General features: G+C 39.9%; 3 protein-coding genes and 1 pseudogene across 3 annotated transcripts; 3 read left to right on the top strand and 1 right to left on the bottom strand.

Annotated features, from left to right (window-relative positions):
* Positions 1-9747: 9747 nt before the first annotated feature.
* Positions 9748-10737, top strand: LOC125896804 (trace amine-associated receptor 1-like). The gene has a single exon (XM_049589675.1). The coding sequence runs from the start codon at positions 9748-9750 to the stop codon at positions 10735-10737; it is 990 nt and encodes a 329-aa protein (XP_049445632.1).
* A 12585-nt stretch (positions 10738-23322) lies between these two features.
* On the bottom strand, positions 23323-25453 carry LOC125896803 (neoverrucotoxin subunit alpha-like; annotated as a pseudogene).
* Positions 25454-47728: 22275 nt separating this feature from the next.
* LOC125897614 (trace amine-associated receptor 1-like) lies at positions 47729-51524 on the top strand. The gene is made up of 3 exons (XM_049591007.1): positions 47729-47822; positions 50668-50850; positions 50923-51524. Exons 1-3 carry the CDS (start codon positions 47729-47731, stop codon positions 51522-51524), a joined length of 879 nt encoding a protein of 292 aa, XP_049446964.1.
* Positions 51525-52951: 1427 nt separating this feature from the next.
* LOC125897613 (trace amine-associated receptor 1-like) lies at positions 52952-69779 on the top strand. The gene is made up of 6 exons (XM_049591006.1): positions 52952-52961; positions 58947-59129; positions 59202-59774; positions 64731-64851; positions 65062-65282; positions 69742-69779. Exons 1-6 carry the CDS (start codon positions 52952-52954, stop codon positions 69777-69779), a joined length of 1146 nt encoding a protein of 381 aa, XP_049446963.1.
* Positions 69780-72089: the final 2310 nt, after the last annotated feature.

Genomic DNA, 72089 nt, shown 5'->3' with positions numbered 1-72089 from the left:
AGCTGAAACAGGAGTAACATGCTCTCTTTTTTTGGTTTTAGTGGAGATTCTGGCTGCTGAATTTTGGACAAGCTGTCATTTGTGTAAACTCTATTGACTCAGACATGTTTATAGAGATTTACAGTAGTCCACTTTTTCAGTAATTTTCCGTAACCGCTTATCCTGTTAGGAGTTGTGGGTGGGCTGAAGCCTATCCCAGCTGACATTAGGTGAGAGGCAGGGTACATCCTGGACAGGTCACCAGACTATCACTGGGCTGACTCATAAAGACAGACAACCATTCACGCTCACATTTAGTGTGTCTTTGGACTGTGGGAGGAACCTGGAGAACCCCAGGAAAACCCACACCGAAACGGGGAGAACACGCAAACATTACATAAAAGGGCTCCTTGAACACAGGTTCAAACCAGGAACTCTCCTGTTGTGTTGCAACAATGCTACAGTATTCCAAATGAGAGTGAATAAAAGCATTGATGACAACCTCTAGATGTCTACTGGATAAAACTGAACTGAACTTTGAAAGTCTCCTGAGCTGCAGAAAACAAGACTTGAATGAGTAGTCCATTCCTTTTGAAGCAGTCATATACAAATAGTCTGCTGTTATTCCAACCTATGTTTTGCACTGGTGGATTATATTACTCTGAAGCAATTTTGAGTTTAAAAATCCTATATAAATCACATTGCATAGCCTAACGATAAACATAATTTAGATTGGCTATTTATGCTCTAGTCTAATATTACAATATCAATTATGGTGTAATTAATTGATTATAATCAATGACTTCCTTTCCCAGTGATTATTAGTTTTCAGATTTTGTTAGCGTAAGATTTTTTTAATGTTGTGGAAGTATTTTTCTCCCAATAAAATATAAACATGAAGTAGCAGAGAGCACCTGTGTTTCTGTTGTTTCATTGCAATAAACAGGCTACGTCTGTGTTCCACTATGAAGGGCTATAGAGTGGACAAGATCATGGAAAAGGCACAAAACCAACTATTAAATGGGAGACGGGCTGAAGGAGAAAGCTGACCACTTACTCCAAAACTAACATCCCTCTTACCTGAGGCCATCCTTGAAAAGATCATTGGCTTGACTAAGAAAGTACATCTCAACATACCAAAAGCAAAGATAGGCAAAAAAGGAAATTCCAAAACCTCCAAATACAAAACAACACTAACAAGACAGAAATCCTTACTTGGAGGGAAAAGACTGACAATCCCACACAAGATGAAACACATGACAGATGGATAAAGAACTTGTCAGACAGGGAACTTACCCAACCAGAGAGAGAGGTTTTAGCCAAAGGACTGAACTTTGCCACGACACCACAGCAGTTACCTATAGTTGATCTTATCACAACTACAGAATCAGCTATAAGGAAAAACAACTTGACAGAAACCAAAGCCGAGCAGCTTAGGCAGTGGCGTCGCCTGGCCTGGGCATCCGGGGCTTTAGCCCCGAACGTTTTTTCTTAAGCCCCGGATAATTCAACTTCAGAAGAAATAATGATAACTGTACATTAACGAGCCACTAAAGAAGTTGTAGTTTTCCATTTTCAGTGAATGCAACACAGGATGACGTCGAGACTGGTTAATCAGAGAGAGGGGTTGCGTGAAGCATCCGTGTTTTATTGGCTGATAGCCTCGCGTCACCAGGCTCTTCCGGTATCTAAACCGCTGGCGCGCTGGAGGGAGACGTTTTAGCAACAACACGAAAGATCATGGATATAAGACGTTTTTTCAAAAACAAGGAGGCTGACTCGGCTGAGGCTCACGTCTCCGGGGAGCCGTTACCAGAAACAGGTAAATGAATAATTTAAATTCTGTTTATTCCTTCAAAATTATGTGAAACGTGTAGTGTTAGGGGGGCGTGCCGGCGGAGCTGCAGGACAGTCCTCCGCGGTGATAGACGCTCTTGGGCGGGCTGAAAATCCCTGAAGGCTCGGTACGGCTGGCGACTTTTCCCACACATAAATTCAGTGATATTTTTCTCACATAAGTTACCAAAGATACCACACACAACTACGTAACTGTTGTTATGTCCTTCTAACGTTGCTGTGTGGGTTAAAGTGTTGGCCTTTTTCTTTTTATTGTGAAAGCTGAGCTTTCACAATAAAACTCCCAAGGACTTCCGAAGGGCTGACGAGCGCCACGAGCACCTCTATCTCATTTTGCCTTAAACTGACTCATGTAATGTGCATTTTTTGGGGAAAATATGGCTCCTGATATAGTCTGTAGGCATCATCACTCAATTTTTTCACATGGTCTGGTGTTAAAAAAAAAGCAAACTAAAAATCGCAAATCATGTAACCTCTAACATTTTTTAAAAATTGAGGGGGAATATGACTTGGCTTCAGTCAAAATATTTACAAAATATTTATTTTTTTGGCTTTAATTCCTGTGTTATCTATAAGTGCATCATCCTGTTTCTATCAATATAATATAATTTTATTTTGACACATTTTGAAGTACATGTTGGCAGTATTTGGCTGTAGACAAGACGCAATAAGGCTCAAGAAAGCATAGAGCTTTTTTCCCAGGTAGGATCCCCTAGACTTCCCTATAAGGTTCTGGGCTCAGCCCCCAATGTTCTCAGTCCCAAGAAACGCCCCTGAGCTTAGGTTGAAAGTGTCAGCAGCTCTGTCCAATGCTAAGCTCCCACCCTTCAATCTCACTACTGAGGAAAGAAAAGCTGTGACATCCCTGAGCAAGGATCCAAACATTACCATCCTTCCAGCAGATAAAGAGAGATGTACGGTAGTTCTTAATACATCTGACTACCACAATAAGGTCTCTACATTACTCAGTGATACTAACACCTACAAAACTCTGAAACGAGACCCAACTCGTGGTTACACTTGCATTCCAACCATGGAGGCAGTGGAAACAGTCAGGCAATGTTTGCTACATGACAACACCCTTGTTGGGATTAACAGGACCACAGATGATTTTTCATTTGGTAAAATCATAACTGGAGATTTAAAAGCTTTTTCCTCTGCATGCTCTTTGTCTTCAAACAAAGAGGGCTATGCGACACCCATCTCCACAGGAGATCTCACCTCACACCTCAGTGAGACTCAAGTCCGAAAACTTGATTGGACCTTTACAGTGACATGTGACTCTGATGTCACAGGCATCGATACAAGGTCTGCTCCCTCCAAGCCTTCTCCCTCTTCTTGCTCCAGCTGCTTCAGCAGCTCCCACCTCTCTTTCCGGCTGGGTCTGGAACCGCAGAGGCCCAAACCCCTGCTCCATAGCCCAGACCACTAAAGGGAGGGCAATTGATCACAGACTCTCTTGTAAACACAAGGTTAGCAAACCAGCTTTCCAGCAACAAGGAACTAAGTGAGTTAGCATCCAGCGTCTAAAGTGCAACACACACCGCCGCCATACGCCGTGCGTCAAAACGCCCGCCTCCATTATATTCTATGAACCAACCCACATTGGCGCCGGCCGCCGCCTCACCGTGCCGCACCCCTCTGCTTCAGCCCACGACTCTATTTCCAGCTCTCATGGCGGCGCTGCAAGAAAAGCCTTTTATGTACGTTTTGGCCGCTGTAGTATCAACTCCGGTTGTTTCAAATTTTTAATAAGACGACTTTGATAAGAAACTCATCCGTGAAATCCAAGTTGCTGTTGCCTCAAAATTTTTCCTCTTCTTCTTCCGTTACTAGCAGTTGGCAACCGTTGGCAACTAGTGTAGGTACAGCCACCTAGAGGGCTGGGGTGGGAAATACACGTCAATGGTGCCACTGCGCGCCGCTGCCAGTGTGTGTTGGGGGTCGGCACTTGACGGCCACAGCGCCGCGCCGGCGGCGGTGTGCGTTGCACTTAACTCTGCAAGGACCCCGAGTGACCAGCTTCCTCGGATCAGAACCTTTGGAACAAAAGACCCAACAGAGACTGCAGCTGGAACCATCTTCCCAGCCTTCTTCTGCCGGCTAACAGCAGTACACCACCAAGTGAATCTTTCCTCCATCCATTCAAGGATCGGTAATGTAACAACTGGGCATAGCTTATCACAGCTTTACAGGCTAAGCAAGACTGTTTGACTTGTTGTATGTGATTTGCTGTTTACTGAGTTATTGTTGTGATAGATTGCAGTTAGGTCATTGATTAGTTGGCTTCACCACAGCTAAGTGTTTAGTTTGCTAATACTGTTCACAAACAGATTCTTGCATGCAACTAAACAATCTGCACTAATCCAGACCGTTTGCAGCACACGTCACATTGACACAGACTCATTAACAAATAGGCTTTCAACAGAGCTACATCCAAACAGGCATTTCAGAGTTCCCCTTCTTTTCCTTTGTCTTTGTCCTGACCACACAGTCAGACAAACACCTCCCCCGGAAACTGAAGCAGCCTTCATTCGGCCATTTTGGTAGTTCTCTGTTGTCAGCCATTTTGTTTTGTAGGCCAAACGGCTCCTTGATCACCACCTTTGTCTTTCGCTTCTTTCTCCCTCACACACACACACACACACACACACACATATACATACCAAGCTTGTATATAGTTAGTTAGAATTTGTGTGTGCTAATTTGCTAATTTGTGAATAAATATAATTCTTTGGAATCATGCCTGCTGTCTGTTTAATGTTGCACAAGGGTGAATGAATAGTCAACCTCTGCTGCGTCAAGAACTCCGAAATCCTTCAGGCGTTACTGTTAATTTTGGTTGCTGTCATTAATTTAATTATTAATCAAACTCCAAATTAATAGTTTAGCCTATTTTATGAGGCTGATATCTTTAATTGGCTATCATTTTTCCCTTTATGGGAATGGTGCCCCACGAGGTGATTTAATGTTAATTAAGTCACATTATTTAACTTAATTATTAATAATAATTATTAATTATTTCCAATGGCCAATGTGGCAACACGAGGGGGTGATTATTAATTTATATATTAGGGGATCTCTTTACCGACAACGCCACCTTGGGGTAGGGCCCAAGGACCCATATTAAAGGTGAACTATCACCAGAAAGACACTCAGGTTCGTTCACTCAGGGAGGGCAGGAGACAGAGTTCAATGATCATAAAAAAAATATATATATATTTTATTAGTTAAAACAATGGGGTTTAACCAAAAAGCAGAAGAGAGCCCAACTAAAGGAAGGGGATACAGACTGAGGTTTACCGGCTGGAGGAGGGGGTGAGGGAGGGAGGGGGAGTGAAGTCCAAAAAGAAAAAGGAGAGCACCCCAAACACACAGCAAAAACGTGAAGTGCACACAAAGCAAATCTTGAACAGGGGTCACACAGCACACAGGGGATCACCACCACCCAGGGAAACCACCACCACCACCACCACCGTCGGCCTTCAGCTGTAGGGGAAAAAGGAGAGACACAGTCAAAGCTCAAGGATAAGAAAAAAAGAAAAACAATATCCCATAACATAAGGAAACAAATTGTAATTAATTAATAAACTGACAAATATGGATTTAGATCAATAATAAATCAACCAAACAAAAGAAACACAAAGGAAACCAAGGAGTGTCTGGCCAGAGATATCAACTCAACAGTTAATCATCATAACTGATATAACACAAATAACTGAGGACTCAAACTGAGGAGTTCCCCTCCCAAATGAAACTTAATTACAATAAATTCCCCAAAACAAAACAAGGAACTACACTAAGAAATTCAAGAGAATCGACCAATAATTAAATAAGAAAATAAACAAAACAATTAAGCCAAACCTTGATTAACACTCACACATACACACGCACATACACACGCACAGCCCAGTCCAGATGGGTGGCTGGAAGCTTGTGTTGAGTGTGGCAATGGTATCTCATACCACTACACCAATTTAACCCCAACATATTTGGTGCCTCCGTGTGAGGTAAATATATGTTGATTCCCAACACCCTCCACGACAGAACCAAGCTCAGTCCAGATCAGATATATCAACTATTGGATCTCTGCCTGAGAACTACCTTTTTCAAATATGGCAATTTTTACAGACAGAAACATGGCTGTGCGATGGGCTCACCAGTATCGCCCATTGTGGCTAGCCTATACATGGAGGATGTAGAATACAGAGCCTTGAACTCCTTTGAAGGAAAAGCATCGGCCACTGGTTCAGATATGGAAAAAAATAAGGCAGAGCACGGAAGAACCAGAGAGGAAACACCATCACATGGAGCCATCTGCATCGGAAGGCGGCTGCCACCCCTGGCAATCTGGCCACCCTCCACTCCACCAGGGGAGAGTGGACCCCAAGTTAGCGTTAGTTAAGAACTAAACTATGATAAATGACATAAAATATTAAGATGTAGGCCTAACATAAAATAAATTCGTTATTAAATAAATTAAAACATATAGCCTATTGTAGATAAAAGTAGAACATGCTAAAAGTAAATACAATAATAGGGTAAATAGTATCTAAGCAATAATAAAGTGTCTAAACAATAATAAATATTATCTAAGTTATCTATTAGGCTACCATTCCACTCTGTAAATAGATTCTAAAATTTCAATATAATTTTAATATTATTTTTGCTTATTTCATTATTGTTATTATTGGTTTACTTTTTAGTAGTATTGTATTGTCTGAGGATGACTCATTTTAGTAACTATCTACAGTTAAAAAAGAAAAAAAACAAGCAAAGAAACAAACAAAAATAATTTTATACACTGGGCCTTCAAAGTGCCCTCTGAAACTACACCTGGCATGGCTTATGTCAGCATGAAGACTCTACATGGTTCCTGCTTTCAGCCATTGACCTTTGAACCTTGACCTCAGTGCATGTTTGAGGGCGTATAACTCAGCAACTAAAGGGGGTACAGACATGGGACCAACTGTTATAGAGAGCTCTTGACCTCAACTATCATGTGAGTGTAGTCAACAACTGGGGGTGCTGTCAGATATGGATAAAATATGGATAAAATTAATTTTCACCCATTTAGAAATTAGATCTTTAAAATCTGATTACACAAATGTGTTTACCATCCCCTTAAAGTCCGCAGTGTACTCTCAATTCAGTATTTACAACTTCCAAATCTGGGAAAAACACTTATATTTTTTAAAAACTACAATTCCCTGGGACCGCGCCATGGAGCTTGATACATATCAGCAAAATAGTTGTAGTTCTTCTGATTTGCAAAGTAGGGTTCTAAATAGGGTTGTAAAAAGATATATCTACTGAATATATCTAATATATTAGTAGTATATTAGTAGTAAAACTGAACTAGTAATGACACTACATCTAGATGAACTATGTTAGGAAAAAGCAAGGGTGTTGGCTAATTTCAGATATTTTAGACAGTACTCTAGAAACAGCCTTTTTGTGACAGTAGTTTTTTGCGGCTTGTTGTAAAATAGAGTTGTAAAAAGATTGTGATGTGGCACAGCAGTGCCCCCTAGCTATATTTTGAAAGGTGCTCTTTTATTTTGAAACTCCTTGGCTTTCTATTTGTTGTTAAAGTCACATGGGTAAGGTCACAGGTCAGACCGGCCATCTTGGTTGTTGTTATGGATGGAAATGTGCTCCAGAGCATCCCTCTTTTAATCTGGTGCATCCACCGTCGTTGAGCCCTGGAGAAGCTTTGTTTGTGAGTTTTATTATATATAATATTTGTGCAGTTTGTAGTTTGTGGATATTGATCGCTTATTTCATATTTTTTTTTTACCTTTAGATGCTAATGCTAAAAGTGCTATTTTGTTGTATGCAGCATGTTTATATGTAGCATCTAGCTCTATGTTGTAAGCTACCTGCACTTTATAACACTTTTATGTATATAAAAACATTTTTCTGTATTCCTATTCCAGTTTCACAAGAAACGGCTTCTGGCTTTGTAAAGCTCTGACAAAGACCAACAGTAAACAGCCTCAACTTACTTAAACGTCCGAGTCATCATTCAATGCCAAAGCTAGTGTTTAGCTATCTGTTACTCCGTGCAGTCACGCACACACAGTGGACAGAATAAAGATACATCTGCTGAATATCAAATGTCTAGTAAAGCCAAACTAGTAATGACACTGCACCTAGATTAAATATGTTAAGAAAAAGTAAGGATGATGGTTCATTTCAAATATTTTAGCAATTTCTCTAGAAACTGAGTTGTAGAGTTGTCAAATAGTGTCATAAAATAGTAAATCTACTGAATATATCAAATATCTAGTACAGCCAAACTATCATGTTATTATTATTATTATTATTATTATTATTATCGGTGGTGGGAAATTATAACAAAGGAATATATTTGCCGTTTTAATATCAAGAACACTTTCATGTTTCTGTGTGTATACAGGGCGTAGTTGAATCAGGGAATCCGTGTGTCCACCACGACAAAAGGATCCTAACTGACTTTACATTGGCATTGTTTCCGTGGTACCGGCACATAATTTCAACCCATTACGTGCTGCCACCATGGAATGCGGTATTAAGAGGTCGTGGTCATTTCCTGTATAAGACTATTTAATGAAATCACAGCGGTTTTCTCATAAATAAACTTTATTGTTTACAAATTCTTGGGAGGTGGATTGAATTAAAAAAAAACATGACTACTTTAATGTCTGAACCAACTGGAAATAAAGTATTAAGCTTGATCGCAGGCTAAATTGAAGGGTTCTGATAGGAAAGTAAAAACAAGACAAAATATAAACTAAGGCTTGCATTTAAGGCCTGAAGAAAAGACTCATTTGCAAGAGGCTAAATTAGATGTAAATGAACCAAACTTCCCCCCAAAAGACTCTTCTCTCTTCAGCACTCTGTGAACTTCATATTGAAGAAACGTGAGGTAAAAATTATCGTCAGTGTATCAGTATGTCAGAGTAGCCTCTACTCTGTACATCCAGAAAAAATTTACATCTTACTGCAGAGGTCCATCATTAATACAGAGTAAAACACGTGTGTACACTCAGCAGACAACATAAGAAATAAGACAAGTGTTTCTAAAGGAGAATGAATGTTTGAGAGCAGTACAGAATGGCTGAGAGTCATTACATTCTATTTTGATTTTGATTTGTCATTTGAATTTTGTTTCCCTTTACATAAATAATTACATTTCCACCATAAATCAATGCAGTGGTTGAGGCTCAAAATTTTCTGAGGGAGGACCCCCAAACCCCCCTACTTAATGTGTCCCTTGCAATATTTAAACAAAATGACACCCTTGTCTGCATCCCTGTATGGGTGTTAAACTAAATATGTAAGTAGCCAAAATGTGTTACTGTATATAACTTTATTTTTTTAAATAAATAAATAGTTATGAGAGAGGTGCCCCCTTTTTTGGCTTGAGCACCTGCCCTGAAAATGCCTGTGCATTGGACTGTGCACTATATCTTACTTTAGTCTATTTCATGTCAAAACACTGTAAAGGCTATTAAAACATTCACAAACGAGCAGCCACTCTCTCTCTCACACACACACACACACACACACACACACACACACACATTACTTGTCATTAGGTGTCTCTATCTCATCTAATCAGATGTAGGATCCTGCATCTGATTGGATGACCACATATTTTGTTTTAAGTAATGGCATAGGGGTTCATAAATACTGAACCAAGTCCAGAACCTCTGCACAGTGGCACAGTGACAAAGGCCACAAAAGTGTCCTCGCCTGAAATATATTAAGGAGTTAATGGAAAGCTCAGGCGAGCTGACAATCATGTCTTGTTTTCTTGCTGATTGCTGTTTGTTTGGCTTTACATACATGCTGAACTAAATGTCTTTTAAATGTTTTTAATATTCTAATTTATTATTATAGAAATCTAAAAGCATGAAACCAAAAATGACTGTCAATGGGACTTACACTGTTCATGACATACATCCCTGCTATGAATCAGATAGTACAGGTTATATATTTACAAGAAATCCATCCATAATCTGTGTATTGGTGTATATATTTCTTGGCTTATTATCTGTCACCACAATATGTGGAAACCTTCTTGTAATAATCTCCATCACTTATTTCAAACAGCTCCACACTCCTACAAACTACCTTATTCTCTCTCTGGCTGTGGCTGACCTGCTTGTTGGTATTGTAGTCTTTCCTTTCAGCATGGTCTTCACTGTAACTTCATGTCTGCATCATGAAGATTTGTTTTGTAAAATACGAGACAGCTTTGATGTATCACTGTGCACAGCTTCCATTCTGAATTTATGTTGTATTTCCATAGACAGATATTATGCAGTGTGTCAGCCTCTGACATACAGAACTAGAATAAATGTTCAGGTTACTGTGGTCATGATCCTGGTAAATTGGGGGATTTCAGCTCTAATTGGAATTAGCATCATAATTGCTGGATTTAACCAAGGAACATGTGAAGAAATGTGCTCAGTTGACATTGTAATGGCAAACACTATGGGACCTGTTCTTTCATTTTATCTCCCAGCAGTCATAATGCTCTGTATTTACCTGAAGATTTTCCTTGTTGCTAAGAAACAGGTGAACAGCATCCAGAACACAACCTGTCAGAGCACAAAGTCTGAAGCAACTATTAATAAGATGGAGAGAAAGGCCACCAAAACTCTGGCTATTGTTATGGGAGTTTTTCTCTTATGTATGACGCCTTACTTTCTCTGTATTGTCTTTCAGCCTTTATCTTATTATCCCCCACCAATTCCAGTGATTGAAACACTCAACTGGCTCACACTGTCAAACTCAATGCTCAATCCATTTATTTATGCTTTCTTTTACAGCTGGTTCAGATCAGCTTTCAGAATGATCATTTCAGGAAAAATACTCCAAGGTAATTTTGCTAACTCAAAATTGTTTTGATTACCTTATTGGTCGCTAATATATATACATGCTCATTAGGGTGAACAATAGATTAATGCTTCCCCCTTGAGATGTAAATCCTTAAGCATCACAGTACCATGCACCAAAATAAAACTTTATTAAAGCACAGTTTCACTATTGTGTATTGTTACATGGTATACCTAAGATAAATTAAAAGCTCAGCATAGGTGTATCATCAGGAGCAACAAATGGATCTCAGATTTGAAAGGGGCCTGTTTCACAAAGCAGGTTTCACAAATTCTGAGTTTGCAGCTGATCAGAGACAGTTGAATTAATTCTAGTGAACACTAGTTTGTTCACTCTGAGAGAAGCTCATGCACAGTGGATGAAACAAGCCATCATCAATGGAGCTCCGATACCACTGTTCACCATTGCAACAGGTAAATAAAAATCAGGACCTCTATTTTAATCCAGTGGACACACAGATATTAATGCATGGAGCCTCTATGCAGACTCTGAACATTTATATATATATATATCTTAGTATATGTGTATATATATATATATATATGTATCTTACTATATAATGACAAAAACTAAACTACTAAACTTGGTAGATATGTAGAACAGGACGCCTCAAGGTGACTGGAGAAATTTAATTGGCAACTGGGTGGCGCTATAACAACAGAAAAATGCTTAAAAATGTCTAAAATGTGACCGATACCTGTGGCCGAATGGGATGTAGGTGTAGGTGTCGTAATGGGATGTGCAGTGGAAGTGCCAAAGGCTGAGAGTGTTTGTTGCAATAAGTCATGGCCACTTTGACCAATCATCACCAAGCTTTGCAGCTGGCCTCAGGACTGATCCCACATCATGCTAACCAAATTTCGTACAAATCCGATCAACTTTTATGAAACATGAAATTTTGGGGTTTATAGTGTCCACTAGTGGCCTATTTGTGCCAAATTTGGCACCAAGCCTCTGAATGACGTCTGGAATAAGTGTCATGATGATATAATTTAGTTGACAAAAATATGCAATAATATGTGTATTTTAGCGAGCACAAATATTTTGGTCATTAATAATTAGCACATTTGTTGACCGGGCAAAATTCTTTTGATATCTTTACATCAGGTCAATCTTGAGAGTGTACTTGCCAAGTTTCATGCAGTTTGGACAAAATTTGTCGGAATAGTTTGAAAAAGTAGGTTTTGGATGTGTAGCAACGAAGTGAGGGAAATGTGCAGCGAAAGTGGGCAGGGCCTATGTCAGAAAATCTAGCTCTATTTAAGGAATACGTGGATATAAAGTATGTGATTTAAAATACGGAAGTTACAGGAAATAACATGTTTGCGTCTGTTATAGCGCCACCTAGTGGAGTATCTGCACAATTTTTTGTATAGGAGGTCTGTGTCCTATTCTACATGTACTCTATTAGAACATCAGCAAAATACCTCCTTGTTGCAACTCAAACATTCCAAGCTCATTTATCTAATTTTGATAAAGTTATGTTAGAAATTGAGTTTTTTGACTGATTTGATTTGAAGTATCACCGTTTTTCCCAATTTAGGCTGTAAGGTGAACCCTGTTATTGTTTCAATCCGTTCCACAGTCACGGGACCACACAATCTTTACTTCATAAAAATATCGATTCGTGTTTAGCCAAGCTGCAGGGAGTTCGTAGCTTCTGTTTATAATTCGGTCTGGCCATAATTCGGTACTAGCTCCTTCTGAGCATAATGAGATTTTAGTTTGCGAGCAATCTGGAAATCCATCGGGAAAAAAAAAAAAGGATTTTTTTTCTTCCTTTACCTCTGGAGGCACTGCCCGTAGTTTTTCGACTAACGGAAGTGCAGGGGCCTCAGGGATCGCTCAACCCCTTCACTTCCAGCGGTGCCCCCAGGGAATCGCCTTGTTGTTTACAAATACTTCCAGGTAGAAAACCAGCAGAGTTATGTGTGTGTGTATATATATATATATATATATATATATATATATATATATATATACATACATATATATATCACATTTTTCACGTCACTATAACACCGTTTAGACTAATCTGATGTTTGTAAAGTCTATAAACACAATGACTGAACAAACATTACTATTTCTGTGTGCACGTTTTGTAATTCATAACATGGTTATGGATTAGCTGGGCTAACCGTTAGCTGTTAGCCCTGTTAGCGGTTTCTATAACTGAGTAACGCAATAAACGGTCCGTGAAAAAAATATTTTTTCCAGCAGATATCTTAGTTACAACATGATTGAGCTAGCAAAGCAGTTTTGTGTTGCTATGTGTGGTATTTATTCAGTTTTGGGAAATCACGATGTCTAGAGAGCATCAGTGGCTGCACCTGACAGGGACAGAACAGCCTAACAGCAGCAGCAAAGCTAACATCAGGACGTCATCTGTTAAAAGCCTCCTGTTGTCGGATACGACATGAAATTACTCCATTTAGCTCAATCATGTTGTAACTAAGACATCCGCTGGAAAAAATATTTTTTTCACGTTGACGAGACGGCGTTTTGGGTGGAGCAGTCACCATGGATGCGGAGCTTGCTGTTTCTGTAGGTACACATTTACTTGGGACACCCGCACGTCTCGGCCCCACGCCCTCCATTGTGATTGGCTAAAGTGCAGCATCGTTCGTTGTCTTTCACACAGGGCTGCCGACAGATTCTACAATGTAAATTGCAGAATCTGTCTTGAGAGATTAGTTCGCGAGTGGTGGCGCAGCTGTCACGTCATTGCGCTACACCAACATGGTACCTGCTACTCAGCTGTAGTGAATAGTTCAGCCTTGCCAGAACTATCCATTCCCCCTTCAAGTGATGCCCTCCACCAACACTGCAATAGGGCCAACTACCCAGCAGCAATAATGAAGTCATCTCTGAAAGTCAAGATATGTGCTCCATCACCTGCTGGCTATGGTTGGCACCTAGAGGATGGAAACTTACAAGTTACCTGGATGACAGGAAATCTGGCCCTTGACAGTGTTTTGCATGTTGTCCACTGCAGTTGTAAGCAGGGTACCAGCGAGACAAGCAGATGTCCCTGTGTCTCTGCAGGACTGTGTTGCACTGACTTACGTAGGTATCTCAATTGTGTAAATATGAAGGAAACTCAGGAGAGAGAAGATGACAGCTGTCCTGACACTAAGATGTAGGCCTAACATAAAATAAATTTGTTATTAAATAAATTAAAACATATAGGCTAGCCTACAGTAGATAAAAGCAGAACATGCTAAAAGTAAATACAATAATCGACTGAATAGTATTTAAGCAATAATAAATAGTGTCTAAGTTATCTATTAGGCTACCATTCCACTCTGTAAATAGATTTTAAAATTTCAGTATAATTAGGGGGCCAAGTCCGAGGGGCCGAGGGAACCCGTATGCAAGCAGACACGTTTCCTGGGACCAGCGGTGCTAGGAACCCTATTGTTTATGTAAAGATTTTTATTTTTATTCTTCTGTAGGTAAAAGTGGTGCTGCAGGCTAAACCGTGCAAGGGAGGGTGGTGCAATTTGGAGGGGTGGTCCAGACCCCTGCACGTACCTCAGCCGCAAAAAACTATGTATATCTGCCTGCAGGGGGCGCTATAACCTAGGCCAATGCATTTTTGCCTATAGCTCCCACACCATATGTCGCACATTCAAAAATCTTGTATCCCCAGCTTCCCTGAATAGAGCTGAATCACTTTGCCATAGGCCACACCCACTTACGCCTAGGGAGTTTTTTTCTCGCAAAATCACAAAAACTGGAAAACCTACTATTTGGAACTTCTCCTTGGGATTTTGTCCAATCTGCGTGAAACTTGACATATACACTCTTCTACTGGACCTGATCTAAAGTTATCAAAAGAATTTTATTCGGTCAAAAAATGCGCAGTTATTGACAAACAAACTTCTATAGCTAGCTATAAAAATGCAATATCTCGGTCAAACTAAATGCTGTTAGCACCAAATTTGAGATCATTAGTTGGCATAAGACTGTGAGGGTATGAGCCGAATTTGGCTAATTTTGGCAACTAGGGGGCGTAAGTTTATATCTCTTGAACGGCTGCACCGATTTCTACGAAATTCGGTTGGTATGATGTAGGGCCAATTCTGAGGTCATATCTTGAAGGTGGTCATGACTGGTCAATGTGGGCGTGGCTTATTACAAGAGAAACAACAAACATTAATTTCAGACAAACTATTATGCTGAGGGCTTTGAAATTTTAAGGGTACATATAGAATAGGACACAGATCTTCCGTACCAAAAATTGCACATGTACTCCACTAGGTGGCGCTATAACGGATGCAAACACGTTTTTGCCTGCAACCTACACATTTTAAATGACACTTTCACAAACATTATATCCATGTGTTCCCTGGATAGAGCGGGGTTTTCTGACACAGGCCCCGCCCACTTCTGCTGCACATTCTCTTTGCTAATTCGCCACATGTCCAAAACCTACTTTTTTGAACTCCTCCTACATTTTAAATGCCACCTGCCTGAAACTTTGCACATAGAATCTCCAGATGTGTCTGATGAAAAGTTATCAAAAGAATTTTGGCACTCCAAAAAATGCGTTTGTTACAACCAAACAATCTTTTTTGCTAGCTAAAAAACACACATTGTTTCATATTTCGCTCAAAGTAGATGCTTTCAACATCAAATTTAAGTCACTCGTTCCCGAGGTCATCCAGAGGCTTTGTGCCAAATTCGTCACAAATCGGTCTATAGATGGCGCTATAACGGATGCCAAAGCAGTTTTGCCTGTAACTTCCACATTTTAAATGACACATTCATAAACATGCGCTCGCCCAGAGCCTGTCGTCCTTCGGGGACAACTTCCATGGTCTCCGCGGGATGCGGGGACCGAGTCGCACGGGGGGGCTTTGCCCCCGTTCATAACTGCTTGCAGTTCTAGTTTTAATATTATTTTTGCTTATTTCATTATTGTTATTATTGGTTTAATTTTAGTAGTGTTGTATTCTCTGAGGATGATTCATTTTAGTAACTATCTACAGTTAAAGCTCTCCAGAGCTGGCAGCACTCTATTTTACAAGCAAAGAAACAAACAAAAAGAATCATTTTATACACTAGGCCTTCAAAGTGCTCTCTGAAACTAGAACTGGCATGGCTTGTGTCCAAAAAATGAAAAAATCTAAACTTTGTCGTAGAGCTAAACCAAATACATCATTGGAAAGGTCTCAACCTGGAGAGTAACATATGTCAGTATGAAGATTCTACATGGCTCCTGCTTTGAAATTTTGACCTTTGAACCTTGACCTCAGTGCATGTTTGAAGGCTTATAATTCAGCACCAAAAGGGGGTACAGACATGGGACCAACTGTTATTGAGAGCTCTTGACCTCAACTATCATGCGAGTGTATGGATAAAATTAATTTTCACCCATTTAAAATTTAGATATTTAAAATCTGATTACACAAATGTGTTTACCATCCCCTGAAAGTCAACAGTGTACTCTCAATTCAGTATTTACAACTTCCAAATCTAGGAAAAACTACAATTCCCAAGGACTGCGCCATGCAGTTTGATACATATCAGCAACATAGTTGTAGTTTTTCTGATTTGCAAAGTAGGGTTCTAAATAGGGTTGTAAAAATTATATATCTACTGAATAGATCAAATACTTAGTAAAGCTGAACTAGTAATTACACTGCACCTAGATGAACTATGTTAAAAAGCAAGGATGTTCGCTAATTTTCGATATTTTAGCTAGTACTCTAGAGATGGCATTTGTGGGCCGGTAGTTTTTTGCAGCTTGTAAAATAGAGTTGTAAAATAGAGTTGTAAAACGATAGATCTACTGAATATATCTAATATCCAGTACAGCCGAGCTATAATTATACTGTATCTAGATGAACTATGTTAACCTCCTAAGCCCTATGATAAGCTATTATGGCAAGGCTTAACTATACAGACCAGTGAGCAGTGATAACTAACATGTCTTTGGGGTCATCAAGTGGGAACTTCCTTTCACCAGTGTTTCGTCTAGTTGGTCCCAAGACACCGCCAGGAGGCTAGACAGTTACAGTATCTCACATAAGTGAGTACACCCCTCCCATTTTTGCAAATATTTCATTATATCTTTTCATGGGACAACACTATAGAAATGACACTGTTGGAAAACTTGATAATGAAAACTTGCAGCTCAGTTTCTGAAGAGGGGTGATCATGCTTTGCTTGGAATTCATGTTTCCCTAAATGAACCGAGCTCCCCAGAGCCGGCAGCACTGGCTCTGGGGAGCTCGGTTCAGAGATAATAACAGTCATCTTACTAACATGTATAAATGGACAAAACCATAGTCATTATATTGTATGTTAACATTTGTAGCCTAGCTAATGTTAAGACTGGAGAGCTCCAATTAAACTTTTCTTACATCTATTTCAGGAGTTACATGCCCTCTGATGTCATTAATAAAAACTGGAAATGTGCCGTTATGACAGTCACCTTATCAGTACGTAACATTATACACTGACAAAATTACAGTCATTCCTGTAACTTCTGGAACAAGACGTCAAGCTACCGTTAAGACTGGGGAACTGTTAGCATACACTAGACAAGGATTTATATTCTACAACATCAGCTTGTCAAGTGTGTAACGGTGTCTCAGTGACAATGTCTTCAGGTGGCTCTTGCAGTGAGAAAGACGGCCATATGAGCTGCTCCAGGTCCTTCTCAGCAAGTCCTGCTCTAGAGTCCTACAGAGGGATATATGACACAAACACAATACATAAATGGCATCACTTTATGCGGGTATACTGCAACCATGAACTAGTTATAATAATATTGGGGGACTATGATGATAGCTATCATCATGTTGCATTTTGCTTGTGAAGCTTACAGATCTAAGTAGGAGATTCAGTATGTAGCGAATGAATAACATATTTTATTTTTCATCACATTATAAAAAGGAGCACTACTGGCTGCGGTTTTGTTTTGCAGTCGCACATGGCTGAATCATTCATTGCCCAAGACAATGCAATGCAACATTTTGCATGTGCTTTGGTCATGGCCAGCTATTTTTTATTATAAAGAGAAATCAGAAGTACTTCAAGTATAAACAAGTTGGTAAACAATGGTAAGTGCATAAATCAGACTATCATGATGGATATCGAATTGATGACAACATTTTTGATACCATTACATCCCTAGTAATTACAGCTGAGAAAATCTCCCTTTAACAGCATCACTATACATCTGGGATATTTTTGTGTGTGCCCCTTTGACAAGATGTGCTAACATGCATATTACGAATTGAAATTTACTAGTTATTGCTTGATCAAATCAGCTGACTCTTCTCCTAGGTAGATAAGGATAGCTTTCAAAAGACACCTTGTTTGAAGATGAATGTCTTCAGTCTAGGACAACATAATCTTGATTAATTTAACTTTTCCAGACCTCTGAAGACAAACATCCCTTACAGGTCAATTCATACCTTTGCTTTATTTTAAAACTGAAACTTGTGATGCTTAACACAAGTTTAGCATCACAAGTTTCCCAGCTAAACACATGTTTAGCATCACAGGCGAACAGGATGTAAGCTCAGTGGCGTAGCTTCTGAGAGACTGAAAACATGCCCCGCAAATGAAAGAAACATCAGTATTAGTCAGTATGTATTTATGTACTGTATGCCCAATAATACAGATTTCTTCTTTTGATATTCAATTGAGAATCCAAATGTGAAAATTCAAAATCAAAAATTATTATTCATTTCAAATATGTTTTTTGATATTTCTTTATGAATCGGACACCAACTCTTTTCTTTTTTGTACTTATAATTTCATGCTAAGATTAAAAATAGGAGATTTAAAAAAGCTGCCTTAAGGCCAAATTTTAATTTCTATATTAGATTAGCTTGATTTGTATTACCCGGAAGTCACTGTCACTATTCTTCTGGAGCTGCTCCTTGCTGCAGGAGTGTGTCTGGACTTGTTAGGTAGAGCGCAAAAGCTGGATGTCAACACGACAGGCTGCTCTGCTGCAGCTCTGCCACCTGGCCTGTCTGCTTTACTGAACGAGCCCAGAGATACTTCTGTCGTTAAGAGTCACTTCAAAGGATGAGTGACAATAACTTCTGGGTCTCACAAAACATACAAAGTAAATATCAAAATAAAGTTTGGCTTAAAAAATCCTATTTTTTGGGATCTGACCATGAAATCAAGAGTCCAAAAAAAAAACAACCCAACAACATAAAAACACTTTTGGATTTTTGGTATCAGGTTCATAAACACATAACAAAATAACAAATAACTCTGATTTTCGAATCTTCATTTTTCATTCTTAATTGAAATAAAAACAAAGAATGACACATGGATTCTGTCAGCTATCAAGAACATTCTGTGTCCTTTTACAGTATAAATCTACCTAGTTGAATGCGTCAATGATGTATTCTTCTGCTCAAGAGTAACAGTGCTTTGCATTGATCTGATCTGAAACAAAAAAATGACAGTGGATATGTGTTCTGACTTTAAGGAAATGCAACCACCTTGGCCAGTATTCTTTAATTCCTGATATTGGCCCCAAAAACTGCATACTGAGTCTGATGAAACACATACCGTGGCAGGAAGTGAAAAAATAATAATTTTAGCCTTCAGATAAAGAGTGCAACCAAATCATGTACTGGCGTTTACTTGTGCAGTTGAGGCAAAGGGATAGTAATAAACGGGGACTTCAGTGTTAAATAACTACATTTATAAAGCATCTATTTGATTTGACTCAGACTGCTTAAGTCTTACTTTAGCTTCAGCTGAACACATTGAAATGAGTTCAGAAGGCGATCTGTTTGTGACAGAAGAACCTATATCAGTAGACAATGCAAACAAAAGGATTTGACAAGGATTTCAGACTTTTTATGTGTTCTCGAGGCTCAGTTTTTAGGTAATTTTACATTTCAGGGCCTTGATGGGCTTTTTAAGATTGGTTATGTGACCTTAAGTAAGTTTATCCCATAAGAACCCAGACCAATTTCTCCTTAAAGGAAAATTATGGGGGACATAAAACAGACTAAATAGACCACATAGAACATATTTCTGACATTTTTTTCAAAATACCACCCCTCACTGTCAGAGATCTGTAATGTTACATATATGTCACATTGGGCGTTAAGAACCTGGATAATTTATCCATCAAGGGTAATTATGGGGGATATAAAATAGACTAAATAGACCATATAGAACACATTTCTGACATTTTTCTCAAAATAACACTCATTAGTGTCAAAGATCTGTCAATGGGTGTTAATGGTAAATTCATTCCTCTTTTGAAAATTAATCAGCCTTAGTCTTTTTTGGTTTGATAACAAAGCTTTGTCTTTTTATTTGCGTTTCCACAATATCATAACTTTACCTCTTGGGTTTAATAACAAAATCTTTAACAACAAAATTTTGATTTATTTCACAATACAAAAATTTGCAAATTGAATAAAAATAAAAACTACTACTGGGTAGTTGTATTTTGCTGTCCAGGGTTCATCTTTGGTTGAGGTACTTCATCTAAATCACCTGATTGACTGCAGTCTGAATCACTAGACTCACTTGACTTGTCATTCTCCATGTCTTTGTTGCTGGGAGTGTAATCAGGGTCTTCAAGGTCATCATCTGAGCTACTTTCACATCCCTCAAAGTCACTGTCGTCTTCCTGGATGACTGTCAGTGCATCCTGAACACTGTATCGCTTCTTATCCATAATGCAGATAAAATTAAATTACAATTTTCAATTATTCTTTTCAATTTTTATTATTTATTTATTTTCATTACATTTTCAAATGATATAGGGTAGAACAAAGTGATATAGGGTCTGTTTTTTTATTCACTGATGGGTAAAAATGGTTTTCTATATATTTTGTTAATAATTGATTCATATGATGTGATTTTTGTTTACATTTGTTTTAATATGCTTTGAATTGAACAATATAAAATGTATTAACTAAATATCATTGAAAAAGTTAAGTTAACTGAGCAGATCATAAAAAAATTTCTTATTGTGACATATATGTCACAATAGGTTTTCCATGACAATTTTAAGGTTAAAGGTCCGATGTGACATATTTGTCACAACGATATTTACCTGACTTGTTTTATATCAATTTGTTCATGAAATGTGTTCATAACAGGTTAAATGTAATAAAGGACTTGTTATGTAAGCATTACAATTCTTAAATGGTTTGAATCTTACCTTTGGCAACCAAAAACAAGCTTTTTAAATTTAGCTAGCTCTGCCCCTAGTGGTAACCTGGCACACAGACATCTTGGAAATGTTGTTGTGGGAAGACCAAATCACATGACCTGTCACATGATCCACCAGGATGTTAAGTATGTGTCACTCTGGGACTTCATGAGTTAAAGTCAAGGAGAAAGCTGTTCATGGAATTTTCCAGAACATTTAAAGGATGTGTGGCACCTGTGTCACAGTGGGTTCTTATGGGTTAAGCCGGCATGGGTTATTAATATGTATATTTTGCAATTTTTGCAAAACTATTTGTATATTAACAAATGCTGCTGTTTAAGCTCAAGATAAAGCAGTCATGTTAAACACAACATCTGCACTTCACCTTGAATGTAATGGCTGAAATTACTTTCGTTTGACCTTTCACAAAGCCCCGCTCCTTTGTGATGGTCCAACAAGCTGTCAGAGTAAGCATGGAGTCCACACTGTAACTAACTGCACTTCCTGGACAAATATTATCATAAATTCATTTGAAAAATGAAATAGTGATTCCAGAGAGAAGCAGACAGAGGGGTCTACAAAATGGCTTGAAGGATATATCCAGGATGTCAAACTCACTCAGCAGTGACATACACAAAGACAGTTAGAAGCTAAAGCTGAACTATAGGCTACAGATCACAGTGTAAAAGTGAACCACCACATCATATATAAAGGGGATCTTCACTGATATTGGACCATTGCAGTGTGTGCAGATGAATAGTGTTTGGCTTCGGCCCCATGCTGCTGCCAGCACCCAGACCTCTGTCGCCAGATGGGCAGGGATCTCCAAGGGAAGTCAAACAATGTTCATCTGTGCACAGTACAATGACACACAGCTGACACACATTACCTTGCCTAGGGTTACAGACTGTGTCTCTTATTTCTCTTTATATTTACACATTTTTTGTTCACTTATCTATTATTTCAGTTATTTATTTTGAAACTTCCATATTCTTTGTTTACTTATTTATTATAATATGTACTTCTCCTTATAAGTGAACAGTTATTTTCTTACAGAATTAACAGAATTTTACAGAATTACTCTTTTTTAATGACACTACTATGACTACAATAGCTTCCACTTTGTGAGTGGAATCCCATTTTACAGCACACTGGGTCCTCCCAACTGTTGAAAGACTTCAAAATGTAGCTACTGTAGCCATCATGTTTAAATCCATGTGGGAGCTTAGCAAATATATACAGTGAAGAAGATAAGTTGTGTAATGTTCTCTGAGGATCAATGTTCTACCTCTGTAGTGTTCTTTACATAAACAGATACTGCTGTGTCATAAATAATAATGCTAAGCTTTGAGGCAGCCATCTTTTAATTTACAGGGGAAAAAAGTAGTACACAATGGCAAAGTCAGGTTTACACTTTATTAAATATTCTGCTCAAGTAAACATATCCACCAGGTGTCGTGATGTGACAGGAATCTGACGTTTCATCAGCTATGTTTGCAAGAAAATGGTGTTAAACAGTGACTCTCTCCAACAGAACAAGTTATGCCTTTTTTGTTTGTTTTTTTTACATGAGCCATGAGTTATATTTCAATATACCAGAGCTGACATGGCAACTGTATCTGGATTTTCTGTATCTTAAACTATTGAGAATTAAAATAGAAATTAAATTAAGTATAATAAAAAAAAACAAACAAAAAAAAACAGGTATGTGACATTACAAACAAGAAACATGTTTATTGATTGTGAAGCTGTGAAGCACAAACCAATTTGTGAAGGAGGCTGTTAACCGATACATTAAATAAAAATAAAAATAAATAAAAAGGAAGTACATTTCTTCACCTCTATTAACATCAGCAATGTGCTTAACATCCAACAAAATGGCGTTAACAATGACTCATTCATCAGAGAGGTTAAGTCATTAATTGAACCTGAGGTCAGGGTTAAGGCATAGACTTGCCCTTAACAGGAAAACAGAGACCATGGAGATTTCCTGAAAAAACAAAATGATTCCTCTTGTGTTCTGAAAAGATAACTCTTATACAATACTGCAAAAAAAAGAGAACAAATGGTGTAAAAACAAAATAAGCACTTTAGCTACTGTATGTCATAATATAATCAACATGATAAATTCAACAAAAACAAGTACATCTTTTTTTTCCTCTTAATTACTCTATCTTTAAGTATTAGGAATTAGAACAGAAAGTAAAGCAATTACAAATATATCTGCAATATACCAACTGAAGCTGATTGTGAATCTGTGAAGCACAAACAAGTTTTTAGAAAAAGGCTGTGTTTGGAGTCAACCAATCTCATAAACAATTTTATACGCAGTAGCTTTATTGCATCATGTCCTGTCCTGTTCCCTCTGGATTTGAATGCATTTTTGAAATTTGTGAACCATGTTCAAGCTATCAAGTTTTTGTCATTCATTTCTCTTATCAAATTGGACACAGGTAAGCATAGTTGGACCTATTATAAGCCCAGAGGCCTGGATAAACAGGCTCAGTGAATGTGGCTGTAAAGGTGTAGAGGTGATGTAATGTGTTGTACGAGACTTTGTAGAAGGACAGAGTGCCACCAGGCCAGTCCAGATACACCCCAACTCTGCTGCAGCCATCACAGGGAAAATCACTTTCCCAAGCCAAACCACAATGCCATGCCTTAAGTTTGTGTTTTCCATGTTCCAAAAATTGGCCAAAAGCCCATGATTTGCAATTACGTCCAAGCTCACTCTCTGGCCCACCTCCTTTTCTTTTAACTCCCATGTACCCTGCAATTATATAAACAGATTCATGGGAACCAGGACTCCACTCTACCTCCCAATAATGGCACTTATTTAACCCCTCTCTGCACAACACTTGAGTATGTGTATCAAACCTCTCTGGGTGATCAGGATAGTATTGCCATGATCCACATTCTGCCATCTTGTCTCCCCTAGACAAAATGAGGTAGCTGTTTGCAGTGTTTGGGTTCAGCGTAAGATTACAGGCATCTGATAGAGAGACCAAAACAAATTGTATTATTAGTCATTTTTGATGGTCAAACAGGTTTTTGGAAAGTGATTAGTACAGCTCAAAAAATCATGAAAAATTACTTACACACAATCAAAGCTCGTCTGTCTGTGATGGTCTCCACAGGGGGGATTGAGAAATCATCAGTGACCAGAATGCCATTTTTGTAATGGTAGATGGTGGCACCTGTGTATTTCTTATTTGCAATGAATGCTACAAGGAAACAGAATCTGTTGTTCCTTGATGCTTTGGCATTATGGAAAACTTTGGCTTTCTTTCTCATTTTTATGAGAACTTCATCTGAGAAGTACCACTGGACTTCATTGGTACTTCCTAATTTAGGTGCATCCAAGAATGTGGCCATCTCATCAAGGTAGGTATCACCTCTCTCCAATGAGGTGAAAACAAAGCACAGAACATCCTCTACACCAGGATCGAGAACCTGTCTATCCAGCTCTGACTGATTTGGTATGGTGCTTTCTTCCTTCATGTCACAAGTATTTAGCAAGGACCTGATGATGTTGATCTCTCTCTTTTTATGATCCAGCCACTTGCTTAGTTTTTCATGACTGAATGGCGACTTGTTTCTGTCTTCAAAGAGTTTTTCTACTGAGCTCTCATCTTCTTTACCTTCCCGGAGTGAGGGAAGACTCTGTGCCATGGTCTGACGGATGTTGGATTCATAATAACCACACAATTTCTGGAAGGTGAGAAACTCTTCTTGCATCTGTGGTACATTCTTAACCACTTTGTCTTGCAGGTTATCATTGCATCTCATTCCTATTTCCCTTAAATCTTCTAGAGCATCCTACGCCTTTCTTACTAGTCCAACACTGATCTCTCTTGTCAGCTCAGAGGCATTGGCATCCAGATTCTTCAGTGACATCAGCCAGACCTTCAGTGGGACAGCATTCTTTCCATTTTCTCCCAGCAGCTTTGGGAGTTGTGCGTAGGTATTCACTGCCTGTTCAAATGTTGTAGGGTTTCTTTCAAGAATAAAGTCTCCGTAGAATTTGCAGGAGAATTTCTGAATCAGGGCTTTTTCTTTCTCGTCCAGCTTGATGTCAACTTTCCCTGCAAAATCAAATGTGGGGATCTTCTTTATCACAGCTTCCATGCTGCCCTGTACCTCCTGAACCTTGCTGGCTTCCAACTTCTCACTGTCAAACACAAAGAAAGAATTTGCCCCATAAAATATGCCAGTGACCACATGTGTTGCCAAGCCATTCTTTATAACATCCATCTGTTTGGTTTTAATTTCAAGGTGAGTCACTGACAGCTCTTTGAAATTGGTGGTAGCTTTATACTGACACGTCACTCTGCTCTGATTGTTGCATTTCCTCTGATCATTCAGATACTTGGCAGATCCTCCAACTTCAATCAGTCCACAGAGGAAACTGGCCCTCAGCGAAGCTTCAACATCCAGTAGACAGGACTTTTCCTCTATAGCATCAGATGCAGAAATCTGAAATGTACTGCCTTGATGAGAGCTTTCACTAACATGGGCATTGAGAGTTTTCTCATCCCACAATGTGAGACCTGCAGGAAATGAAAACATTCAGCAATCTGTTAGAGCAAGGAAGCCAAGACATCCAAAACATTCTGATAAGCAACTGTAGCATATACAACTAACCTGTATTTCTATAGAAAGAAAATGGTCAGAAAAGTGTGTGTCTTTCATATGTGTGTTTTTATGCTTTTAGTCAATTTTCTCCAAACTAACTAACTAAGTGCTTATATGTTTGACTCTAAAGGCTGCCAAAATGTAGGTGGCCTACACAGCAGAGCATATCCTGATGCAGATGTAGGACTGAAGCTACCATTGCTGCTCTGCTAATGTACTACTTTCAAGATGCAGCCTGAGACTGAGGCTGATTTCATGAAGGAAGCTGAGGCATCAGCAGCACCTGCTATTCCTCAAACAATACCTGCCTCTTCAGCTACAAAATGAAGAGCTGACAAAGACGAAACCAATGGTCGTAATTGTGAAAAATGTTTTTCTATGTTGGAGTGAAAGATTCTTCATACTGGATGAAGTACCTCTCCCTGTCTCAAGAAACAAACCGAGGTAAATTAGGACAACATCCCTTTCTTATCATCATCTTATCAGTAAGCCTGTTTAGATATCTGCCTATCGTGATGGCTATATAACATTAATGGGCCTTATTCACAGACCAATTAAAAAAAAAAAAGACATTTTTGTTAAAACGCACTTATGCAGTTTTCACAAAAAAATTGTCATTCATCAGTGTTATGTGATTTGGGATTTGTTCTTAGATAACAACAGAATCAAGGCACACTTAAGGGTACTCTTACGGACATTTAAAGCTGACATGTATGTGAAAAATAATTGTTTTTGCATTTACGTCAATTCTACAGATGTATATCACAGAATTGATATATTTTTTTTTAAAATTGTATAATTTATTATGTTTTTTAATAATTTTGAATATTTTAGAAAAGCATTTAAGTTTTAAAATAAACACTATACTAATATCAATTCACATCTGTTATGTTAATGGCAATCTACTAATTAGTGATAGATTTACCCTAGAAAATCATCTTCTCTACATCTCTTTCTGTCTTTTTCTAGGCACGCACACACATGTACTCCTTGGAAAAGATCATGGTGCTCATCTCTGTCCCCAGTCCTGACAGCTGTGCTACCATAATGCATAAAGTGTGCAGTTTGCGGGTCAGGTGGTTGATTAATATGTATTTTTAGCATCTCATCTCTCATCTTTTGTGTTTTAATTTATATCCACTCCTGACACTACTGAATATGACATCTTGTTTAGCGTTCAGTCTCTGCAGGAGTACCTTCACTTCAAAACTTGTTGTGTGCACACAGCCCTGCACTCTCATGCCATTTTATGGGGATTTGTGGGGCATTTACCTATGCTATTAAGGATTTCAACTAACGAGGACAATGGGATTCAACATTATGAACACACAGGTGCAAACAAATTTGCCATTTAAGAGCACACAATTAATCTGATGAAAACTTTTCTTGGGACCTTTCTTTTCAAATTTAAGAAGTTTTACTGACTCCAAGTTTTATTTTATTTTATTTTTTCAATTTTTGCGTTGCTGATGACATTCCAATCATAGATATAACCACTGAATGTTGTCAAAATTCATCCTGAAACACTTTTGCTGGCATAGGCTGCCGGCCAAGTTTGTTTTGATTAATTCCATCAAAATGCAATAGTTGTACAGGGCCATATATGAGACTCGGAAGTAGATGTACCTTATTAATCAAAGTTAAGACCATTTAAGAACGTGAAACAATGATTACATGAGGGGCACAAAAATTAGTCGATACACATTATTATTATGGTTTTTTTTTTTAAAGATTATTTTTATTGGCTTTTGGCCTTTATTAACAGGACAGAGGGTGAAATGGGGAGACAGAGAGAGAGTGGGGACTGACATGCAGCAAAGGGCCGCGAGCCGGATTCAAACCCGCAGCCGCTGCAGCGAGGCAATGCCTCTATACATGGGGCACCGGCACTATCCACTATTCTACCAACACTCCCGACTTTTGAGATTGGGCAAAGTTTATATATACTGAACAAAAATATAAACACAACACTTTTGTTTTTGCTCCCATTTTTCATGAGCTGAACTCAAAGATCTAAAACATTTTCTATATACACAAAAGACCATTTCCCTGAAACATTGTTCACAAATCTGTCTAAATCTGTGTTAGTGAGCACTTCTCCTTTGCCCAGATAATCCATCCCACTTCACAGGTGTGGCATATCAAGATGCTGATTAGACAGCATGAATATTGCACAGGTGTGCCTTAGGCTGGCCACAATAAAAGGCCACTCTGAAATGTGCAGTTTTGCTTTATTGGGGGTGTCTGGGGGGGTCAGAAAACCAGTCAGTATCTGGTTTGAACACCATTTGCCTCACGCAGTGCAACACATCTCCTTCGCATAGAGTTGATCAGGTTGTTGATTGTGGCCTGTGGAATGTTGGTCCACTCCTCTTCAATGCCTGTGCAAAGTTGCTGGATATTGGCAGGAACTGGAACACGCTGTCGCATATGCTGATCCAGAGCATCCCAAACATGCTCAGTGGGTGACATGTCCAGTGAGTATGCTGGTCATGCAAGAACTGGGATGTTTTCAGCTTCCAGGAATTGTGTACAGATCCCTGCAACATGGGGCTGTGCATTATCATGCTGCAACATGAGGTGATGGTCGTGGATGAATGGCACAACAATGGGCCTCAGGATCTCGTCACGGTATCTCTGTGCATTCAAAATGCCATCAATAAAATGCACCTGTGTTCGTTGTCCATAACATACGCCTGCCCATACCATAACCCCACCGCCACCATGGGCCACTCGATCCACAACGTTGACATCAGCAAACCGCTCACCCACACGACGCCACACACGCTGTCTGCCATCTGCTCTGGACAGTGAAAACCGGGATTCATCCGTGAAGAGAACACCTCTCCAACTACGAACTGCAGTCAGGTCGAGACCCCGATGAGGATGACGAGCATGCAGATGAGCTTCCCTGAGACGGTTTCTGACAGTTTGTGCAGAAATTCATTGGTTATGCAAACCGATTGTTGCAGCAGCTGTCTGGGTGGCTGGTCTCAGACGATCTTGGAGGTGAACACGCTGGATGTGGAGGTCCTGGGCTGGTGCGGTTACACGTAGTCTGCGGTTGTGAGGCTGGTTGGATGTACTGCCAAATTGTCTGAAACGCCTTTGGAGATGGCTTATGGTAGAGAAATGAACATTCAATTCATGGGCAACAGCTCTGGTGGACATTCCTGCAGTCAGCATGCCAATTGCACGCTCCCTCAAAACTTGCAACATCTGTGGCATTGTGCTGTGTGATAAAACTGAACATTTTAGAGTGGCCTTTTATTGTGGCCAGCCTAAGGCACACCTGTGCTATAATCATGCTGTCTAATCAGCATCTTGATATGCCACACCTGTGAGGTGGGATGGATTATCTCGGCAAAGGAGAAGTGCTCATTAACGCAGATTTAGACAGATTTGTGAACAATATTTGAGGGAAATGGTCTTTTGTGTGTATAGAAAATGTTTTAGATCTTTGAGTTCAGCTCATGAAAAATGGGAGCAAAAACAAAAGTGTTGCGTTTATATTTTTGTTCAGTGTATTAAACATTAGTTGCGGGCTGTTAGTTTTGTTGAGTAGCTTTCAAGTTGTTGTGTCTGTGGAGCAGAACATGCATCTATCTGCTACAGGTGTACAGAGACATCCTCATCTGTATCTGTTATTTCTCATTATTATTTGTCTCTGTTACTAAATGAAATCTAGTTAAATCATCAAATGTTATATTTTCTAGCCTGATATTCATTGTCAATAAAATTGCAAAAAAATATATTGGCAGATAGTTATTTATGAAATATATTTCCACATCCTCATACTGTAATTTTCGATTCTCATTCCTATCTTAATATCATTTTTTTAATCTTAACTAAGTTTCACGGAAATCCAAATAAGCCAATATTAAGCACATAAATAAATATGTGATTGTTTTCATCCGGAAAAAAAAGTGAAAATTAATATATGAATATATAAATAAATGTAAATTTGAGCATATAAATAAGTCAATAAACACATTATTTAAAAGGAATGTCTTCAAAGGACTGCTTCCATTTATTTCAGGGGACATTATTATTTTATAATGCCACATTTATGTCCCAGCTCCTTTATTTATATATTTTTAATTGAATAAATCAAAATGTCAGCACTCACAAATATCATATATCAGTCTTTTAATGACGCACAGCAGTGTCAAGAACGGAAGCGTTTCAGCACTTGGCTCTCCTCAGCGTTTAACGCTGTTTATGATTTTTGGGTCAGCACCCGGTGTTTTTCGGACTGTGAGTCGAGCACGCCAGTTCTTTTTGTTTTGTACATTTTTAATTTCTGTTTAAAAAAAAAATAATTATGAAATACTTGGTAAGGTGCTAGTACGTTTCTTTCAAATGAAGGAAGCTAAGGCATACAACTAAAAACTACATGTTATAAGCTTAATGTTCATGTTTAATTTGCACAGGTTTGCAAGAAATCCAGTTGCTGCATGATTTTGTCTTGCTACTGACACACACGATGCTAATATCTATGGTACCCAAAGATATATATGTACTTTTACTTATGATATACTAGCTCTTTGAGACATAATTCATACTTGGTTTCACATGTAACATCATACTCTCAAACATACACCACTATAGTCTTACACAAACACTACTACTGTATACCCTCAGTGCACAATCATACTCTTATACATATTCACGGTCGCACATTCCTCAGCCGCCATTTCCACTTTGAAAAGTGGTCCCTCCCCTTCCGCTACGTAGCCAAGATGGTGACCACTGAGGGCGAGAAGTGTCCATAGTTCCACACTCAACTTCTTGACCATTTTGAGTGCACCATTCAGGTACTCATAGTGCACTGCATTTTTGTGTAAGTACAGTATGCGATTGATTTTGCGATGAGACAGAGCTTTAGTCTTAATCTGAACTCTGGGCTGACTAACTCTGGGATGGAAAATTCTGAGTTTTTGGTTTCAATCAATCAATCAATTTTATTTATAAAGCCCAATATCACAAATCACAATTTGCCTCACAGGGCTTTACAGCATACGACATCCCTCTGTCCTTAAGACCCTCACAGCGGATAAGGAAAAACTCCCCAAAAAAAACCCTTTAACGGGGGAAAAAAAACGGTAGAAACCTCAGGAAGAGCAACTGAGGAGGGATCCCTCTTCCATGACGGACAGACGTGCAATAGATGTCGTACAGAACAGATCAACATGATAAATTAACAGTAATCCATATGACACAGGGGGAGAGAGAGAGAGAGAGAGAGGGAGAGAGAGAGAGAGAGAGATGCAGGTAATGACAGTATCTTACAACAACATTAATGAAAGTAATAATATTATAGTTATAGTTCTGGTTACTGCGGTACAATATGTTGAAAGTATGTATTAATACCTGGCAGTATACATGTGTGACAATAATCATATGTGTATAATAACAGAAGAAGTATGACTAATGACTAATGATGGCAGCAGCAGCAGGAGGCATCTGGCGGGACCACGGCAGCAGCACAACCACACACGTCACGCTGTCCGGGCACCGCTGTGATATGAGTTAATCTGAGAGACAGTGGAGCACAAAGGCTCCGGAGAAGAAGCCGAGTTAGTGACATCCAGAATGGCCGGGTTAGCTAGATGCAGTAATAGGATACGAGAGAGAGAGAGAGAGAGAGAAGGAGAGAAGGGGCCCGGTGTATTATAGAGGGGTCCTCCAGCAGACTAGGCCTAAGTCAGCCTAACTAAGGGCTGGTACAGGACAAGCCTGAGCCAGCCCTAACTATAAGCTTTATCAAAGAGGAAAGTCTTAAGTCTAGTCTTAAATGTGGAGACGGTGTCTGCCTCCCGGACCGTAACAGGAAGATGATTCCACAGGAGAGGAGCCTGATAGCTAAAGGCTCTGGCTCCTGATCTACTTTTGGAGACTTTAGGGACCACGAGTAACCCTGCGTTCTCAGAGCGCAGTGTTCTGGTGGGATAATATGGCACTATGAGCTCTCTAAGAAATGACGGAGCTTGACCATTTAGAGCTTTATAAGTTAACAGTAGGATTTTAAATTCAATTCTGGATTTTACAGGGAGCCAGTGCAGAGAAGCTAAAACAGGAGAGATATGATTGCGTTTCTTAGTTCCTGTTAGTACACGTGCTGCTGCATTCTGAATTAGCTGGAGAGTTTTTAAGGACTTACTAGAGCTACCTGATAATAGAGAGTTACAATAATCCAGCCTTGAGGTAACAAAAGCGTGGACCAATTTTTCTGCATCTTTTCGGGTCAGGATAGGCCTAATTTTCGCAATATTACGCAGGTGAAAAAATGCAGTCCGTGAGGTTTGCTTTAAATGAGAATTAAAAGACAAATCTTGATCAAATGTTACTCCGAGGTTTCTTACGGTAGTGGCAGGGGCCAGAGCAATGCCATCTAGAGAAACTATGTCATCAGATAAAGAGTCTCTGAGTTGTTTGGGGCCAAGAACAATAACTTCAGTTTTGTCTGAATTTAACATCAGGAAATTGGTGCTCATCCAAGTTTTTATGTCTTTAAGGCAATTATGGAGTTTAGTTAATTGATTGCTTTCTTCTGGCTTCATTGATAAATACAACTGAGTATCATCCGCATAACAATGGAAATTTATAGAGTGATTTCTAATGATGTTACCTAAAGGAAGCATATATAGAGTAAACAGGATTGGTCCGAGCACAGAACCTGCGGAACTCCAAAACAAACTTTAGTACGTAAGGATGGTTCATTGCGAACGTCAACAAATTGAAAACGATCAGATAAATAAGATTTAAACCAGCTTAGTGCTGAACCTTTTAAGCCAATTAAGTGATCCAGTCTCTGCAGCAGAATTTGATGGTCAATTGTGTCAAACGCCGCACTAAGATCTAATAAAACAAGTACAGAGACGAGTCCTTTGTCTGAAGCAATCAGAAGGTCATTTGTAATTTTAACTAGAGCTGTCTCAGTGCTATGATGCACTCTAAATCCTGACTGAAATTCCTCAAATAAATTATTATCCTGGAGAAAATCACACAGCTGGTCTGCGACTACTTTCTCAAGGATCTTTGACATAAAGGGAAGATTAGATATTGGTCTATAGTTGGCTAACACCTCTGGATCCAGGAGGGCTTTTTAGTAGAGGTTTAATTACAGCTATCTTAAAAGACTGTGGTACATAGCCTGTTAATAAGGATATATTGATCATATCTAATATATGAGTGTTAACTAAAGGAAAGACCTCCTTAAGTAGCCTAGTTGGGATGGGGTCTAAGAGACACGTTGATGATTTGGATGAAGAAATCACTGCAGTCAATTCTTGAAGAGAAATTGGGGAGAAACAATCTAAATATATATTAGATTTTACAGCTGTGTTTGAGGTTAGATAGGTACTATCTGAGGGCAGGAGGTCATGAAATTTGCCTCTAATAGTTAGAATTTTGTCATTAAAAAAGCTCATAAAATCATTACTGCTAAGGGCTAAAGGAATACAAGGCTCAATAGAGCTTTGACTCTCAGTTAGCCTGGCTACAGTGCTGAAAAGAAACCTGGGGTTGTTCTTATTGTCTTCTATTAGAGCTGAGTAATAGTTTGCTCTGGCATTGCGGAGGTCTTATAAGTTTTGAGACTGTCTGTCCAGATTAAACGAGATTCTTCCAGTTTGGTTAATCGCCAATTCCTTTCAAATTTTCGCGATATTTGTTTTAACTTACGGGTTTGAGAGTTATACCAAGGAGCGAACTTTCTTTGCTTTTTTAACTTCTTTATAAGAGGAGCTACAGAGTCGGCGTTGTTCGTAGCGAGCCTACGGTGCTATCAACAAAATGATCAATTCGGGAGAGGTTAAAGTCGGCACGGAAACCTCTGTTACTGAAGGTATTGGTATTGAATTTAACGAAGTAATCTTTTCCTTAAGTTTTGCGACAGCACTATCTGATAAAGATCTAGTATAGTAACTGTTGCTGAGTGGCGTGTAATCAAGTAAAAGAAATCAAAAGTAATCAGATAATGATCCGATAGCGAGGATTCTGTGGAAAGACTTTTAGGTTATCAATTTCAATTCCATACGTCAGAACTAGATCAAGGGTATGGTTAAAACAATGAGTAGGTTCATGTACACCCTGACTGAAGCCAATGGAGTCTAATAATGAGATAAACGCGGTAGCCAGGGAGTCATTATCAACGTCGACATGAATGTTAAAATCGCCTACAATAATAACTTTATCTGATTTAAGAACTAAACTGGATAAAAACTCTGAGAATTCAGATAAAAATTCAGAATACGGGCCAGGAGCACGGTACACTATAACAAATAAAAGTGGCTGCGAGGTTTTCCAGGTCGGATGTAAAAGACTAAGAACGAGGCTTTCAAATGAATTATAATCTAGTTTAGGTTTAGGGCTGATTAACAGACTAGAGTTAAAAATGGCTGCAACTCCCCCTCCTCGGCCGCTGCCTCGAGGAATGTGGGTATTATTATGACTGGGAGGAGTGGACTCATTTAGACTGACATATTCATCTTGACACAGCCAGGTTTCAGTGAGACTGAGTAAATCAATATGATTATCTGATATTAATTCGTTTACTAACACTGCTTTAGACGATAGAGACCTGATATTTAACAGTCCGCATTTAATTCTCCTGTTTTGTCTTTCTGTCACAGAAGAGGTTTTAATTTTTATGAGGTTGTTATGCACAACTCCTCTTTGTTTAATTTTAGATTTAGATAATTTAGGCGGTCGGGGGACAGACACTGTTTGTATAAAACTATTAAAACTATGGCTGGGTAACTGAACTAGAAGCTCAGAGAGGCGTTTAGGACTGCGACTCTGAGTCCTGGTCTCAACTCTGGGTTGTCAGGGATTTAAATTACTAATAAAGTTTGCCAGGTTCCTAGAAATGAGAGCAGCTCCATCCAAAGTGGGATGAATGCCGTCTCTCCTAATAAGACCAGGTTTTCCCCAGAAAGTTTGCCAGTTATTAACGAAACCCACATCGTTTGCTGGACACCACCTGGACAGCCAGCGGTTAAATGATGACATGCGGCTAAACATGTCATCACTGGTCAGATTTGGGAGGGGTCCAGAGAAAACTACAGAGTCTGACATCGTTTTTGCGTATTCACACACCGAAGCAATATTAATTTTAGTGACCTCCGATTGGCGTAAGCGGGTGTCATTGACGCCGACGTGATTAACAATCTTACTGAATCTACGTTTAGCTTTAGCCAGCAGCTTTAAATTTGATTCAGTGTCGCCCGCTCTGGCCCCAGGGATACATTTGACTATGGCCGCTGGTGTTGCTAACTTCACGTTTCTCAGAATAGAGCTGCCAATAACCAGAGTTTTATCCTCAGCGGGTGTGTCGCTGAGTGGGAAAAGCGGTTGGAAACGTGAACAGGCTGGTGGTGAGCCGTGGGCTTCGGCTTGGAGCTGTGCTTCTGGCGAATCAGTAGAACCCAACCTCCCGGCTGAACGGGAGTTACCGGAGGACAGTTAGCAGAGGCTAAGGCTATGCTATGTGGCTCCGCACCGGCTACAGGGGGCTGGCTAACTACCGCAGCTACTGAATGGTTTTCCATGGTGCAGAGCCGCGCTTCTAATTCACTAAGCCTCGCCTCCAACGCAGCAAATAAGCTACACTTGTTACAATTACCACTGTCACTAAAGGAGGCAGAGGCATAACTGAACATTTGACACATCGAGCAACAGAGAGCAGGAGAAGGAGAAGTCATGGCTAAGCTAATGTAGCTAACAAGGCTAAGAGCGTGCAAACAACAGCTAAGAGATTAGCGAGAAAGTCGTAGAAAGGAGGAGAGCTATAGGTGCTTAAACAGAACCAGTGTGGGTTATGACTTGAAGTAGACGTTAAAGCAACTGAGGTGAGAAAGCAGGCAAGTGGAATTCACCAGAGCAGTACAGAGACGCTGTCACAGAAACACCGGAAATGACACAACTCGCTTACCGCAATACGTCAGCACGTATTGGTTTCAGGTATTTGGTTTCAGAACAGCTATTCTGAGTCAGTTCAATCAACTATGGATTCATCCCAACACCTGATCTTACATCCACGTTTCCCTCACTTGCATCTCTTCCTCACGTCTTAGCTCAGCCCACGTAAGACACGGGGGAGAGATTTGAGGAGAGGAAAAAAACGTATTATTGATTACTGTTAATACACTTCACTGTTATTTTTCTGGTTCTTCTGTAATTTGGGTTGTGCATTACTCACCATACAGCATATGTTAAAGGAGTAATCCGACACTTTAAAGGAGAGTATTGTCATATCTAATGGTACTTGCTGTAACTTACTTGTATGCCATATTTTTGAGTACCTCACATGGGTAATGCCTGGTACACACTACATGATATCAGCCGATATACGGTGTCGTCATGGATCGTGAACGACAATGAGTGTCGTACACCATAATCCATCGTTTCATGTAGTATAGTTAACAACAACTGACGCAGCGTCTGGGACACCTCATGACGTCCGACTGACAGAAAGTCTAGCATGTTTGTTTTTCTTTTTGTCATTCATGACTGCTCCCGTCATAGCTGTCACTGCTTGCTTTCCGCATTTGTAACACCACTGAGTGGTTGATTTGAATTAAACTCTCAGGGTATGTTAAAGGTATGAGGACATGTCCTACAAGCTTTGTTATGATTGGCCCAGTGGTTGTGGAGTTTCTAATTAATTAACTAACTAATTAAGTGCTGAGCCCCTTTTAAAATTCATTCATCAATACCCTCAATATGCAATAAAATATCAATAAGCTTTTCTTAACTTTTTATAACTTGATGGAGTTCTTGGTTTAAAGAGAGAGGCTCAAAGAATGGCAATTTAATGCGCTTTCAACCTTTTGTTGAACAAGAAGTGCCATCTAGTGGGCTCAGAAAATAAAGAAAACGCTTCATGAGGCTTCACATTTGTGAACATTTGTGTTAAGTTTTGTCATAATTAGCATATGACGAAATACAAAATTTTGTGAGGTCACACTGACCTTGAAATTTGACCGTTTACAAAATGCTAATTAGTTTATTCTTTAGACTAAGTGGCAGTTTGGATTAAATTTGAGTTCTAGAGATATCGGCCTCTAGTTTCGCAAACCTGGCGAGGCGGAGGCTCCTGTGCTTCGCCAATTGGGTGTGGCCAGGTGGATTTTGCAAGTTTGGCACACTGTGCGCACTGGCGCAGCTACTCCTCTTTCCCACCTCCGTCCCTCCTACCTGTGCAAGTTGGAAAGAGGGAGGAGAGAAGGCGTGGAGTGGGTTTTACACAGCTGATTCACATCACACAAATCAAATGAGCCCCTCTCCTCGCCCTTAAATGCGCTGCGCGAAGGCGTAATGAGAGTTTACTCAATTCGCCATGGCAGAAGAGAGCAGCAGTATCAGACGGCCAAACTTCTCCCAGGAGGAAACTGATGTTTTGGTCCGGGAGGTCCAAGCTGGCAGTGTCCGAATATACGGAACTGCGAGCATTGCGTTTCTCTTGTGCACGCACGCTCCCTCTTTCTCTCTTGCAGTCTCACTGTTTGTTTCTTTTGACTTCTCTAAGATGACAGATGCTGAATATATACTCCCTATCTGATGCTGTGGATGTTTGTGGTTGACTGAGAGGGATGTGAACTCATTAGTTTGCAGCTGTGTTAATCAAATCAAGTTGGGTTTCCATTACGTGTGCCAAACGTGCCAAATGGTGCCAATCCCCTTTGATCTGACATCACATGTGATGGGACAGTCGATATAGAGATACATTTATGTTCTGATTGCAGATAGTTGCATTGAATAGTGTTTTTTGGGGGTATTTATTGCATTGTTAATGTGCCTGATATTCTGGAAACCTGCCTGTGAGGTTTTGGTGACGTGTGCGCACTGTCCGCTGGTCAGCCAAACTTCCACTTACACCGGCTGCTCTCCGCCTGCGCTAACAGCAGACCCGGCGGCATGGGCGGGCATTGGGGGGCAGTGCCCGCCCACAGAGTCAGCTGTGCCCGCCCTCGACTGGAAGCTGTTTATTTTTGGGGGGTTTTGTTTTTTAACTCAGAGTGGCCAACTCTCTCTTATTCCTATCTCGTTTTGACGATCATACAGTTCAACCAATCCAACCAACAAATGAAGTCAACTTTCAGCCAATTACAGACAGAGGGGGGCGGGTGCTGACTCATTCATTCATGGACAGCATCGATAATTAATATCGCCGCGAGGCGCGAGCTATGGATATCCGGAATTATTTCCAAAAAAATATAACGACGAGAAGTGACAACGCAAACGGGGGGGAGCAGGAAGCAGCAGCACCATTGACTTTAACTGGAAACGTAAGCACTGAAGTCAACAGTAACACTGAAGTAAACATTCATGCTAGGAGGGTTAGCTACGGCAGCTAGGGAGAACAAGGAGCAGCACAAAGCAGCATAACTCGTCTGCATGGAAGAAGCGTGAGTGATGACGTCAACAACAACACCACCACACAGGTTCACGGTAACACTGCAGCCACGAGGGACAGCAGCAGGCCATTGCCACCTACTGACCTTGGCACAGAAAAGCCCCAAAGACCACTCCTGCAGAGCTTTCCTTGTCGTCTTTTCTCAGGGAAAAAAAGATCATTCTGCAGTTCCTGGTATGGATGCTTCCCCTGGCTGGAGTATTCAGTTCAAGCAGATGCTGCATACTGCTACCCATGCAGAATGTTTCAGTTACCAGGAGCCAGACACAGTGATGCAACCTTCAGTGTAACTGGTGTCCAGGACTGGAAACACGCAGTGGAAACTGGAAAGGGACTTAACAAGCACGCTGCATCCAAAGAGCACCTGACTTGTGAGGCCTTGTGGAGTTAGACAAGGAAAGACGAATTCACACAAGCAAGGAAATCTCAATGTTAATTAACACCGATCAACTGCAGCGCAACAGATATTATCTGTCTGCAATTATTGATGTTGTGGAGTTTCTTGCTGTGAACCAACTGCCCTTTAGAGGTAACCATGACGCATACAGTGACATGAATGAGGATGGTTGTGGGCTATTTTTGTCTCTATTTGAGTTTGCTTTAAGGAAAGATGCTGAATTAGCAAAGATAGCAAAAACTATTCCTCGCAATGCAACCTACACAAGTCATGACATTCAAAATAACTTAATAGATGTGATGAGTGCTTTAGTAAGAGAGCACATAGTGAAAGAGATCAGTGCTTATGTCTCCAGAAATGCTTGACTTTTGAGTTGAATAAATGGACAGAGCACTACAATATTGTTTTTTGTTTGTTTTTTTAGATTTTGGGATGAACTGCCCCTTTTTGGTGAGGGAAAATAATATTTCTCAGCACTGTAGGAGTGGTCACAGAGCCATTGTTCAGCCTGAAGTAATTTGAAAAAGTTTGCCCCCCTAAAAAAATTTAGTGCCCCCCCTTTAGTTTGTTTCTGCAGCCGGGTCTGGCTAACAGTAGACCTGGTTTCAGCTGGCGAGCTTTTAGCGCACCTTCGGCGAAGCCTTTTGGCACAAAACTGTCACTGTGCCAAGCTGGATCTGTCGACACCTCCCCCTGCTGCGCTGCCACACCCATCTCAGCGCACCTCGGTCTGCCAAACTACCAAACTGAGCACGCCTCGGGTTGCGCTGCTCTGTGCGGGGTTCACCACCCTGCGCCGCACCGGGAAACTAGAAGCCATTATGTTCACAAGAATGAGACAGATGCAAGGTCACAATGACCTTGACCTTTGACCACCAAAATCGAGTTTATTGTTAAATCCAAATGAACATTTGTGCCAAAGTTGAAGAAATTCCCACAAGGTGCTCTTAAGATATCTTATTCACAAAAATGAAACACACAAGGTCACAGTGACCTTGACTTTAGATCACAAAAATCAAATCAGTTCAATACCAAGTAAATGTTTGAGTCAAATTTGAAAAAATTCCCAGGCAATCTTGAGACAACGCATTCACAAAAATGAGACAGACAAGGCCACAGTAACCCTTGAGCTTTAACCTATGACCACAAAAACAAATGAGTTCATCAATGATTCCAAGTGGATATTGAGACAAATTTGAAGAAATTCCCTTAAGGCGTTCTTGAGATATCACGTACATACGGACGGACAACCCCAACATAATGCCTCTGGCCACGGCTATCGCCAGCGTGGAGGCATAAAAACTGTATCCAGCTTCATATTTTACACCTGCCAGCTATTTTAACAGGAAAATCTTTTTATTGAAAGGACATTTTCACACCTATTTTTTTGTTGTGAAACAGGGCCATCATTGAAATCTTTGGTTACTATTGAAAATCCAACCATAGTTGTCTTCATTATACAACAGTTGATACTTAGTTTTCAAATATGACAGCAGACTACTTTCGACTTCTTGTCTGCAAGGTAAGCTATTAGAAACAGCTGACATGGCTGACATCACCCCCACCCTTGCACAATAATCATGTCAGTTTTGTTGTTAGTTAGCTGTTCTTGTTTTGTTCCAGTTTGTAACTGTTTTGGAAACACATGACATAATTGCCTAGTGACTGTGCTTTCACACTGTACCTCTGGGAAAAGCAGAGCCCTGTGCACCACGAGAGCAGCTTAGGGACCAAAAACTCAACAGTCATTCACACCTCTAATTGGAAAGTCAGTTTGCACAATATCATTACATCAGACTATAAACAAACTATGAACGAAAAACAAAACAATACTGTAGGCTAAAAGTTTATGGCTAAATATTTATGTTAATAAAACTACAGTCTTTTGCTGTCATACATAGCAGTAATGATTTTATGAGCTTTTTTAATGACAAAATTCTAACTATTAGAGGCAAAATTCATGACCTCCTGTCCTCAGATAGTACCTATCTAACCTCAAACACAGCTGTAAAACCTAATATATATTTAGATTACTTCTCCCCAATTTCTCTTCAAGAATTGACCGCATTGATTTCTTCATCTAAATCATCAACGTGTCTCTTAGACCCCATCCCAACTAGGCTACTTAAGGAGGTCTTTCCTTTAGTTAACACTCATATATTAGATATGATCAATATATCCTTATTAACAGGCTATGTACCACAGTCTTTTAAGGTAGCTGTAATTAAACCTCTACTAAAAAAGCCCACCCTGGATCTAGAGGTGTTAGCCAATTATAGACCAATATCTAATCTTCCCTTTATGTCAAAGATCCTTGAGAAAGTAGTCGCAGACCAGCTGTGTGATTTTCTCCATGATAATAATCTATTTGAGGAATTTCAGTCAGGATTTAGAGTGCATCATAGCACTGAGACAGCACTAGTTAAAATTACAAATGACCTTCTGATTGCTTCAGACAAAGGACTTGTCTCTGTACTTGTTTTATTAGATCTTAGTGCGGCGTTTGACACAATTGACCATCAAATTCTACTGCAGAGACTGGATCACTTAATTGGCCTAAAAGGTTCTGCACTGAGCTGGTTTAAATCTTATTTATCTGATCGTTTTCAGTTTGTTCACGTTCATAATGAATCGTCCTTACGTACCAAAGTTTGTTTTGGAGTTCCGCAAGGTTCTGTGCTCGGACCAATCCTATTTACTCTATATATGCTTCCTTTAGGTAACATCATTAGAAATCACTCTATAAATTTCCATTGTTATGCAGATGATACACAATTGTATTTATTGATGAAGCCAGAAGAAAGTAATCAATTAACTAAACTCCATAACTGCCTTAAAGACATAAAAACTTGGATGAGCACCAATTTCCTGATGTTAAATTCAGACAAAACTGAAGTTATTGTTCTTGGCCCCAAACAACTCAGAGACTCTTTATCTGATGACATAGTTTCTCTAGATGGCATTGCTCTGGCCTCTAGCACTACCGTAAGAAACCTCGGAGTAATATTTGATCAAGATTTGTCTTTTAATTCTCATTTAAAGCAAACCTCACGGACTGCATTTTTTCATCTGTGTAATATTGCGAAAATTAGGCCTATCCTGACCCGAAAAGATGCAGAAAAATTGGTCCACGCTTTTGTTACCTCAAGGCTGGATTACTGTAACTCTCTATTATCAGGTAGCTCTAGTAAGTCCTTAAAAATTCTCCAGCTAATTCAGAATGCAGCAGCATGTGTACTAACAGGAACTAAGAAACGAGATCATATTTCTCCTGTTTTAGCTTCTCTGCACTGGCTCCCTGTAAAATCCAGAATTGAATTTAAAATCCTACTGTTAACTTATAAAGCTCTAAATGGTCAAGCTCCATCATATCTTAGAGAGCTCATAGTGCCATATTATCCCACCAGAACTCTGCGCTCTGAGAACGCAGGGTTACTCGTGGTCCCTAAAGTCTCCAAAAGTAGATCAGGAGCCAGAGCCTTCAGCTATCAGGCTCCTCTCCTGTGGAATCATCTTCCTGTTACGGTCCGGGAGGCAGACACCGTCTTCACATTTAAGACTAGACTTAAGACTTTCCTCTTTGATAAAGCTTATAGTTAGGGCTAGCTCAGGCTTGCCCTGTACCAGCCCCTAGTTAGGCTGACTTAGGCCTAGTCTGCCGGAGGACCCCCCTATAATACACCGGGCACCTTCTCTCCTTCTTTCTTTCTCTCTCTCTCTCTCTCTCTCTCTCTCGTATTCTATTACTGCATCTTGCTAACTCGGCCATTCTGGATGTCACTAACCCGGCTTCTTCTCCGGAGCCTTTGTGCTCCACTGTCTCTCAGATTAACTCATATCGCAGCGGTGCCTGGACAGCGTGACGTGTGTGGTTGTGCTGCTGCCGTGGTCCTGCCAGATGCCTCCTGCTGCTACTGCTGCCATCATTAGTCATTAGTCATACTTCTACTGTTATTATACACATATGACTATTGTCACACATGTATACTGCCAGATATTAATACATACTTTCAACATATTGTACCACAGTAGCCAGAACTATAACTATAATATTATTACTTTCAATAATGTTGTTGTAAGCTACTGTCATTACCTCTCTCTCTCTCTCTCTCTCTCTCTCTCTCTGTGTGTGTCTCATTGTGTCATGTGGATTACTGTTAATTTGTTATGCTGATCTGTTCTGTACGACATCTATTGCACGTCTGTCCGTCCTGGAAGAGGAATCCCTCCTCAGTTGCTCTTCCTGAGGTTTCTACCATTTTTTTTCCCCGTTAAAGGGTTTTTTTGGGGGGGAGTTTTTCCTTATCCGCTGCGAGGGTCATAAGGACAGAGGGATGTCGTATGCTGTAAAGCCCTGTGAGGCAAATTGTGATTTGTGATATTGGGCTTTATAAATAAAATTGAATTAAATTGAATACATGTTTTCAGGTATATTTGATACTTGCAAAAAAAGTTTGGTTGGAGTTAGTATAAATCTCCCCAAATCTAATTAAGTGCAGAGGTAACACTACAATACATTATGTCATAGTAATATCCAGGACTGGCTTTCATGCACTGGAAAAATAAGATGTGCTAGTCATGAACACGGTTCTTTTTCTTGAAAGAACAGTGTGTAAGATTTTGAGGGATAAAGTGTCATCTAGTGGTGAGGACTGCAGATCCCAACAAGCTGAAACCTCTCCTGGTTACAGTTCCTTCACTGTTCATTGTTCAGGAAGTTTTTACCAGGAGCTGAATTGTCCACAGAGGTCTGCTCCTCTCTAAAGCAAACAGACTAGATGATTTAAACTGGTAAAAACACAGACTAAAGTAGTTTCACCTTACAAATCAGTGTTTGTCCAACACTGTTTGACATGTTGTTCATGGGCTGCTTGCCGAACACTTGCTAATGTTTGTTCACCTTATTTCTGATAACTTTAGATCCAGACATTTAGGAAGTATTCATCAGGAGCCAAATTACTCACGCAGGCCTAATAATAAAACTGTGTGTTTAGGTGCACATCTAAACATCAGCTGATCCACCAAAACCTGTTGTCTGTCTGCTGCTAGCTGCCGTTATGCAAATGTGTAGCTGATGGTTTTAAGTTGCGCCTAAACTATACCTCTAATACAGAGGCTCCATAGTGTGAACCAAGACGGAAAACTCTTAATTGCCTCCTACATTGTCAGTAGCAGCTTATCTCTTCACTCCGTCAATTCTTGCCTTTCACAATAAAAGCTCTTTCACAAAAGCTCATGACATGTGCACTGCATCATTGCTTACAAGAGGGAACTTATTTATATGTTGAGGATGTGGTGATGAGTTGCTGAATATATTAAAATAATTTTGCTTCAAATATTGCTCTGGCCTCTTCTTTGAGTTTGCATTCAACATAATACCTTATATTCCATCTGTCCATCCATCCATCCATCCATCCATCCATCCATCCAACCACTTTCATCCGCTTATCTGGGGCCAGGTTGTGGGGGCAGCAGACCAAGCAAAGCAACCCAGGCGTCTCTCTTCCCAGAGATGCGTTCCAGCTCTTCCTGGGAGATCCTAAGGCATTCCCAGGCCAGATGAGATATGTAGGCTAATCCCTCCATCGTGTTCTGGATCCACAAAGGGGCCTCCTATCAGTAATACCTTACATTATCTCAATGAAATGTATTGAAGCACATATAAACACGACACAGAAATGCAACTTATGAATGTGGCCAGTAAAAAATATGCTTGGCCATTTTTTCATCTACCAGTCCCTGTGACTGGTGAGTCAAAAAGTTAATCTTGGACACTAGCTGCCTCCCTCAGCTCTTTCTCTCTCTGCTGTCTCTTTCTTGCATGTAGCCTGCTGCCTATGTGTTATGCAGCTAGCCAGCTAAGACTGGTTCATGTGATAGCGTAATATAAGGCAATACAGAATGAGTCCTAAAACCCAGGAATGAGTCAGCATTTACCAAATCCCAGTTCCCTCATCTCAAAGTCAGTGGGTTTTTTGAGTGGGTTTTTGGTTAGATGCCTACAAGCTTCTCTTCCTATGACTTTGTATGTGTCTTGTATGTTTTCTGAAGCCTTAGGGCCCTATTTAGATGGTCTAAAGCGGACGGCGGAGGGCGCATAATCCATGTCGCAAGTGTCATTGCTATTTAGATGCAAGCGCAGTTGTCATTTTCACGCCCTGCGCCCCCGTCGTCTAACTAGCAAATGAACTTGCGCTTCTCTGGGTGTGTTGGTCTAAAAATGAGGAGTGGTCAGGCACAGTCATGGCGCGTTGCTAGTTTGATGACATAAAAAGCAAATGCGCCAGTGACCAACAAAAACCTGGTCTAAAGTCAATGGCGCAGTATTTTGCTGTTAAACAAGTTAGTAATATGCGTCTCTAGGCGGGTGCACAACACGCATGCACTCTGCTCAGAGACACACGGAGCAGCCACACATATGCAAAAGATAACAAATAAAAATATGATTACAATGTGAAAGGTTATTATTGTACACATTAAAATATTTAGCAGAAACACATCTTAATGGTCAGTCATTAATCAGAATGATCTAATCGCAGTAATAATGATCATCATAATCCGGGAGGTCCAAGCTCACAGTGTCCGAATATACAGAACTGCGAGCAGACCTCCACGGGCTGATGATGCATAGCCTGTAAAATGAACTTGTCTTTCCCAATTGAATTGTGATCATTTTGGCATGTAAATCACAAAATCAAAGATGTGAAAGCGTTTGATAAACTTTATTTTGACATAAATAACCAGCTTATGTGAACTAAAAAACATAAACTTATAGCCCTATAAGTAGGCTACAAATGTATATGTAAAAAAAAGCTTTTAGAACGTAAAACTGAAGATCATCTTGTTAGGAGGAGGAGGAGGAGGAGGAGGATAATCCCAGCTCCGCAGCCAGCGCGCAGCCAGACCAGACGGCCTGGGTGCAGCCACGGGACCAGCCCTTCCTGCACCTTCAGGCGGGGGGGTTCAGGATGCTGGAGAGGGAGCTGGGCTCTCTAACCTCGCGGGTTAAAATAAAATAAATTGAATAATTTACAATTTGTTGACAGCGTTTCTCTCGTGCGCGCGCGCTGTCTCTTTCTCTCTCGGAGTCTCACTCTGTTTCTTTTCTTTTGGCTTTTCTAAGATGACAGATGCTGAATATATACTCCCTATCTGATGCTGTGGCTGTTTGTGGTTGGCTGAGAGGGATGTGAACTCATTAGTTTGCAGCTGTGTTAATCATATCAGGTTGGGTTTCCATTACGTGTGCCAAATGTGCCAAATGGTGCCAATCCCCTTTGATCTGTCATCAGATGTGACGGGACAGTCGATATAGAGATACATTTATCGTCTCCTTAACTGTAAAACGCTCACTCTTTCCAGTTGGTAGGTCTGCCATCTAACTAGCTCTCCGCCGTGCGCTCCAATCGCGCCTCTTTTAAAGGGAATGAGAGGTGACACTCGATTGGGAAACTGATTGGCTTATTGAATGATACACCCAAAACACACCCATGACTAATTCACAGAGTAAGTCCAACCCTTTTAGACTCTCCGCCATGGCGCACAGTCTGAAAACGCGCTGTCTAACTAGCAAGTGACTGGGACACGCGCGAGGCGTGCGGCGCTTTGCGTTTTAGACCATCTAAATAGGGCCCAATGTATCCTTTGATGCAGAAGGAGGTCTGTAACATCCCACAACTGTCATAACACAGCTTCAAATTGTTTAGGCATAGACTTTGATAGCTGAACTGCTGCCTGAAACTTAGCATATTTTTTACATAGATTGCCACTCCTCCACCTTTAGCACAGCGATCAGTACGAAAGATGTCATAGCCATCCATATAATTCAATGTTGGACTGTGAAGAACACACAGAGACATGGATGTATGAAGGAAATAAATCCCTGGGGGGGGGGTCTGGGGGTCCTCTCCCAGAACATTTTCAATTAAGTAGATGTCATTTCCTGTATTCTAGTGCATTTTAACACCATATTAGCACCAGATAATCCAAACTGGTTCTGTGAGATATAGTTCTGGCTCAATATAGATCAAAAAAGGGCCCAACATAAAAGTCATTGCAACAGTAATGTTTCATAGTATTTCTTGGTCCTAATAGTCTTCTGGAGTTTAGTGTATTTTTCCACCCAACAGAGCAGTTGTGTTTTGGCAACCAGGAGGGCACTTTAGCACACATTTTTACCACACAAGAGGGCAGTTGTTCATGTTTTAACCAGCCAAGAGGGCAGTTTAGTGTGTTTTTTCCACCCAAGAATGCAGTTTAATGTGTTTTGCCAACCAGGAGGGTACACACATGTTACGCCCACTGCATATAAATATAACTATCAGGAGTGGATCTACCCAGCCATGTCTCAGATAAAACCATAATATCAGCATCAGTCGATTTGGCCTAAATTCTAACCATATCAATCTTTGGCAGGAGACTTCTCACATTCATATGTACAAAACCAATACCAGACCTATTTAAAAAATCAGCAGGTGTTTGTAGTGATATCACATCAGTGACAGGACCCGGGTTAGGCTGCACATTTCCCGACATCAGCAACATAATCGTAATAATACATTTCAACATGTGTGTATAATGAAAGTGCTTTGCGATTTTCTTAGAATCACCACTCATCGTGATTATAGGCCAAGAGTTGTTGGATGGGACAAAACAGTCACTTAGGAGGAGAAGGCTTAAAAAATGTTTAAAGTTTACTTGTTGTGAAACCAGGTTCATGCCATACATCCAGCACCCCTGGCTGCTGACTGAGTCCTGCGCCTGGCCAGTAAACTTTGATCGTGGTGACATGTAAAGTGCATGGAAGGAAACGTTGCTGTCACTCACTAGAACCTCCCTGTTGTTGACTTCATACTCTGAGGTTGTAGGCAGACAGAACAAAGTCAGGAGGGCAAGAATCATACTTGCCATGATGGAATTGACACAGCTGCAAAGCAGGGTAAATGGAGTGGGCTTTCAGGCTGCAGAGCAGGGTGGATGGAGCCTTCAGGCTGCAGAGCAGGGTGGATGGAAATAGGCCTCACGCTAGGGCCACACCGCCCGCGGAAGCGCCGCGAATAGCCTCGAAGCGCCGAGAAGAGAGGCAGTCCTTTCGGCGCCCATGTTAACCGACTGTGTCGTCCACACTGGCCGCGCCGCGCCGGGAAGCTCCGCGGCAGGCTCACGATTTGCAGCGATCAGTTCGGCGTCTGGTCTATTTTCTGCGCGAGCCGCGAGCGAATCTGACAAGCCAGGCAGTGAAAAAAAAGAGTTGGGAGCAGAATCGCTTGTCGACGGCGTGGAGAAATGCGCGTCTGATGTGAACGGAGGTGCTCCGGCGCGCGCGAGAATTTCGGTGCGCTGCGCTTCCGCGGGCAGTGTGGCCCTGGCATCAGGCTGCAGACCAGGGTGGATGGAGTGGGCTTTAAGGCTGCACAGCAGGGTGGATGAAAATAGGCCTCAGGCTGCAGAGCAGGGTGGAAGGAACAAGACGGTGCTGGATCTTGGTATGCCTTGTTGCTGTATTGCTGCAGTTGTAGGCTAAAAACTAGCCATAGCTGCAGAAACTCTGAGTAGGCCACAGACAGCAGATCAATCCTCTGAGCAGGTGGAGTAGGCCAGAGCATGCAGAGCAGAATAGCTTCCCAAAACAGATAAAAATATGCCCAAACCACAAAGCTGGATGTGTACTTCCAAGGGTTGGTACATCAGCAATAAAAACAGCTTAGGTGAAAGTGTCAAGAGATACTAAAATCCAATAAAAACTACTTGTAACAGACAAACACTGAACAGACACTAGACATGCTGCCATCTTGGATTTTACATGACCCTTGTCATGTACTGTAATGTACAGTACAGGCCAAAAGTTTGGACACACCTTCTCATTCAATGCGTTTTCTTTATTTTCATGACTATTTACATTGTAGATTCTCACTGAAGGCATCAAAACTATGAATGAACACATGTGGAGTTATGTACTTAACAAAAAAAGGTGAAATAACTGAAAACATGTTTTATATTCTAGTTTCTTCAAAATAGCCACCCTTTGCTCTGATTACTGCTTTGCACACTCTTGGCATTCTCTCCATGAGCTTCAAGAGGTAGTCACCTGAAATGTTTTCCAACAGTCTTGAAGGAGTTCCCAGAGGTGTTTAGCACTTGTTGGCCCCTTTGCCTTCACTCTGCGGTCCAGCTCACCCCAAACCATCTCGATTGGGTTCAGGTCCGGTGACTGTGGAGGCCAGGTCATCTGCCGCAGCACTCCATCACTCTCCTTCTTGGTCAAATAGCCCTTACACAGCCTACTCCACCTGCTCAGAGGATTGTGTTTGTCCTGTTGAAAAATAAATGATGGTCCAACTAAACGCAAACTGGATGGGATGGCATGTCGCTGCAGGATGCTGTGGTAGCCATGCTGGTTCAGTGTGTCTTCAATTTTGAATAAATCCCCAACAGTGTCACCAGCAAAACACCCCCACACCACCCCCTCCTCCATGCTTCACAGTGGGAACCAGGCATGTGGAATCCATCCGTTCACCTTTTCTGCGTCTCACAAAGACACGGCGGTTGGAACCAAAGATCTCAAATTTGGACTCATCAGACCAAAGCACAGATTTCCACTGGTCTAATGTCCATTCCTTGTGTTTCTTGGCCCAAACAAATCTCTTCTGCTTGTTGCCTCTCCTTAGCAGTGGTTTCCTAGCAGCTATTTGACCATGAAGGCCTGATTGGCGCAGTCTCCTCTTAACAGTTGTTCTAGAGATGGGTCTGCTGCTAGAACTCTGTGTGGCATTCATCTGGTCTCTGATCTGAGCTGCTGTTAACTTGCGATTTCTGAGGCTGGTGACTCGGATGAACTTATCCTCAGAAGCAGAGGTGACTCTTGGTCTTCCTTTCCTGGGTCGGTCCTCATGTGTGCCAGTTTCGTTGTAGCGCTTGATGGTTTTTGCGACTCCACTTGGGGACACATTTAAAGTTTTTGCAATTTTCCGGACTGACTGACCTTCATTTCTTAAAGTAATGATGGCCACTCGTTTTTCTTTAGTTAGCTGATTGGTTCTTGCCATAATATGAATTTTAACAGTTGTCCAATAGGGCTGTCGGCTGTGTATTAACCTGACTTCTGCACAGCACAACTGATGGTCCCAACCCCATTGATAAAGCAAGAAATTCCACTAATTAACCCTGATAAGGCACACCTGTGAAGTGGAAACCATTTCAGGTGACTACCTCTTGAAGCTCATGGAGAGAATGCCAAGAGTGTGCAAAGCAGTAATCGGAGCAAAGGGTGGCTATTTTGAAGAAACTAGAATATAAAACATGTTTTCAGTTATTTCACCTTTTTTTGTTAAGTACATAACTCCACATGTGTTCATTCATAGTTTTGATGCCTTCAGTGAGAATCTACAATGTAAATAGTCATGAAAATAAAGAAAACGCACTGAATGAGAAGGTGTGTCCAAACTTTTGGCCTGTACTGTACATATATACTGTTCATTTGATATTCTTACACAGACATGTTAGCCAACTCTCTTACCTCTTGTGGCAGTCCCTGAACTGGTTAGTTTTAGAAAATGGCAAAAATGGTAGTACACAGCGCCCTGAATCTAATATTTGAAAAGCGTGTGGGGGAAAGGGTTTCTGCAAGCAGTTTTGAGTAAACTGTCCCATTAAGTGCTGCAAAAGGTGCTTGTACAAAATATTGAAAAAGACAATTCAGGATTCTTTGTCATATGAGTTCTTGTGTGGAGAATCAATTGCCAAAAACCACCATTTAATCAATACCACAATGCACAATGCAGTTCATATAGTGAAGGGATGTTCTACTACCACTGCAATCTGTAATTCTGCAAAAGAGTTAGTTAATAGCATGTGGACAGTTATGTGATTTTATGGCACTACTGTGTGTATTTGCTTTAAAATAGGACACAGAGATGTTCAATATGATAACTCATTATTTCAACCTACATCAAATGCCACTCCCTTGAATGTAATATGCAAATGAGTCCAGAGTAATGAATCTAATCTCAAAATACTGCAGAGCAGCAAAGAGGCCAAGGAGCCCCATCAGTGCAGATGCTTGAACCAAGATTAATAGGCATGGTATGAAACAGACCAAGTACTAAGTTTAACTGAAAATCTGTATATGGACAAATCATACTGTTGTGTTATATTTTCTACATTTAAAGCATGTTACTGCAAATGCTACCTTAGTATTTATTAATCTATGCATGGAAACCACATTCTTTCTCAACAGGTCTGATGACCTCTGTAATGAATCTGCAAATGTATCTGGCATAACAGCAGTTTCAACTTCATATGTATTATCTGTCTTTGTTGGCTGTTTATCAGTTCTTATAATGTGTGGAAACCTTCTGGTAATAATCTCTATCATTTACTTCAAACAGCTCCACACTCCTACAAACTACCTCATCCTCTCTCTGGCTGTGGCTGACCTGCTTGTTGGTGTTGTAGTTATGCCTTTTAGCACAATACTGGCTGTAAGCTCATGTTGGCATCTTGAAGGTTTGCTCTGTAAAGTCCGAAGCTGCATTGACATGTTTCTGTGCACATCTTCTGTTTTGAACCTGTGCTTTATTTCTTTTGATAGATATTATGCAGTGTGTCAGCCTCTGAGGTACAGAACTAAAATGACTGTCCGTGTTATTGTGATCATGATCCTAGTGAGCTGGACTGTTTCTGCTCTAAATGGAATTGGCATCACAGTTCAGGGACTGAATGAAGAACAATCTAACAGGTGTGTTTTATTTCAACATACAAGTTTAGCAATTATGGGAACTTTTTTTACCTTCTACCTCCCAGGTTTCATAATGTCCACCATCTACCTACAGATTTTGACAGTGGCACACAGACAGGTACGCAGCATCCAGAACACAATCTGTCAGAACACAAAGTCTGGAGCAACCATCAGTAAGATGGAGAGAAAGGCCACCAAAACTCTGGCTATTGTTATGGGAGTTTTTCTCATCTGTTGGACTCCTTTCTTTCTTTGTATCACCTTTTACCCTTTGAGTAATTACACAATACCAGTTTCTGTGATTGCATCATTTAAATGGCTTGGATGGTCAAATTCAATGCTCAACCCATTTGTCTATGGTTTCTTTTACACCTGGTTTCAAACATCTGTCCGAATGATAATTTCTGGGAAAATATTTCAGGGTGATTTTACTCATTTTAAGCTCTTTTGACTCATTTTTGACCCACTGACGTCTCACTTATGATGTAGTTTGACACAAAAGATTAGCATCTCGTTTCCACTATATAGCATATATTTACATCAAAGTTGTCAATGTCCTAGACATACAGTATCTTTACATAAAACTTAGTATGCAGATTAGCCTTCACCGTTAAAAAGAAGGCCCTTGCTAGAGCACACAAACGGACCTGTAAGACAGTAATGAGTGGTGAAACAATCTTTAAAGTAGTTTCCATCAGTGCTTCTCAGTCCAGCATTTTGTTTTGTCTGCAGAAGGTAAAGGAATTACTAAATAGATGGCCATTTCATCATCATTACTGCAAAGTACATTCACAGTAAGAATCAGTAAATCACTAAATCAGTAACATGAGCAGCAAGATGTGTACTGTTGCCAACACTATTATCTGTGTCTGCTCTGGTCATTTTGAAAATACTGTGAATCCAAAACAAAACGAAACCCCAAAACAAACAAACAAAAAAAATCAGCTTTTTTTTACGGCCCAAAATTATGACGGCTATTTACTAGTGATGGCCAAATGAAGCCTCGTGAAGCATTTTCTTTATTTTCTGAGTCCAATAGATGGCTCTCCTGGTTTAAAGAGAGAGGCTCAATGAATGACAATGGCAATTCAATGTGCTTTCAACCTTTTTGTTGGACAAAAAACGCCATCTAGTCGGCTCAGAAAATAACTAAAATGCTTAATGAGGCCTCATTTGGCCATCACTACTATTTACTGTATCCACAGTGCAGTTTGTGTATCTTAACAAGACTATTTGTTATTAGTAGGTTGTGCAACCTCTTGGCCAAGGGACTACAGATGAAATATCCTTTTGCATTTTAGCTAATTTAAGCATTTTTATACAATTTGTACTTATTAATTTACACTGTCCCTTCTTAATCAAACTAGATTAAATTGTTTTCAAAGCTCTCCTTAAACCGTGTACCAACAATCAGCAGCCATGGGCTCCTGTAAACAGCTGCTTATCACTCTGAAAACTAAAATAACTGATGCCCACAAAGCAGGAGAAGGCTATAAGAAGATTGCAAAGGGTTTTCAGGTAGCCGTTTCTTCAGTTCGTAATGTAATTAAGAAATGGCAGTTAACAGGAACTGTGGAGGTCAAGTTGAGGTCTGGCAGACCAAGAAAACTTTCTAAGAGAGCTGCTTATAGGATTGTTAGAAAGGCAAATCAAAACCCTTATTTGACTGCAAAAAAAGAACTGCAGAAAGATTTAGCAGACTCTGGAGTGGTGGTGTACTGTTCTACTGCGCAGCGACACCTGTACAAATATGACCTTCATCGAAGAGACATCAGAAGAAAACCTTTCCTGTATCCTCACCGCAAATTCAACATTCAGAAGTTTGCAAAGGAACATCGTAACAAGCCTAATACTGTTTGGAAACAAGTTTTGGATGCAATGAGCAAAGGTATGTTTGGAGTGAAAAGGTTGCACAATTTCAGAAAAAGAACACCTGTCCAACTGTTAAACACAGGCGTGGATCGATCATGTGTTGAGTTTGTGCTGCAGCCAATCACACAGGGAACATTTCACAGGTAGAGGGAAGCATGGATTCAGTTACAGTCCAGCAAATTCTGGAAGCTAACCTCACACCATAAAAGTTGAAGATGAAGAGAGGATGGCTTCTACAACAGGACAATGATTCTAAACACACCTTGAAATCCACAATGGACTACCTCAAGAGGCACAGACCTAAACATCACTGAAAGTCTGTGGATAGACCTCAGAAGAGCTAAGAAAGAAAGAAATCCAGTGATTAATCTCAATTTCAAAGAGATGTTTGACAGCCCCAATTATAAGTCCTGTTTGTGTGTTTGCTGAGTTTGCTATACTCCTTAGTATGTGTTGAGAGGGGTATGATTAATGGAGATCACAGCCCTGGAGTAAAACCTGTTTCTCAGTCTGTTTGTTTTGTTTTTAATTAACCTGAACCACTGCCAGCAGTGGTTCATTGTTATGACAAGGTGACTCCAAGAGACTTCAGGTTTTCCACACTTTCTGCTGCCTTTCTATGCATGTAAAGGGGGAGATTAGGTCTGCCCTTAGTCCTTCTGAAGTCTGTGATTATCTTATTTGTTTCTGAGGTGTTTATTGTCCTTACACCACTTAGTCCAGTGATCCACCTTCAGCCTGTAGACAGCTTCACTATTTTGGTGTTGTATGTGAATTTAATCCAAACAGCAGTGTTTGTCCATCATGTCAGCAGCTCTGCACCATTTGTTGTTCACATAGAAAAACAGTCCTCCTCCCCTGCTTTTCTGAGACTCCTTCTTGCCCTTGCGAGCAGTTTCAATGTTTAGAATCAGGGATGGATAGAAGCATGTACTAGAATGTTTTACTCAAATAAAATTAAAATGACATGCAAAATGTATTTATTTTATGGTACAATTTTATTGAAGCGAAAAGCCTTTTTCTTTGGAGCTTACTGTGTCCTCCTGAAGTGTCACACGCTCTTTGTGGAATATTTTGTTGTTGTCAGCTGCCTCTGCAGAACAGGTTGCACTCACTGTGCAAGTGGTTTGCACAGTTGTGTTTATTTCCCTTTTCTTCTGCTCACTAAACCTACTGATAATTATGGGATCCTCCAGCTTTCACATTCCGTGTGAGTTTTAACAATTCCAGTGTTCTTATCACATCCATATGTTCACATCATTTGGTCCAGTTTTGGTAAATATTTGTCCACTCCTGATAAATGGACTTGCACTTGTATATCACTTTTCTCATCTTCCCACCACTCAAAGAGCTTTTACACTACCATGCCATAGTCACCTATTCACACACTGGTGGCTGAGGGTAACATACAAGTTGCCATCTGCTACTCAGCAGGCACTCACAACTGGTAGCGCAGGGTGCATCATGAGCAATTTGGAGTTGGATGACCCGCTCCACCTGCTAAGCCATAGCTGGCCTAGTACTGTATAATAAGTTACATCTCACCACCAGTGTAGCATAAACAGCATTGCTTTATTTTCTTGCTGGCATCTACATCCATACTAAGACTGCAAAACCCTCAAGTGACATTATAACGTATTGTTCATTTTATATCCTCACACAGATAAACCAACAAACTTCCCAACCTCTTGTGGCATTTCCTGAACTTGTAGGTGTTAGAAAGTGACAAAAATGGTTATATACAGCCCCCCAAACCCAACGGAAAGTTTCCAGGGAAAGGGCTTTTGACAAGCAGGTTCTGAGTATTCTCTCATGTTAACTGCTGCCAGAGGTGCTTCTATGAAGTGTGAAAATAAACTATGAATATTTATGTAGCTGAGAGGGTTATTGGTCATTATGAGTTGTGTGACTGTGTTTAGAATCAGCCTGAATTTAATTTGTTTAAAATGTAATTTTTCGCACAAAACAGTTCATATAAAGTGAAAAGATGTTCTATAACCACTGCGACCAGTAATTTTGTGATAGAGTGCGTCAATACAGTGTTCAAGGGATGACATTTTTCACAGAAGTTGACATTGCCCTGGTTCCCTCACCAAAAAGCCTATGTGATTTTTCCTTAGGATTTAAGATTATTGCAGAGTATAAACTGTGGTTAACAGAAGTTTATGGCACTCACATGTTTTGTTAAGCAAGATAATCCTCACAAATGAACACTACTTTTATAATTTTTTGAACTGAAATACAATCGCGAGAATTGAAAAGCTAACATTTCACAACAGAGGACACACCCTGGACCTGGTCATAACCTATGGCCTGTCCACTGGTATGTCCTCTGTTGTTGACCTGGCTGTGTCTGACCACTACTGTGTGTATTTTAACATCACCAGTTTTAGCCATCAGGAGGCCCCGGTGAGAACGGTGAGGAAAGGCTACCTAACTTCTGAAATGGCTGCAAATTTTATCGAGATTTTACAGAGCACTCCTGCTGAAATTTTACCTGCACCATGTGATTTTATTGTGGACAATTTTAACAGTAAATTAAAGTCAACACTTGACTCAGTGGCTCCACTTTTAACAAAAAACATAAAAACAAAACCTACACCCCCATGGAGAAATGATAACATCAAAAGACTGAAAAGAAAATGCAGGAGGAGGTGGAGAAAAACCAAATTGACAGTTCATTTTGAAATATTACGCGAACAACTCAAAACCTACAATAAAACAGTCAAACAGGCAAGAATATCCCACTTTTCAAAATTCATTTCCGATCATAAAAACAACCCCAAATTTCTTTTCTCCACCTTCGATCTTTTAACCAGCACCAATTTTAATAAACCATCCAACATATCAACAGATGCCCTCTGCGAGGACTTTGCAGACCACTTCAGAAGTAAAATCGATGATATCAGGTCCAGTCTTTTATCCCAACGGAATGTAATTTTTAACACACTTGGATCATTGCTTTTACCTGAGGAAACACTGGAGAGTTTTGTCCTGGTTGACGCGAGGACACTTGGTCGAGTTTTCTCCCAGGTAAACCCAACAACTTGCCTTTTAGATCCGATTCCCACATCACTAAAGACATTCTATGGATTCTTTGAGGAACAGATTTTAAATATAGTGAATTACTCTCTTCAGACGGGTGTCTTCCTCGCTGCCTTCAAAACGGCGGTGGTGAAGCCCCTTCTGAAGAAGAGTAATTTAGATCCAACATTTTTAATAATTACCGACCTGTATCCAACTTACCGTTTTTAAGTAAGATTTTAGAAAAACTGTTTTTTAACCAAGTAAATGATTTTTTAAAAAGAAACAGTATTTTAGAGAAATATCAATCTGGTTTTAGGACGAACCACAGTACCGAGACAGCCCTTTTAAAGATTTTAAATGATATCAGGTTGAATGTTGATTCACAAAAACTCACAGTCTTGGTACTACTGGATCTAAGCGCCGCCTTTGATACAGTAGATCACCACATTTTATTAAATAGACTCAGAAACCTGGTGGGCCTCTCTGGTACTGTTTTTAACTGGTTCAGCTCTTATCTCACAGATTGTTGTTTCTTTATAAGTATGGATACATGTTCCTCCAGAACGCATGAAATTAGGTGTGGGGTGCCCCAAGGGTCAATTTTAGGTCCAATTCTTTTTAATCTATACGTGCTTCCTCTTGTGGACGTCATCAGGAGGCACGGCATCAGCTTCCACAGTTACGCAGATGACACACAACTGTACATCGCCGTGTCTCCTGATGACACAGGGCCAATTTATACCCTTTTTAACTGCATTTTAGATATCAAGTCATGGATGGCAGTGAATTTCCTACAGCTCAACCAGGACAAAACAGAGGTTTTAATTATTGGTCCTGAAGGCCAGAGAGAGAAACTTTTACCTAAACTACAAGATTTTAAACCTTTACAGTGCGTAAAGAACCTGGGCGTCATTTTTGACTCTGAGCTTAGCTTTATTCCACACATCAAAAATGTAACAAAGACAGGTTTTTATTATCTTAAGAATATAGCCAGAGTCCGCCCGTTTCTCTCTCAGGCTAACACAGAGGTGCTGATGCATGCTTTTATCTCTTGTCGTTTAGATTACTGTAATGCCCTGCTGTCTGGTCTTCCCAAAAAGACCATCTCTAATCTGCAGCTACTCCAAAACTCAGCCGCACGAGTGCTGACGAGGACCAGAGGGCGGGAGCACATTTCACCAGTTTTACAATCGCTGCATTGGCTCCCGGTGTGTTTCAGGATCGATTTTAAGGTTCTTTTATTAGTTTTTAAATGTCTTAACGGTCTTGGGCCATCTTATTTATCTGACCTGCTTTTATCATATCAACCCTCGCGGATCCTGAGGTCCTCCGGCACCAGTCTTTTAATTGTTCCAAGAGTTAGAACAAAAACCCACGGGGAGGCTGCATTCAGCCACTATGGCCCTCACTTATGGAACAGCCTGCCGGAGAGCATCAGGACTGCAGAGACTGTTGATGTTTTTAAAAGGAGGCTCAAGACTCACCTTTTTAATTTAGCTTTTAACTGATTTCTTTTACTCTTTTAATTCTTCTATGTTCTTTTTACTTTCTAATGCTTTTAAATTATTTATTTTTAAATCTTTATGCATTTTAGTCTCTAAATCTTAATTTATTTATTTATTTATTATTATTATTAATATTATTTTAATCTTTAATTCTTTAATTTTTCCTAATCTCCACACCATGTGTGGAGTCCACCCCAGTCTGTCTGGTCGGGGTTGTCTCTGTGGCAGCGCTTCCTGTGGCTGTGGGCTGTAGCGCCTCTCAGTGTGGATGGCTCCCCATAGGTGGTTCTTTCCTCACCTGGTTCCTCAGTGCCCAGCCATGTTATTGACTATATTGACTGTGTGTGTGTGTGTGTGTGTGTGTGTGTGTGTGTGTGTGTGTGTTTATATGTGGGGGTGGGAGGGGCGGGTTTTCAATATGTATGTATTATTTTTGTTTGTTTTTATTCTGTGAAGCACTTTGTGCTGCATTTTTAATGTATGAAAAGTGCTATACAAATAAAGTTTGATTGATTAATCAATCAATTTAGCCATGAAGAAACAACACTACAGTTGCATGACTTAATACCACCATCATAATGAGGCTATAAGGCCGTGTTCTGTGTGGTGCCATTTTGTAGTCTCATTCAGCCACTTATTAGCAGCTGCCTTTTTTAAAAGACATACAAGCTAAGAAATTCTTGAGTGAAGTATTTACTGACACATTTTATGTTGTAGATCAAAGGTTGAAAGTCCCTTAGGCATGTAGTAACCACAGACCTTATTTCAGGCATCTAACCAAAAATCCATTCAAAACACCCAGTGACTTTGAGACAAGGGAACCAGGAGTTGTAAAATGTTAATTCATTTCTGGGTTTTAACACTCATCCTGGAGCAATCTATAGCAGGTGGAAAAGCAAAGATGTGAGGGGAAAGTATTAATACTCATAGTTATGTGATTGTATGGCACTACTGCATGTATTTGCTTAAAATAGTTTCTTGAAGACTAAAAAGATAATTTAAAGTCGTGCATGGCTTTTAGAGAGTAAAAACACACTCATACAAGAGACGACCACACCAATTACTCATCATTTCTATTGAAAGTAAATGCCACTCCTTTGAACATTTTATGCAAATGAGCCCAGAAGAATAAATGTAGTTTGAAGATGCTGCTCAGCAGCACAGAGGCCGAGGAGCCCCATCGGTTCAGATGCGCAAACCAAGATTAACAGGCATTGTATGAAAACATAGCAAGCACGAAAATCTACATTTGAATCTCTATGCAGAAAACTGACACTGATGCATTATATTTTCTACATTTAAGTCATATTATTATTGCAAATGTTACCTCAGTAAAAAGAATTTATGCATGGAAACCACATTCTTTCTCAACAGGTCTGATGATCTCTGCAATGAATCTACAAATGTATCTGGCATAACAGCAGTCATAACTTCATATGTATTATGTGTCTTTGTTGGCTGTTTATCAGTTCTTACAATGTGTGGAAACCTTCTGGTAATAATCTCTATCATTTACTTCAAACAGCTCCACACTCCTACAAACTACCTCATCCTCTCTCTGGCTGTGGCTGACCTGCTTGTTGGTGTTGTAGTTATGCCTTTTAGCACAATACTGGCTGTAAGCTCATGTTGGCATCTTGAAGGCTTGCTCTGTAAAGTCCGAGGCTTCTTTGATGTATTTCTGTGCTCTTCTTCTATTTTTAATTTGTGCTTAATTTCTTTTGATAGATACTATGCAGTGTGTCAGCCTCTGAGGTACAGAACTAAAATAACTGTCCGTGTTATTGTGATCATGATCCTAGTGAGCTGGACTGTGTCTGCACTAAGTGGAATTGGCCTCACAGTTCGGGGACTAAACGAAGAACAATCTAACAGGTGCGTTTTATTTCAACGTACAAGCTCAGCAGCTTTGGGAACTTTTTTTACCTTTTACCTCCCAAGTATTGTACTGTTGACCATCTACCTACAGATTTTGACAGTGGCACACAGACAGGTACGCAGCATCCAGAACACAATCTGTCATAACACAAAGTCTGGAGCAACCATCAGTAAGATGGAGAGAAAGGCCACCAGAACTCTGGCTATTGTTATGGGAGTTTTTCTCATCTGTTGGACTCCTTTCTTTCTTTGTATCACCTTTTACCCTTTGAGTAATTACACAATACCAGTTTCTGTGATTGAAACTTTTAAATGGCTTGGATGGTCAAATTCAATGCTCAATCCATTTGTCTATGGTTTCTTTTACACCTGGTTTCGAACGTCTGTCAAAATGATAATTTCTGGGAAAATATTTCAGGGTGATTTTACTAATTCTAAACTCTATTGACTCATTATTGACTTGCTGACATGCCTCTGATGATGACCATGAGATTACTCTTTGTTTGACTGGCAATCGAGGAGACGAATATCATGTACTTCTGTGTTCCTTTTTTAACAAAGACAGAAGAGAGTTGGTCGGACAGTTCTATAGAGTAAATCCAAATATTTACAAGTTTCAAAAGTTAATGTCATCTCGAAAAGTCAAGGTTTTGTCAAATTTGTTGAAACTTTTAAAGAAAATCCTGAATAGTTTCTCTTGATTTGCTTTGACTTGTACATATGTACACTAATTCTGTTCTATTTATTTTGTTGTACATTGGTTGCCGCCTGCTCTGATTTGTTATTGCTATTTTTGTTTATCCCTTATACCCCAGGGAGGGGTCAAAAGGAAATAAATGAAATGAAAAAAATGAAATGAAATCTCGACATATAGTATCTGTATGTACTAGTCAGTGCCACAGATAGCCCCTTGAACAGTTAATTAATTGTGGTGCAAATGTCTGTAAATAAATGTAGGATTCATACTGTATATCTCAACGTGTCTCATTTATATTTTTAGTTATTATCTTTCTAAAGATGCTGCATCTATATGTTGAATGCAGACTTGAGATTTTATCCAACTTTTACTTCAAATTAAAAGATGGCCTTTAGGTAAGAAGTAGATTTAAGTTTCATCATTTATAATAATCTAAAATGAGGCAGGGGGACATTTAGAGTAAGATCTGAATTAATAACTTTAGCAGCAAGATGGGCATTGCTCACAACACTATAAAGATTACACTGAAGAAAATTCTCTGTTTGTTGTTTCATTGTACGTAAAAAAGTAAAAGTGAAAAGTGGCTGGCATAGTCTTTGTCTTTTCCATTAATGTATTCATGACAAAACCATAACACATTTATGGAAGTAGACTTAAACATCTCTAACATCCTTTATCATGCAAGCACATACAAGATAATATTATCTTATCATATGTGATCTCATTTCATCTTTTGTGTATGATTTGATGTCTATGAAGATGCTGTGAATCCAAAAGAAAATACCCACTTTTATGGCCATTTAATGTATCCACAGTGCAGTATGCAGTATTAATCATAAAAACATCATTTGTAATTAGTAGTTTATATGTGGAAACTGGGTTTGCCCTTGTCAACAGTTTCAATGACCAAAATCAGGGATGGTAAGAATATTAATATGAGAATGTTATACTCCAGTAAAAGTAAGATGACTTGGCTTGAAAATGACATGTACAAAAATGTACTTGTGCTGTTCTTTTAACCCTTGATACTTCTCAAAATTAACAGTAATAACAAAACCAAGACAAAACACAAATATGAAATGACACAATACACCATAAATATGACAAACAACCAAAATGTATCATAAAGATAGCTATACATATGCATCCATTAACCAGCCACAGTAGCAAAATGAATTACATTAGCCTAATAAAGTGAATAAAAAAAGAAAGTTGAGTGAGTGATAGAAAATCATACCATCAGAAACCAAAAATTACGACAAAGTATTAGGGCCATCATTACGAGAAAAAACTTGTAATATTACGCAGGCCTGGTGTGGCTGGTGTGGAGGACCAGAACAATTCCCGGTGGGCCGGTCTGACGTTTGGGCCGCGAGGGCCGGTGTTCAGTTATTTTTTTTATTGGGCCGGTGTTCAGTCATGGCACTGGGTGTCATGACTTTCAATGAATTTTGGAGCCATTTACCGACACGCCTCTTCATTAACAAAGCGCATGGATGAAGGTGAAGTCTCTGCAGCAGCTGAATTGGTGAGGTGGAGACACCGGCTCCACAGTGCTCTGCAGCGGTGGTCTGATTACACGCACATCTCCAACGAATTGTGGAATCGACCACCGACACGCCTCCTCATCAGAGGAGTGGACGGAGAATGCCGAAGTTCCTGTGGCACCCGAGGTCGAGACAACGGCTCCGTGGAGCTCAGCAGCTGCGTCTGACTATGCATACATCTCCAACCACCACTGTACAAGTTAATTAACACAGCTGTAAGACCTAATATATGTTTAGGTCCCCGATTTCTCCTCAACAATTGACTGCAATGATTTCTTCATCTAAATCATCAACGTGTCTCTTAGACCACATCCCAACTAGGCTAGCTAGGATTTAGAGTGCATCATAGCACTGAGACAGCACTAGTTAAAATTACAAATGATCTTCTGATTGCTTAAAGGAATACTCCGACGATTTGGAAGTTATGCCCTTTCTCCATCATTTTCATAGTGAGACAACTTGATCGATATCTTTTTTGTGTCTGTACGTCCAGTGGCTGGATCTCAGCAGTTAGCATTGCGGCTTAGCTTAGCGAATACAACTGAAGTCTATAGGGGGTCAGTAGCCTACTCGGTAAAAGTGAACAAATAAACGTTACAGAAACCCTGAAACTGGCATTTCTGCACGTGCATTTAAAATAAACATGTTTAAACATTAATTCGAGAAACGAGAGTCCTTTTTAGTCATTTTACAAGAAGTTTGATACCCGGAACTATAGTGAGTTTACGCCCTGCACGGGGGAAACACCGGTGAGCAACAGCTGCAGCTGGCTCTGGGACAGGTACACTAGGTCACTCGGTAAAAGCAAACAAAAAGACAACACGGACGATCATGCCATGAAAATGTATTATTGCAACTTGCAAAAACATTCAAGGCAAACCTACAGAGACTCATGTGATGTTTCACCGGTTTCCAGCCCGCAACCCCGAACAATTTCGAAAATGGCTCGTCGCTGTACAAACGGACCCCAACACACCTCAGAAAGACCTGCCACAACTGTTAATTTGCTTGGAGCACTTTGTGAGGGAGGACTGCAGTGAAAAAACGGAGCAAACCGGTACCAGTTTTTTTCTGAAAGATACAGCCATCCCATCTGTCGGCATACAGAGAGGACAAAGGGAAACACCTGAGGCTGTGGTAAGTAACTTACTCTTATCATATTATAAAGTGCTTTTGGGTTTATTGTTGAAATGACTCCAACCATGCTGATATCCCTACATTACATTACTGTGCAAAATTTGCTTGTCGGTAACATTATGTTGCTGCGTCTGGAATTCAGCTGTTTAGCGATAAGTTTATGTACAAGGAGAATTTGCTGTGTTTTTGGTATTTAGCAAAAAGTAAGACAACAAACACAGTCACAAAACACTCCTTACTCATTGTCCCTATCCTCCCTCCTCAAAAGAGCTTCCTCAGATCAATTACTGCCCTACCCCCTTCCAATTGTTTCATGTCACACAGTACAATACATTTAAACTTTGATTTATGTTATGTTTGTTATTAGGCTTACCTGCCCAAACAAATACCTGCCTCTCTGTACCAAGTTACATTTTCTGAGTAATATTGATACTAATTTTGATTGATAATTGCAAGTTTATTTACCCCAACATTTTTTCAATCTGTAATTTGAGTAATATATCAATTATTATTTATGTATCAATTAGGCAGAGGTCAGAGATGTCCAGCAGTATATTCCTGAAGAAAACAGCTCAATGGAAATGGAGGGTGCTGCTGGCTTTTTACCAGGTTGCTGACATTCCACCCCAATAAAAAGCTCCACAACAGAAGAGCGCAGTGACCCTGCTGTTGCCTTCAGGCCCCATATCTTGCAGCTGACTAGTCCTTATCAACCTGGCACCTAGCCCAGGTGCTCCAGATCAGGCAATCAGGCCACACCTCAGAGAGGAAACAGAGAGAGAGACTGAGAGGCAACATCAAGAACATACAGGCCAGGGCCATCACACTATATGATTGCAAAGTCTTGAGAACTGCTGTTACTGCTGATACACACAAAAGTAAATGTTAGTATAGAAACTAAGCATTTTTTGTCTCAATCACAGGAATCAACTGAAATGGAAACTTCAGCAGAGACATCTGCCTTGGATGTAAGCATGATTTCAGAGGTTTGATGCGATCTTGCAGACTTGAGTTTTTTCCCTCCACACACACACATCGACTTCAGACAACGGATCAAGCTCTGGAAACACAGCAGAAATCACAAAGGGACAATCAAAAGGAGGATGGGGTGAGAGGAAGTGGACTGTCAATGAGTCCAGCCTCATAGAACTTTTAGTTAGTTTAGTTTGGTGGAAAAAATAACAAAGATTGGCAGCAAAATCAAAGTGAGTTGGGGGATGGCAGAAACTAACCTGGTTACAGCAGCAGCAATCCTCCTCACCAGCGCAACTTACAGTGACATCGCTCATTGGGCAGAACTTTGCAATCTTCAGAGCGTACCAGGGGCAACAGCAGAGATGCGAGGAGTGACAGGCCAGGCCATTCTGCCAAATACTCAACCTATTCATTTATGGATGATTCGAGCAAACAGATTGTACTGTTTGATTTGACTGAGGTAATAATTAGCCAAAAACATTCAAAACAATTTGTGTATTTGCACCAATAATCAAAACATAAATGATTAAACACTAATCATTATTCTTCACTTTTTTTCCTCCCAGGTGACCCAGGCCAAAAGTTCAGTGGCTATGGAGCCATTAGGTTTCCAGAATGAGACTTTGGATACTTCTGGATAAGGGGCTGGACATCAAGGTCATCACCACAGACAGATAGCCGTCCATCTGAAAAATAATGAGGTAATCATCCCCAGAGATCAAACATGAGTTTGATAAGATAAGATAAGATAAGATAAGATAAGATACACCTTTATTGATCTCACAATTGAGAAATTCCAGTGTTACAGCAGTCAAGGGGAAAGAGTCAGATCCGTGGCACACAGCAAAAGGTTAGTTGTTTCAGAAACTACTGTACTAGGCGGCACAATCCCATTCATTAGTACTGTTGTGCTATCTGTGCTCTCCCTGTGTATTGTATGTGCAGGAAGAGGGATGTTATGTGTTGCCTTTCTTCACTGCTATTGTGTAATACTTGTGTCCCTCTTCTTTTATCTGTAGGAATAAAGAAAAAACTGCTTGCAGCATCTGCTCACAAGGACTGCAAAGATATTGCTCCTTGGATGAAGAGTGTCGCAACCATATGTGGTGGTGCTGTAGCTCTTCAAAAGGAGATAAAAAGGTACACGCACAACAACACCCTATTGCTGACAGGCCTGTGCAATTAATCTGCCTTTAGATGCTACTGTATATCTGATATATCTGATATCTGATAAAAAATCTGAATGTGTGGAAACAACAGTTTTTCCACACAGCTGTTTAGGGCATACAGTAACTCTACTTCTATTCTGAGATACTCTGACTTCTTTGTATAATGTACTGTGCTTTCCAGGAGTTCCAGGAGAGCGATGATGGATTTCAGTACTCCATCATATACGTGGAGTCCATCGCTGGAAGGAAGGTGGCATGGTGCAAACGAGCTGTCAGCAGATCAGCAAAGGAAGAAGAGGTGGTTGGCAGAAGATTCTCCTGTCTACAAAGCCCTCTACGATGTGGTGATGAACAAACACCTCCTTAGAGATCTGGAGCTGATGACACTGTTCAAACACACAGGTGAGTTGGTAGCACTTTATTTTACAGTACGCTAATAAGACGTAATATGCCGTATTTTGTATCAAATTAGAAAAAACTACACCTAATATAATCTTTATTAGACAGTAAAATAGACAGCGTTGCTCTATTAAGACGTAACAATCCGTAGTTTTTACCAAATTAGGTAGAAATATGTTCACAATTTAGACACTAAAGAAAAACAAATCACATCCTAATAAGAGCTAACAAGACGTGCTTTGAAACAAATTAGACATAAACTAGAGTTAATTATATTTGATTATATATGATATATATGATGATATTATATTAGATATTAAAACCTGTTGAACCCTAAAGTCCCCCAGTTGGGGGACCTCTAGAGCTGCTAATAAAGGCCTGGTGTGTATCAATGCACTGACCAGAAGAATATAGTGATGTTGCCCATCAAATTTAACAGCAGAACCTCAGCTACAAGGCTGTAAAAAAACGTTTTACATGCTCCAAACTCAGTTTTAACATCAACTAAATAAACAACAACAACAACAACAACAACTAACTCCAAACAGCACCGATATCCCGACCCACTCGGTATATTTCGGGCTCTAACTCGACCACGGTATTCAAAACACGCACCATTCATCTCAAATGAAAGCTGAGACTCCACTCTTTCCACATGTATACTCCAAATCACTTTCCCTTTAACCATCACAGAGCTACAGCCCAAAGAACAACAACAGAAATCTCTTTGCCAAAATATATTTGTAATATGGCTCTTACCTTATTAATTTCGCCGTAAAATGCGCATTCTGCTGTTGTTTCGCGCTCCGTTCGCGAATCTGGGCAGAAAAAAAACATTCCAGGGGAACAAAAACAATGACCACTCACAGCAGCTGACATCTCCCCACAACGCGTTCTGCTGACTCTGATTGGCTTACAGTGCTGTCAATCTTATTTTGGTGGGTATAGCGTCGTTCTATTGGCTCAAGCCGTCACGGAGATACGGCCTCCAAAGCTCAGAATAGAAACTCAGGTTCAAATGTAGTAGGTGCATATTGGTCAGTCTGGAGTATGAAATAGAGTAAAAAAATGAAACAGACAGTTGTATGTGTATACCCTAAAAATCAGTAGGGATTTACAGAAACAAAAAAATGAAAAAAATCATGACAAAAGTCACATGCAAACATGGAGCAATTTTGGAGAGCTCGCCTGACTTTTCTGTACTAAAACCTCTCTTATATTGTTCTGCTTCACTTTATCAGAATCAACCTTTGCAGAGTTAATGTTCACATATTGTACTATGATGTGATAGAGGTTTAGAGCTGCAGTTGCATCATTCCAAAGGGATACTCATCCTAAAAATGCTTTTTTTTTTTGGCGAACCTCAAAATACTTCATTTGTGCTGTGTGCCATCTTCATTTACTCCTCACATATAACACATATACTGATATTTACACATCTTAACAAATCTCACAAGTGTTCCCTTGTGGGACCTTGTGGTTGCAGATATATATTCATTTCATTATGGATATGCAATTTTTAAAATAGGCTTAGGGTTTATATTAAACAAACACAATTATACACTAATGAGAGCCAACAAGACGTACTTTGCAACAAATTAGCAAAAAACTAGAGGTAATTATATTTTATTAGATGTTAAACACAATTATACCCTAATGAGAGCCAACTAGACGTACTTTGGAACAAATTAGACAAAAACTAGAGGTAATTATATTTGATTAGATATTAAACAAACACAATTATATCCTAATGAGAGCCAACTAGACGTACTTTGGAACAAATTAGACAAAAACTAGAGGTAATTATATTTGATTAGATATTAAACAAACACAGTTATACCCTAATAAGAGCAAACAAAACGTACTTTGCAACAAATTAGACAAAAACTAGAGGCAATTATATTTTATTAGATAATAAACAACCATAATTATACCCGGCACACACCCTTATCTAAGCACACACATACAGCCTCTGAACTAGGGTTGGGTCGGTATGAGGAAAAAAAAAAAACGGTCAGGTTTTTGTGAAAAACCACATCAAATCGGTAATACTGGATTTTCGCCACTTGAGGGCGCATTTGACTCATTTAAAATAAAAAACGACCATAGGACAACAGAGTGACAGTAACACGTTGTTTCTTTAATTCCTTACAAATAAATTTGCAGGTTTAGCTTACTCAATCAGTGCAAACAAGGGTTGCCTCCTTCATCTGGCTCAAAGCCAAAGTGATGCCATATTGGCGCATTCTTTGATTTCTTCGAGGCTAACTCCAGGCTACAGTAGAGGCCTCGGTGCATGCACACCCGCACCCCCTAGCTCAGTCCCCGCCCCACTCCCCACTCTCTCCTGCTCGTTGTGTGCTTGGCGAAGAGGCAGACACAGGCTGTAAAATGGCGTATGCTGTCTGGTCGGTCTCCAAAAAAAAAAAAAAAAAAAAAAAAAAAACTGAAAACACTGTACTTACTCTAAATAAGTAATTATTTAGTAAGTGAGTAACAATTATTACAATGCACCGACTGCAATAATGTTCAGGTACTTACACAACTTTCTGGAGCTTCTTCGCCGTCCTCCCACCGAGACACATCAGACTAGCGATGAATCAATCTCTTCTTCTTCTTCTTCTTTTTGATGTTTTATGGCAGGTGGCAGCCAACGTTAAGGTGAATTACCGCCTCCTACTGTGTTGGATGAATCGATCTCCCCTCACACAAACTAGCATGGCGCTCTGTTAGGGTTGTCCCGCCCCTCCCTCTCTCCCCAAGCAATCAATACCTAAAGAAATTAACGTTTCCCTTGGCTGACTAATGAGAAGAAGAATAAAACTAAGGTTGTAACCCTTCCCACGCAGAACCAGTGTAAAAACCTACATTTCTTATGCTGCCTTCAATGTCATCTGTAAATTACCATACTCCCCATATCAATAATCACAGCACTGAACATTACATATACAATAAAGCTCTGTCTAATTTGATACAAAGTACGGATTGTTACATGTCATTAGAGTACAGACCACAACACTACTCAATTCATAATTGATTAATCATAAAAATAAGCGACAGGTTTATTGATTATGAAAATAATCTTAAGTTGCAGAACTATTCGTGCCACGCATCGGAAGAAGAAAATACGCATAGAAAGATCAATTTTGAGACTTTATTAAATTGTCTCTTGAACAGGTTAACTAAATTCACTACATTAACTACAACTACAGGTCACGACAACACCACTACGACAATGAGGGGAAAACAACATCAGGGGAGTAACTTTTTTTTCTTTTTCATGTCTTTGATTTTTTTTTTTTTTAATTCTGGAAGTCCATTTATGAACTCACTGATGGTTGTTGCATATTTAAGGAGCGTCTGCCTCTCTCCCCGTGGCAATGGATCTAGCTCTGGGGCAGCGATGCTAACTTCAGCAATCGCTGCAGTGTTTCACATTGTGGCAGGATCAATGTCGTATTTTTTTCGCTGTCCACTCTATGCTCCAGAATGCAGGTTTTTATTCATGTGCAGCTGTTAAACAGGCTGCAGAGGAAACACTGCTGCTCTGCCAATAACTGTGCACTGTTAGTACAGGTCATGTGTGCAGATGTGGCACATAGGATATTTATAAATAATTGTCCGCTCATTTAAATATGTTCTTTTATATGTATACACTTATCTTATCATCTATCATATCACATTTACAGACACCCCCATTCCATTTTAAGCATTTAGTATAAAAGACATAAATTTTAGTATAAAAGACACAAAACCACCTGTGGGCTTATGCTGCATTCTTCATTTGCCAGTAAGCTACTGCAGATCAGTCAACTCACATTTGTATTCTTTAATTCTTGCTGAAGAAATTATTTTCTCAAATATATTACCCCTTGAGTCAGCTGCACTCATGGATGCAATTAAGAGACTTGAGACACACCTTTAGTGATTCGATGATGTCATCGCCCCGCCTCTGCAACCTCTGACCCCTCACTCTCAACCCCTCCGAGTCTGACCTGGCATGTATACTACAGTGTTTCGAGTCTGTTTGAGTAGTTTCATCTGGACGCAGATATTTCTCTAAAAGACAGCGTGTTTATGGACGAACAAGGAAAATAGGATACAGACAGCTCCAGGTGTATCTTGGTGTTGATACCATGAAAACTGTGGGCAGGTTCAGCTTAGAAATTTGGGCAGAATAAGAATATGCAATGTATCAGTTTAACTGCTATATAGCAATACCCCTAATAAAGATGCCAAACAAAAACAGTGCATAAATAGTGTTTTGGTTTTTTTTGTGTGTTTTTTTGCTGCAGCAAGTACAGAATCAAGTTGGAATGGACATGGTATATTGTATTTAGTGTTGAATTATTCATCAATATTGAACATAAAGAACAAATAACATCCAAACTGTAAAAGTCATGCAAAAAGCAGCACACGTCTTTTGGGATACTTTTCGTTCTTTTTCCTTCCTTTTTTTCAGGAGGAGGAGGAGGAGGAGGACTGCTTTTGCGCTTGTGAGCTACACAAAATACAATATTTATAGCCATTAAAAATTATACTTATAAGGTTTGAAGCACAGGAGAACAGTACCAGAGTGGTGGCAAGACCAAAGTTATAAATGTGGCCAGATGATTACATTAAAGGTTAAGACCAGGTTAATTTTTTATCCTTAGAATAAAATTGCCTCAAGCCTACAAAGGTGGGTGTTTCAGATGGGTTACAGGATGCCACACTGGCTACTTCAGAGTAGTCACAGAGGGAAATAGGAGAGTTGTGTGAGTAGCCCATCAGCAGGCAGTGGTTAGCAATATAAGAGGGAATGTAGGCCTGTCATCAATGCTTCAGGGTGTTATTTGTAGAATCTGACACAAATTTTTAACATTTATGGTTTAACTGGTCCCACCCAAACAAGCTATGAGGAACGATGAGTTCTTTTGTCTTTTACCTGCGGAAAATACCCCCTCATTGGATTTCAGTTATGGATTGGACACTGGTTTTGGATTAGATATTTCACGTCCCTGGAAATTTATAACTGAGTGAAGATAGATGACAGATCAAACTCAACTGTATCACCCTCAAGGTTAATATTTTTTTTTCCTGATTAACCATCCATTTAAAAATGTGTGCTATGGTGGTCTGGTAGCTCAGTTGGTAGCCCGTTCGCCCCATGTACTGAAGCTGTGAGTTCTCTCTGTCGGCCATGGGTTCAACTCTTGCCTTTTGCTGCATGTCATAACTGTACTCTCTCTCCCCCTTTCCTGTTCTTAAAGATATAAAATGTTGGAAAAAAATATATATATATCGCACTTCAATAACACATTTCTGACAGGCTTACATTCCCTCCAACACCTGCCTGCTGACAGGCTAACAACTGATTTTTTTTTTTTTTTCAAAATATAAAACAATTTTTAGTGACAACACACAATTGGGGGTTAGAAAAATTTGAATTACAGTCCTGAAAGAAACAATCAATATCTATCACATACCCCGTTTGTAATGTTTGTGTCCCTTTTTAGCTTTCTTTTTGGCTTTCTGCATGCCCTTCTTATTCTTCGGCAGCAGAGGCATGTCCTCAGAGGACTCATCTGAGGACTTACCTGTCTCCGTGTTTGAGTCCCTCTCGCATCTGGGTACTAAAATCAATAGTCTTATTAAACATACAGTCACAGTGCATCCACACATTCATATATATCTATATCTATATCTATATCTATCTATCAATAAATATATATATATATATATATATATATACACACATACACAGTGGTGGAAAAAAGTTTTCGGACACCCCATGCATTTGTGAAATATTGCATTAAGAATCACTCTTAGGTCTTCAAGTGCAATTTCTTTTAGTACAGTCACAGCCAAAATACTAAATAAATCCTAAAAAAGCCATTAAAAACTTAAAATTGATTGGTTCCATAAAAATACATAAGAAATTTTGAGTAATGGGTCATTTTGGTACCAGTGATGAAGGGCGTTCTTTTTACACAATTTTTGTTGCCAAGCTTCGTGTCTACATAAATCCAGCACATATGAAAGTTCTTCAGACACAAAAATGGCTAAAACAAGGAACCTAACGCAGGAAACACGCCTGAAGATAAAGATTCTCAGCCAGGAAGGGTACAGCTGCCGCCAGATAGCCAGGAAGTGCAGAGGCAGTCCTTCAGCAGTTGGATACACTCTGCAGAAATACAGACGAACCAACAGCTTGGAAGACAAACCAATATACACACACACATACATATATATATATAGTGTCCAAACTTTTGGCCTGTACTGTGTGTATACAGTACAGGCCAAAAGTTTGGACACACCTTCTCATTCAATGCGTTTTCTTTATTTTCATGACTATTTACATTGTAGATTCTCACTGAAGGCATCAAAACTATGAATGAACACATGTGGAGTTATGTACTTAACAAAAAAAGGTGAAATAACTGAAAACATGTTTTATATTCTAGTTTCTTCAAAATAGCCACCCTTTGCTCTGATTACTGCTTTGCACACTCTTGGCATTCTCTCCATGAGCTTCAAGAGGTAGTCACCTGAAACGGTTTCCACTTCACAGGTGTGCCTTATCAGGGTTAATTAGTGGAATTTCTTGCTTTATCAATGGGGTTGGGACCATCAGTTGTGTTGTGCAGAAGTCAGGTTAATACACAGCCGACAGCCCTATTGGACAACTGTTAAAATTCATATTATGGCAAGAACCAATCAGCTAACTAAAGAAAAACGAGTGGCCATCATTACTTTAAGAAATGATGGTCAGTCAGTCTGGAAAATTGCAAAAACTTTAAATGTGTCCCCAAGTGGAGTCGCAAAAAC

Source organism: Epinephelus fuscoguttatus, linkage group LG11, assembly GCF_011397635.1.
Source record: "Epinephelus fuscoguttatus linkage group LG11, E.fuscoguttatus.final_Chr_v1".
NCBI classification, from domain to species: Eukaryota; Metazoa; Chordata; class Actinopteri; order Perciformes; family Serranidae; genus Epinephelus; species Epinephelus fuscoguttatus.
Note: the sequence above shows the minus strand (reverse complement) of the source record. Positions and strands in the feature narration are given on the sequence as shown.

Bases quoted from the DNA above. Each gene is read 5' to 3' on its own strand.
- LOC125896804 (XM_049589675.1), top strand. From the start codon at position 9,748: ATGACTGTCAATGGGACTTACACTGTTCATGACATACATCCCTGCTAT.
- LOC125897614 (XM_049591007.1), top strand. From the start codon at position 47,729: ATGGAGTGGGCTTTAAGGCTGCACAGCAGGGTGGATGAAAATAGGCCT. The intron at 47,823-50,667 runs GTATGCCTTGTT...GCTGTTTATCAG, and splicing joins CAAGACGGTGCTGGATCTTG to TTCTTATAATGTGTGGAAAC. The intron at 50,851-50,922 runs GTAAAGTCCGAA...TTATTTCTTTTG, and splicing joins GCATCTTGAAGGTTTGCTCT to ATAGATATTATGCAGTGTGT.
- LOC125897613 (XM_049591006.1), top strand. The intron at 59,130-59,201 runs GTAAAGTCCGAG...TAATTTCTTTTG, and splicing joins GCATCTTGAAGGCTTGCTCT to ATAGATACTATGCAGTGTGT. The intron at 65,283-69,741 runs GTGAGTTGGTAG...CCTTTTTTTCAG, and splicing joins GACACTGTTCAAACACACAG to GAGGAGGAGGAGGAGGAGGA.